General features: G+C 38.6%; 5 protein-coding genes across 5 annotated transcripts; 3 read left to right on the top strand and 2 right to left on the bottom strand.

The window, feature by feature from the left end:
• Positions 1 to 1670: 1670 nt before the first annotated feature.
• LOC101536862 (olfactory receptor 1J4-like) lies at positions 1671 to 2606 on the top strand. Its single transcript, XM_012933789.2, has one exon. It carries the CDS (start codon positions 1671 to 1673, stop codon positions 2604 to 2606), a length of 936 nt encoding a protein of 311 aa, XP_012789243.2.
• A 10161-nt stretch (positions 2607 to 12767) lies between these two features.
• Positions 12768 to 28201, top strand: LOC129400868 (olfactory receptor 1J4-like). Its single transcript, XM_055124080.1, has 3 exons — positions 12768 to 13677; positions 20593 to 20723; positions 28145 to 28201. Exons 1-3 carry the CDS (start codon positions 12768 to 12770, stop codon positions 28199 to 28201), a joined length of 1098 nt encoding a protein of 365 aa, XP_054980055.1.
• A 162-nt stretch (positions 28202 to 28363) lies between these two features.
• LOC101558170 (olfactory receptor 1J4-like) lies at positions 28364 to 57055 on the top strand. The gene is made up of 2 exons (XM_004613515.2): positions 28364 to 28851; positions 56110 to 57055. Exons 1-2 carry the CDS (start codon positions 28364 to 28366, stop codon positions 57053 to 57055), a joined length of 1434 nt encoding a protein of 477 aa, XP_004613572.2.
• Positions 37528 to 38469, bottom strand: LOC101558438 (olfactory receptor 1J1-like). The gene has a single exon (XM_004613516.2). The coding sequence runs from the start codon at positions 38467 to 38469 to the stop codon at positions 37528 to 37530; it is 942 nt and encodes a 313-aa protein (XP_004613573.2).
• A 9524-nt stretch (positions 57056 to 66579) lies between the features above and the next one.
• LOC101557893 (olfactory receptor 1N2-like) lies at positions 66580 to 67530 on the bottom strand. Its single transcript, XM_004613514.2, has one exon. It carries the CDS (start codon positions 67528 to 67530, stop codon positions 66580 to 66582), a length of 951 nt encoding a protein of 316 aa, XP_004613571.2.
• Between the last annotated feature and the right edge of the window lie 615 nt (positions 67531 to 68145).

The following is a 68145-nucleotide window of genomic DNA, read 5'->3' as shown; positions in this document are numbered from 1 at the left end:
TCAGCACACCACACAAAGTGTTAAATTCAAGGTACACACAAAGATCAACAACAACCTCAGGGCCTGAGTAGCACTGCAGTCCTGAGCCCTGGCTTGGAACTGTCAACTCTGTCCAACCAGACTCCTGAGCATCACTAAGGACGACACATTTGTTTTGTTTTGTTTTTTTAATTATAATTTTTTCACTCATACAAATAGTTATTTTTCCTGTCTAATACAAAGACTCTGCATGTTATCATCTCATATTCATGTTTTCATCTCATCACTATTAAAAATAAACTAATTTTAGTCCTTTTCTCCCCAGGGTCTCAGGAATGAATCTCAAACAATCCCACAGTGTTTCACAATGCGTATCCATGGACAGTAAAAGAGGCACGTTCTCTCTTTTTAAACAATTAATCAACTAATTAATTAACTTTTATTTATTTATTTATTTATTGACTCACCATGAGATAGTTATGAAGCTTTCATGTTTGCGTTTCAATTGTACAATGATGGAACACCCGTCCCTCCACCCTTGCACATTTTTCATCACCAATGTCCCTAGTATCTGCCCCCGTTCCAACCCTCCCCTTACCTCTGTGGCAGCCAATTTCCCCCATACTCTCTCTCTCCTTTCGGGCATTATGGTTTGCAATAAAGATACTGAGAGGCCATCACATTTGGTTCTTTATCTACTGTCAGCACACATGTACCATCCCGAACAATCCCTCCAACCATGATTAACTTAGCGATCCCTTCACTATTCCAGCTGCCTTCTCCCCCAGCTCACGTGGAGCAATATTCCTGGCCCTTGTATCTACTGTCCTTGGGTGTCAGTCTCATATTATATTATTTTATATGAAGAGGCACATTCTCAATCAAGATGCCCTCATTTTTTCAGTAGAGTAGAAAAAGTGCTTGTTTAGACCATCATTGCCATATCTGGGGAAGAGTTCTGTGAATTTCCCCTGATGATTAAAAAATGAATAATGTTAAATTGGAAGATTTCAGCTCAAAGCCTAAAATAGTGGGTTACAAAGGATTATGGGGCAGGAGCTGAAAATATAATATTCATTGAATTGCTTCCCCGATACCCTAGTATACATCAGAAATGCTTTTGAAAGCACCAAGCTCACAGCAATATGAACTTTATATCACCTTTCTCCAAAGATGAATTCTCTGTGGCTTCCACAACAACCAGTTCTCCAAGGGAACCAGAGGGAACCAAATGATTATTCCCTCAGCCTGTGTCTAATTTGGAGTCAAAATGGGGATTTATCCCCCAGGTTGTCTCCATGGCTCTAAAGTTGGAGGCAACACTGATTGTTCAGAAGTTGTAAGCAAGTGTACCTAAATAAATGTATCTTAATTGGTTTTGAGCTGACACTGCTCCATAATGAAAAGCATCTCTAAGACTCTTAGATGCTCCATCCACTTCACTGGACTCTGGAAAGATATGGGAGGATTTTCTGAGCCTAAGAACTGAAGGTACAATATACTCATGAGTTATTGCCTTTAACTGGAGGGAAAATGTTTTTTATGTTAACTTGGTATACAGAATTTCAACATAATAGCTTTTAGGTTAAAATTCTGTATAGACTTGTCTAAAACTATGTTCTGTTATATAATATTGCTCATTCTTTCAAATTATAATCTATTTTTTCTCCAAGAAATGAGAAGACCATGAGATGGAAAATCATAGTTGTGCATCCGAGTTCCTGCTCTTGGGTCTCCCCAGCTGGACAGAGAAACAGGACCTATATTACGCCCTTTTCCTGTCCATGTATCTGACCACCGTGCTGGGGAACCTGCTCATCATCCTGCTCATCAGGCTGGACTCCCACCTCCACACCCCCATGTACTTCTTCCTCAGCCACCTGGCTCTCACTGACGTCTCTTTCTCTTCAGTGATAGCCCCAAAGATGCTCTTTAATATGCAGACACAGAGCCAATCCATCTCTTATGCTGGGTGTGTTTCCCAGATGTATTTCTTTGTATTTTATGCTGATATCGACAGCCTCCTTCTCACGTCCATGGCCTATGACAGGTACGTGGCCATCTGTCACCCCCTCCACTACACCACCATCATGAGTCAGAACCTGTGTATCCTGCTGGTCACTGTGTCCTGGGTTCTATCCTGTGCTAATGCCCTTCTCCATACCCTGCTTCTGATCCGGCTCTCTTTCTGTGGAGACAACGTTGTCCCCCACTACTTCTGTGACCTCTCTGCCTTACTTAAGCTGTCCACCTCAGACACCACAGTCAATGAACTGGCTATCTTCACTGTGGGCACAGTCGTGATCACTGTACCGTTCATATGCATCCTGGTCTCTTACGGTCGCATTGGGGCCACCATCCTGAAGACCCCCTCTGCAAAGGGAAGATTCAAAGCCTTTTCCACATGTGGGTCACACCTCACTGTAGTTTCTCTCTACTATGGATCGATTATTGGACTCTACTTTATTCCCTCATCCAATCACTCTAATAACAAGGATGTCATAGTTGCTATATTGTACACCTTTGTTACTCCCATGTTAAACCCTTTTATCTACAGCCTGAGGAATCGAGATATGAAAGGAGCACTAAGAAACATTTTCAGTAGAGCAATATTTCCACAACAGTGAGAATTTTATGTACTGTAACTTTATATAAGGTCTACACCTTCCTGCACAAACAACAGAAAGGTTATTTCTTTCCTGAATTATTGTTCCTTAGTAAAACCTAGTATGGCAATCTATCATCCACTATGCTTCAGTTTTCTTATGGTCTTTATTTAGTATTCTTATTTTTGTGTGATAAAAAATGCTTCTTAAATGTATACATTTCAGGGAACTGTAGAGTTAGTATAGTGGATAGGGAATTTGCCTTGCACAGGGCATGAGGCTGCCTTGATCTCCAGCATCCCATATGGTCCTCCCAGCACTGCCAAGTGCCAGGAGTAACCCCTGAGCACTGTGTATGAATATATATATATATACTTATATATATATGTGTGTGTGTGTGTGTGTCAAATGAATCATCCTAAGATTTTTCCTTTCACATGCTTCCCTTGACCTACAATATTTTTAATTTTGTAGATATATTTTTCAATTACATTTATATGGATATTTATTTTGTTGGGAAGTTTATTATCTAATTATTTATTTTAGTTAACCCATATTTATCTTGCGAAGATTTTCTTTTGCAAAACATCAACAACCCTTTCCTATAGTTTAGGGTGGGGTCATTTAAAGGTGTATGTTGCCCAGGTATATTCATAGTGATGGTGATAGGTTACATTAATTTTTCTTAGCTTGAGTGGGCTTGGCCAAGCATTGAATTGATATAGTTTGTGGAAAAACATCTCAGGATTCACCTAGGCAACTACCTGACACATCGTGAATAATTTCAGATTAAAAATCATTTCACTCTGAATTTTTAAGCTTTATTTCATTGTCATTGAATCTATGATGCGGCAGTCGCCTGGTTTGTAATTTTGCAGGGGTGAGGGAAGGCAGAATTGGGCCACATCTAGCAGTTCTCAGAGCTTACCCCTGGCTCTGTGCTCAGTAATCACTCTCCTGTAAGGCTCAGTGGGTCATATGAATGGTGGGGATCAAACCTAGGTTGACAGCATGCAAGGTAAGTGACTTATTCACTGTAAAATTGCTCTCGCACTGTGTATGTAATCGAGAGAAATGTCTCTTCCTCTCGGGAAACTTTTGGAATCTTCTCAATAATCCTAATATACTAAATTTCCTTTAGGAAGTGCTATGGTATGTGTGTGGGGTGATTTATCATGTTGACTTTCTGTATGAATTTTTAACTTCATACATTTTTTTAATTTGTGGACTTGAAAAAAAAAGTCCCAGGATAATGAAATTGTAGGACTGGTGCAGGCAACTGGTGGCAAAACTCTTTGTGTCTGAGGAAGGCTAAATGGTTCAGGTACTAGAGTGAGAGATGGGATTTTAAAGTCACTTTCCAATTGTGATGCAATTGATGGTGATCATTCCATGCCTAAACGGGGGGTCAGCCTTTCAAGATATGAAGTTATATTCATAGGAATAGGTAGCATGGTAGCACTGTCGTCCCTTTGCTCATCAATTTGCTCAAGCAGGCACCAGTAATGTCTCCATTGAGAGATTCGTTGTTAATATTTTTGGCATATCTAATACACCACGGGTAACTTGTCAGGCTCTGCCATGAGTGGCGGGATATTCTCCGAAGCTTGCCAGGCTCTCCTAGAGGGACAGAGGGATCGAACCTGGGTCAGCCACGTGCAAAGCGAACGTTCCACTGTTCTATCTCATAGGAATATAGGAAGGAATAATATCAAGAAGATCAGGTAGGAATTCAGGATAGCTTAGATTGTATTAAAATATATATACATATATATATATGCTTCTGCCCATGCTATGTGAATATAGAATATTATGTCTCTCTTCAGCTCTTGGGAACTTATCTCTGCTCAAGGAAAACACGAGAAAATGGCATTATCATATGGCAATCATGTGACAAATACATCCCTCTTATTATTATTTTTAACCTGATTAATTGGTAAAGAGAAGGAAGATCATTTTCAGAGAGGCAATTTAAATTTGCCTATATCCTAAACTAGCAATATATGGTGAATATGGGACTCAAATTACATATATATGTGAGATACCTGCAGAGTGGGGAGTGGTCAGGACCTGAAGGTGCGGCGGCCGAAAGGTGCCAAGCGTGGGTGGGGACGTCAGGGCGAGCCCCAAACCTCGGGCAGGGGGCAGGGAGAGAGTTTGTATAATTTTCTCTGTTACTTTTCTTCTCTTTTTTGTGCTATGTGAAAGGTTTATTGAAAATATGTCTTCCATATTGATTTATCTAAAATTGCCTTCCAAATGATTCTTCTAAAATGTTTTGTCCTTTGCTTGTTGTGTTCACTGTCCCACAAACTTTTTCATTTTCTCTGTGGTTGCAACCTTCCACAAAATTTATTTATTTATTCATTCACTCAGTTGGGTAGTTTTAATTTATTAGTTATTTTAGTCAATCACAACCTTGATGTCCAGTTTTTTATTCCTTAAATAACAAAAAAATATTTTCTGTAACTGAAAAATTGTATCTTTGTGCCTAATTTTGAAGTACATTTGATGTATTTTGTGAATGACATTAATTTCAAACAGGTTTTCTAAATTGTTTTATTTTTAAAACAATCCTTATAGTTTATTTGTCAAGTTATAGTCATAGTGATGGTGATAGGATATATTACTGTGCTGTTTCCTTATTTTGAGTGGGCTTGGCCACGCTGAACCTATATGGTTTTCCTAAGGTCCAAGAAAATGGATGTGGTGGACCTGGGACTGGAGTCTGGTGCCGAATTCAAACTTGATTTAATCTCCTGTGTGAGAATGGCTAACTGGTCAAAGAGTATGGTCACAGTAAAAAAAAATTATAGTAGAAATTTTTTTTATTGAGTCATTGTGAGATATGATACAATCCTTCATATTTGAATTACAATCATAGGATGATCAAACACCCATCCGTCCACCACTACACATTATCCACCACCAATGTCCCCAGTATGCCCCTCCATCCCACACTCCCCCTGCCTCCATGGCAGACAATTTCCCCCATACTCTCTCTCTCTCTCTCTCTCTACTTTTGGGCATTATGGTTTGCAATACAGATTACAGTAGAAATTTTAAAGTGACTTTCCTAGTGATAAGATAATTTTGGGAGATACTTCTATTTCCAATATGAGGTTCAGCCTTTCAGTGTTTGTTAAGAATGCCTATGAAGAATACTAAGAAACCCAGGAAGACTTACATGTGGTAGTTTACTCTAAGTATGTCTGAATGAAAACCAAAAACTTCTGCCCCTAATACAAGCATATTGTATCCTCTGTTTTCCGTTAAAAGGGTTACGTGATACATGATCTGTAAAATTCAGAACTGAAGTGACTAAGGGGGTGTGAAGGATACAGGAGCAGGGAACAAAGGTACGGTGATCTTAAAACACGGGTGGAAAGATTGCTATAGTACAAATGTAATATTAAATCAATTATTTTAAAGTTATAGTAAACTATGACACATCAATAAAAATAAATTTAATTCCTTCACTGTAGCACTATAGCACTGTCATTCTGTTGTTCATTGATTTGCTGGAGCAGGCACCAGTAACGTCTCCATTGTGAGACTTGTTACCTAGCTGAGTTTATCAATGATCAAGTTTTATCTTCCACTCTGGGGAAATTGCTTCTGTTCAAGGAAAATAATGACTTCAATGTTATATGCCAATGATGTGGCAAATATCTCCCTATTATTATTTGACATACCACGGTAGCACTGTCGTCCTGTTGTCCATCTATTTGCTCAAGCGGGCACCAATAATGTCTCCATTGTGAGATTTGTTGTTACTGTTTTTGGCATATCAAATGCCCGCAGGGCAGAGCCTGGCAAGCTCCCCGTGGCATATTCAATATGCCAAAAACAGTCGCAACAATTCTAACTTGGAGACCTTACTTGTGCCCGCTCGAGCAAATCGATGAGCAATGGGATGACAGTGACAGTGATACAGTGACAGTTTGGGGCATATCGAATACACCATGGGTAGCTTGCCAGGTTCTGCTGATCATTCTAAGTACGCTGATTAAATAGATAAACAGAGAAAGTTCAATTTACTAGAGAGAATTTAACTTGGTCAATTCAATAAACTAGAATAATTAAGTGCATTTCATTCTCACACACTTTTTTTGTAAAATCCTACGTTCTTTAATAATATTTTAACAAATTTAGTAAAATTTTATTCAAATTTTATAAGTATTCTAAAGCGTACAGTGTATAACATGTGGTAAGTATAGATTAAATTAACATGTTTGAATAGGGGCTGAAGCAATAGTTCAGTGGGCAGGGCATTTGCCTTGCACACGGCCGACCTGGTTTCAATCCCCGGGATCCCATATGGTCCCCCAGCACCTCCAGGAGTAATTCCTGAGTGCAGAGCCAGGAGTAAACCCAGAGCATCAACAGGTGTGAACCAAGAAAAGCAAATTTAAAATGTGTGTGAATATATTTAGATAATACATTATATATATGTGTATATATAATAAACAAGATAGTCACACTTCAAAGAAGAGTAAAAATTCACAATCTCTAGACTAGAACAAAACTAAAAGCATTTTTAAGCCCATTTTTTCCCTCTTCTTAAATGGTACCATCCTTTCCTTTCTTTTGGGAAATACATGGTATCTTTTAAATAATGTACTATTCCATTACTTTTTCACAGGTCTTCAGATTTTTTTTAATGTTAGAGTATATTGATCCTTCCATATTTTTTGTTCTACACATACATACAAATGAAATGATGCTTCACATTTTTTGTGTGTTTCACTTTTTTACCTAGGATTTTTCTTATTCACATAATATAATATTCCACTGTTAGATAAAAATACACTTTATGTTTTTATAATTTCTTTTTGCTTTAGTGTTTTGCTTTTATGAGTATACTCCTTTATACATAGTGACATATTGCACGCATGAAAAGTATGTATAAATTATATTCACAGAAGACTGTTAGTAGGCATGTATATATTTAACATAACTATTACAGCTAAACTCTTTACAGAGTTTTCTTGAGAATACAATCTAAAAAGACCCCATACTGTAAATTATAACTATATGGCTTCTGGAAAATGCAACCATAGAAAGAGTCGAAAGATCAGTGGTTGCCTCAGATACAGATAGAGAAAGTTGAATACATAAAGAGAATATTTAGATCAGTGACACTATTTTGTATGATCCTATGACTATAGGTACATATCAATATACATTTTTCAAAACCTGAATTCCATAAAAGACAAAGTGTGAACTCTAATGTAAACTATAAACTGTTATTAATAATACATCAGTATCTGTGTCATTAGAACATGTACAATTTGGACTAATATGTTAATAATGGGAGAACAGGTGAGGTGGGTAAAAGATATGAAAATTTTGAACTCAACTTTTGAAAGAAAGATTAAAAATGTAATCATATTAATTACTGTAGTAAAAGCTTTGGACAAGATCCAAAACTAATTAATGCTAAAAGCCCTCAAAAAAAATAGGTGTGGGAAATGCCCTCCTCAAGATAGTACTGGCCATCTTTAACAAATTGATAGCCAGTATGATTTTTAATATGAAAAGCTGAAATAAAAGCATTTCCTCTGAGATCAAGTACAAGCAAAGAAGTTTCTTAATTTTCATCCAATTAGCATTAGGAGTGCTAGCAAACGCACAAAGGTTAAAAAAAGAAATCTAAGGAAAAATTGGAAAAGAAGTCAAATTACCACTATTTGCAGATGTCATGATTATATATACATATGAATCATAAAGAGTCCAATAAAGAACTCTCAGAAACAATTTAATACAGAAATGTAGTCAGCTAAAAATTCAACACACAAAAATATGTTTTATGCCTATGTGCAAATAATGAAGATGAAGCTATCAAAGAGTCTAATACATTCAAAATGTGTCCAAAAATATCCAGTGCCTAGGAGTCAAATTCATAAAAGAAGTGAGAGACCTATATCATGAAAACTCAAAGTCACTTTTGGAAGAGACCTTAGAAAATGAAAAATTATTCCTTGTTCATATATTGGAGGAATTACTATTGTCAAAATGATCATCCTAACTCAACTATTATGTAGATTCGATGCAATTCCTGTCCAAATTCCAGTGATATTCTTCAAGGACTTAAAATACGAAACAATGAAGGTAATGAAGGTTGTATGGAATGACGAAACAACAGAATAGGGACTGGAGAGATAGTACAGTGGGTAGAGTGCTGTTGCCTTGCATGTGGCCAATCTGGGTTCACCCTGGAACCACATATCCCAACCTTATCCGGACCCAACCTGATTCCATGAGTGTTCCTTACGTGCAGAGCCAAGAGTGAGCCATGAGCACCACTGGGTGTGCCACCCCCACAAAAAAGACCACTCTAGTAGCCAAAGCCATACTGAGATATAAGAAGCTGGGTGATATCTCTATATAACTGAAACTATATTATAAACCTATGATAATCAAAATAGCACTGGTTCTGTTATAAGGACAGATTCTAACCCTACCAATGGGTTAGAATTGAGTACCCAAAGAAAAAAACCCAAATCTGTGGTCATATAATTTTCAACAAAGGAGCTGTATATATTAAGTGGAATAAAGATATCCTGTTTAGCAAGTGGTATTGGGAAAAGTGAAAACCACATGTTAAAAAATGAAGTTGAATCCGTATCTCACAATTTATACAAGTGGATCACAGACCTTGAGATCAGACCAAAATTTATCAAATATACTGTGGAAAAATACGGCCAGAATACTCCAAGAGTTATATCACAAGGTCTTTTCAATGACATGATTTTACTCGTAAAGGCAACAATAGCAAAAATAAATAAATGGAACTACATCAAATTAAAGAGCTTCTTCATGGGGAAAAAAAACCAAAGGCTAACGCTATATGACAGTCAGCTGAATGGGAGAGAATATTTGCACTCAGCACACCACACAAAGTGTTAAATTCAGGATATCTACAGCACTCACAAAGATCAACAACAACAACAATAAAATCCAAAAACCTTATCAAATATGGAGAGAGAAGACAGACACTTCTATAAATGAGACCTATAGATGACTAGTAGATGTAGATAAAAGTGCATCTAATGTTATCTGTGAAATCTAAAACATGATTATGTGACAGTGAGCCATCATCTCACAGCAGTGAGAAGGAAATGCATTTTTTAAAAGTGAAAAACAATCTGTATTGTCAGGGAACTTGGTGGAAAAGAAAAACTCATTTATCACTGGTGAAACTGTTGTCTGGTTGGGCCCTTGTGGAAACAGTATGGAGATTTATTAGAACTGAACTGAACTTCCATATGACCCAGAAATTCCACTAGCTTCCATCTAGAGTGATGAAGATAGGAAGCAAGGGAGAAGGATGGTAAAGCGATGCAGTGTACTCAAATCTTGCATCTAGCAAATTCATTCACAACTAACTCAAATAAAAATCGTCCTGAAACTTCCTTTGTTTTCATATTAAAGCTAATTATTCAGGGGTGGTATCACTGTATCACACTGTATCACTGTCATGCCATTGCTCATCGATTTGCTCAAGCGGGCACCAGTAACATCTCCATTCATCCCTGTCCCATTCAGGGGAATCAGGCCCATTATTGTTACTGTTTTTGGCATATCAAGTTCGCCACAAGTAGTTTGCGAGGCGCTGCACTGTGAGATTTTGCATCGCTCTCTTCCAGGAGCTTTGTTTTACAGTCTCAAGATCTTGGCTGTTGATGAGATTACATGGCACTGGGGGCAGTTTGTGGGTGTGACTGCCAATCTACTGACAAACTGGGGATCTGGGGGGAGGAGGCGCAGTCCTAATCTGAGCAGGCTTAGAGATCTCAGCCACGGGTCCCGCATGCCTGGGTTCCTCTGTCGGTTCCTTCATGCATGAGGCACATCCAAGCATGTGAAGAGTGGTCTTGAACATGGTTGGGTTTGGGAGGTTGTCGGTTGCTGGGGCTCTGCTTGGGGCGAGGAAGGAAACTGAACCCAACCCCTCTGAAGGGGTCCTAGTGAAGACAGCCTGGTACGGGGGCAGGGGGTTCTGGAGTGGTATCAACGGAAATGGTAACATAATATACTTACCCTGAAAAGAATACATTCTTCAAATTAAAATCTCTCGAAAGAGTTAAATTGGTCATTTTCTGACTTTTCTAAAACTTTGGGATCAAAGAAGTGAAAAACAAGAACATTTGCAAGTCATATACTAAATAAAAATAAAAATAGAGTGACTTGGGGCTGGAGGAATAACAGAGGGGGTAAGGCGCTTGCCTTGCACCCAGCCAACCCAGGTTCGATTCCCAGCATCCCATATGGTCCCCTGTGCACCGCTGGTAGTGATTCCTAAGTGCAGAGCCAGGAGTAACCCCTGTGCATCGCCTGGTGTGACCCAAAAAAGCAATATATATATATATATATATATATATATATATATATATATATATATATATTGACTTGAAGAGAGTTACAGGGGTTAGGGTGTACATCTAGCCCATGCCTGACCCAAACTCAATCCCCTCTGGGATTCTAGAGTCTCTGGACATGACCCCAGAGACCCTGAGCACTGCAGTCGGGGCCCTGGTAGTCTCCGGCACCGCAGGGCCTGAGTAGCACTACAGTCCTGAGCCCTGGCTTGGAACTGTCAACTCTGTCCAACCAGACTCCTGAGCATCACTAAGGACGACACATTTGTTTTGTTTTGTTTTTTTAATTATAATTTTTTTCACTCATACGAATAGTTATTTTTCCAGTCTAATATAATGACTCTGCATGTTATCATCTCATATTCATGTTTTCATCTCATCACTATTAAAAATAAACTAATTTTAGTGCATTTCTCCCCAGGGCCTCAGGAATGAATCTCCAACAATCCCACAGTGTTTCACAATGCGTATCCATGGACAGTAAAAGAGGCACGTTCTCTCTTTTTAAACAATTAATCAACTAAATAATTAACTAACTTTATTTATTTATTTATTTGTATCTCACCATGAGATACAGTTATGAAGCTTTCATGTTTGAGTTGCAATTGTAAAATGATGGAACACCCATCCATCCAGCCTTGCACATTTTTCATCACCAATATCCCTAGTATCTGCCCCCTTTCCAGCCCTCCCCTTACCTCTGTGGCAGACAATTTCCCCCATACTCTCTCTCTCCTTTCGGGCATTATGGTTCACAATACAGATACTGAGAGGCCATCACATTTGGTTCTTTATCTACTGTCAGCACACATGTGCCATCCCGAACAATCCCTCCAACCATGATTAACTTAGCGATCCCTTCCCTATTCCAGCTGCCTTCTCCCCCAGCTCATGTGGAGCAATATTCCTGGCCCTTGTATCTACTGTACTTGGGTGTCAGTCTCATATTATAATATTTTATATGAAGAGGCACATTCTCAATCAAGATGCCCTCATTTTTTCAGTAGAGTAGAAAAAGCTTGTTTAGACCATCATTGCCATATCTGGGGAAAAGAGTTCTGTGAATTTCCCCTGATGATTAAAAAATGAATAATGTTAAATTGGTAGATTTCAGCTCAAAGCCTAAAATAGTAGGTTACAAAGAATTATGGGGCTCGAGCTGAAAATATAATATTCAATGAATTGCTTCCCCAATACCCTAGTATACATCAGAAATGCTTTTGAAAGCACCAAGCTCACAGCAATATGAACTTTATATCACCTTTCTCCAAAGATGAATTCTCTGTGGCTTCCACAACAACCAGTTCTCCAAGGGAACCAGAGGGAACCAAATGATTATTCCCTCAGCCTGTGTCTAATTTGGAGTCAAAATGGGGATTTATCCCCCAGGTTGTTTCCATGGCTCTAAAGTTAGAGACGACACTGATTGTTCAGAAGTTGTAAGCAAGTGTACCTAAATAAATGTATCTTAATTGGTTTTGAGCTGATGCTGCTCTCTAAGCTCTCTAAGCTGACAAAGCATCTCTAAGACTCTTAGATGCTCCATCAACTTCACTGGACTCTGGAGAGATATGGGAGGATTTTCTGAGCCTAAGAACTGAAGGTACAATATACTCATGAGTTATTGCCTTTAACTAGAGGGAAAATGTTTTTTTATGTTAACTTGTTATACAGAATTTCAAAATAATAGCTTTTAGGTTAAAATTCACAGACTTGTCTAAAACTATGTTCTGTTATATATTTCTCATCTTTCAGATTATAATCTATTTTTTTCTCCAAGAAATGAGAAGACCATGAGATGGACAATCAGAGCTGTGCATCCGAGTTCCTCCTCTTGGGGCTCCCCAGCTGGACAGAGAAACAGGACCTATATTATGCCCTTTTCCTATCCATGTACCTGACCACAGTGCTGGGGAACCTGCTCATCATCCTGCTCATCAGGCTGGACTCCCGCCTCCACACCCCCATGTACTTCTTCCTCAGCCACCTGGCTCTCACTGACGTCTCTTTCTCTTCAGTGATAGCCCCAAAGATGCTCTTCAATATGCAGACACAGAGCCAATCCATCTCTTATGCTGGTTGTGTTTCCCAGATGTATTTCTTTGTATTTTTTGGAGATATTGACAGCCTCCTTCTCACCTCTATGGCCTATGACAGGTACGTGGCCATCTGTCACCCCCTCCACTACACCACCATCATGAGTCAGAACCTGTGTATCCTGCTGGTCACTGTGTCCTGGGTTCTATCCTGTGCTAGTGCCCTTTCCCATACCCTGCTTCTGATCCGGCTCTCTTTCTGTGGAGACTATGTTGTCCCCCACTTCTTCTGTGACCTCTCTGCCTTACTTAAGCTGTCCACCTCAGACACCACAGTCAATGACCTGGCTATCTTCACTGTGGGCACAGTCGTGATCACTGTACCGTTCATATGCATCCTGGTCTCTTACGGTCGCATTGGGGCCACCATCCTGAAGACCCCCTCTGCAAAGGGAATATTCAAAGCCTTTTCCACATGTGGGTCACACCTCACTGTAGTTTCTCTCTACTATGGGTCAATTATTGGACTCTACTTTTTTCCCTCATCCAATCACTCTAATAACAAGGATGTCATAGTTGCTATATTGTACACCTTTGTTACTCCCATGTTGAACCCTTTTATCTACAGCCTGAGGAATCGAGATATGAAAGGAGCACTAAGAAACATTTTCAGTAGAGCAATATTTCCACCACAGTGAGAATTTTATGTACTGTAACTTTATATAAGGTCTACACCTTCCTGCACAAGCAACAGGAAGGTTATTTCTTTCCTGAATTATTGTTCCTTAGTAATAAACCTAGTATGGCAATCTTTCATCCATTATGCTTTAGTTTTCATATGGTCTTTATTTAGTATTCTTATTTTTGCGTGATAAAAAATGCTTCTTAAATACATACATTTCAGGGAACTGTAGAGTTAGTATAATGGGTAGGGCATTTGCCTTGCATGGGGCATGAGGCTGCCTTGATCTCCAGCATCCCATATGGTCCTCCCAGCACTGCCAACTGCCAGGAGTAACCCCTGAGCACTGTGTATGAATTTATATATATATATGTGTGTGTGTGTGTGTGTGTGTGTGTGTGTGTGTGTGTGTGTATGTGTGTGTATGTGTATCTGTGTCAAATAAATCGTCCTAAGATTTTTCCTTTCACATTGCTTCCCTTGACCTACAATCTTTTTAATTTTGTAGATAGATTTTTCAATTACATTTATATGGATATTTATTTTGTTGGGAAGTTTATTATCTAATTATTTATTTTAGTTAACCCGTATTTATCTTGCCAAGATTTTCTTTTGCAAAACATCAACAACGCTTTCCTATAGTTTAGTGTGGGGGCATTTACAGGGGTTGTTGCCCAGATATATTCGTAGTGATGGTGATAGGATACATTATCTTTTCTTAATTTGAGTGGGCTTTGCCAAGCATTGAATTGATATAGTTTGTGGAAAAACATCTCAGGATTCACCTAGGCAACTACCTGACACATCATGAATAATTTCAGATTAAAAATCATTTCACTCCGAATTTTTAAGCTTTATTTCATTGTCATTGAATCTATGATGCGGCAATTGCCTGGTTTGTAATTTTGCAGGGGTGAGGAAAGGCAAAATTGGGCCACACCTGGCAGTGCTCAGAGCTTACCCTTGGCTCTGTGCTCAGGGATCACTCCTGTAAGGCTCAGTTGGTCATATGAATAGTGGGGATCAAACCTAGGTCGACAGCATGCAAGGCAAGTGACCTATTCACTGTACAATTGCTCTCACACTGTGTATGTAATCAAGAGAAATGTCTCTTCCCTCTCGGGAAGCTACTGGAAACTTCTCAATGATCCTAATATACTAAAATTCCTTTAGAAAGTGCTATGGTATGTGTGTGGAATAATTTATCATGTTGACTTTCTGTATGAATTTTTAACTTCATACATTTTTTTAATTTGTGGACTTGAAAAATAAGTCCCAGGATAATGAAATTGTAGGATTGCTGCAGACAACTGGTGGTGAACTCAAACTCTTTTGGGTCCCTTTGTGTCTGAGGAAGGCTAAATGGTTCAGGTACTAGAGTGAGAGATGGGATTTTAAAGTCACTTTCCAATTGTGATGCGATTGATGGTGATCATTCCATGCCTAAACGGGGGGGTCAGCCTTTCAAGATATGAGGTTATATTCATAGGAATAGGTAGCATGGTAGCACTGTCGTCCGTTTGCTCATTAATTTGCTCAAGCAGGCACCAGTAATTTCTCCATTGTGGGACTTGTTGTTAATGTTTTTGGCGTATCGATATGCCACAGATAACTTGCAAGGCTCTTTCATGGGGCCGGGATATTCTCCGGAGCTTGCCAGGCTCTCCTAGAGGGACAGAGGGATCGAACCTGGGTCAGCCACATGCAAAGAAAAAGTTCCACTGTGCTATCGCATAGGAATATAGGAAGAAATAATATCAAGAAGTTCAGGTAGGAATTCAGGATAGTTTAGATTGTATTAAAATATCGGGCCGGAGCGATAGCACAGCGGGTAGGGCGTTTGCCTTGCACTCGGCCGACCCGGGTTCGATCCCCGGCATCCCATATGGTCCCCCAAGCACCGCCAGGAGTAACTCCTGAGTGCAAAGCCAGGAGTAACCTCTGAGCATCGCTGGGTGTGACCCAAAAAGCAAAAAAAAAAAAAATATACATACATACATATACACTTCTGCCCATGCTACATGAATATAGAATATTATGTCTCTCTTCAGCTCTTGGGAACTTATTTCTGCTCAAAGAAAACACAAAAAAATGGCATTATCATATGGCAATAATGTGACAAATACATTCCTCTTATTATTATTTTTAACCTGATTAATTGGTAAAGAGAAGGAAGATCATTTTCAGAGAGGCAATTTAAATTTGCCTATCCCCTAAACTAGCAATATAGGGTGTGAATATGGGACTCAAAGTACATATGTGAGATAAAATCCTAAATTTGTTAAGTAACAAATATTTTACAAACTCGAGAAATAATTTCACATTTAGTGAAGTTTATTCAAATGTTTGTAAATATTGAAAAACTTCTAAACAATATAGCTAACATTAAGAATATAGTGTAATTAAAAATTTGTGAATATATTTAGATAAATAATATGCTAATGTATAATATATAATAAATTTGACATAGTCACACTTCAAAGAATAGAACCAAAAATTTTTCATTCACAGTGATTCTCTCACTTAGGGTTAATTAGTATAAAACAAATACTATTTCTATGTCCCCTTTTCCCCTCCTCATCAGTATCTTTGTCTTTGTCTCTTCTTGGAAGTATGCAGTACTTTTGTTATATTTAATATTTTTAGCATTCTTATACTTTTCTTAAAAAGTTTTAAAAAGAAAAATATTGGTGTATATTGATATTTCCATTTTTTTCCATCTGCTTGTAGTCTAGCATTTTCTTTGTGAAATTTATCCATGTTATACAAAACAAGTTATCTTTACTCTTTTCCATGGTTGACTTTTGTTTTTCAGTCATTTACATTTATAAGCAATGTTTCTTATACTAATTCTTAGTCATCATCAGATCTATTGAAATCTGAAAAATATGTTGAATTTTATACACAGAAGAATAATTACTGGGTTGTATGTATGTATATATTGAACTTAAATTTTATTGCTAAGCTCTTCTCTAATACTCTTATGAAGGCAGTTTGAAAAGCCTGAAAATACCAAGTAGATGATATTCTGGAACTGCAGAGACAGCAGAGAAAACATTGGTTTCCAGGGTTCAGAGATAAAGGTTGAGAGAGATGAATAAACAGAGCAAAGGAAAATTTGGGGCCAATAAAACTATTTTGTATGATCTTATGACTAGAAAAACATACATTTAGCAAAACCTGAGCTCAGTAAAATATTAAAAGTAAACTCTAAAGGAAACTATAAACTTTTTTTGATAAAATATCAAAATAGCTAAATTGCAATAAATATGCAATATTAATGGAATATATTAATCAGGGGAAAACAGGTGAGGGTGGGTAAAGCATATAAAGAAATGCATTTTTTATAAACATAAAACTTATTTAAAAAAGGATGTCTATTTTTTTTTATTTAAAAAATATTCGCAATTGTTTGGGTAATAAGGTTACAATAGTGCTCATTTCTTACACTGATGTGCAAAGTTGCTTCCTATCACACCGCAGAAGTGTCCATGACTCTCTCCACATCCCTTTGTTCCTCTGGTCCTGCCTATCTTCTCTTTCTTCTTCCCCCATTATTTGTTAAGTCACAGTTTGGGTTTCAGTGCGTGCTATAACCTTCCTTAGCACCATCCTTGTGCTCGAGATCCACCACTTAAGTTCCGGTCTTATTTCCTGGCAACCTATTCCTTCATCTCACCCCTTCCCACCAAACCTGGCACTCTCGGGTCTGTACAGTAGTATTTAAGGTTCATTCTAGATTGATATTGTCCCTAGCCTTGATTTCCTCCTCTACATACCAAAGATAAATGAAACCATCCTGCATTTGTCCTTATGCCTTTGGTTTATCACACTCAGCATGATACTTTCCATGAATGAATTTTTTCTTTTCCTAGTGGCTATGTAGTATTTTGGGCTGGAGCGATAGTACAGCGGGTAGGGCATTTGCCTTACACGTGGCCGACTCGGGTTCGATTCCTCCATCCCACTCGGAGAGCCAGCAAACTACCAAGAGTATCCCACCCACATGGCAGAGCCTGGCAACCTACATGTGGCATATTCAATATGCCAAAAACAGTAACAACAAGTCTCACAATGGAGATGTTACCGGTGCCTGCTGGAGCAAATCAATGAACAATTGGATGACAGTGCTACAGTGCTACATAGTATTTCACTGTATGTACATAACCACAACTTATTTTATCCATCTTCTTTTCTTTTTTCTTTTTCGTGAAGTAAGATGGTTTTTATTGAAACAAACTTAGAAAGGGGAGAGAGAGAGAAGGTAATATACAATTTCTCCAACTTGTCTTGGCCTGGAGTCCCTGCATACACAAAAGTTAATCAGGGTGCTGCCTCAGGGAAGGCCTTGTACTTATTAAACCCTTCATCTTCTTCTGGAAAGCTTTAGAGTCCCCTGTAGCGTCTCCTTTTCTGAGGAGTTCACCCTTCTCAGGTTGGGACCTTGGTTTCTGCCTCTAGGTAAAGGCTCAACCTCTCCAAAGAGAACTGGATTTGCATCTCAAAAAGGATATGTTCTTTATCCCTCTGGGCAGGGAAAACTCTCAGGCCTGCAGTTTACTAATCTAAATATTTCAGCTGAACAGTTTGTGGCCCTGATGCCTCCTAACAGTGACAGCAACTGCTCTAAAGTCAGAGGAGATCACAAAACTCACTCTAGGACAAACTGTTAGAAGTACAGACTTTTTTTTCTTTCTTTTTTTTTCAATTTCGGAACCCTGTGCCGAGTTTTTTTTTTCTTTTTTCAAAAAATTTTTTGATTGAATCAACATGAGAACAGTTACAAAGCTTTCAGGTTTAAGTCTCAGTCATACAATGACTCAGTCATACAAAGTCTCAGTCATACAAAATCTCAGTCATACTAAGTCATACAAAGTCTCAGTCATACAAAGTCATACAAAGTCTCAGTCATACAAAGTCATACAAAGTCTCAGTCATACAAAGTCTCAGTCAAACAAACACCCATCCCTTCAGCAGTGCACATGTTCCACCACTAAGAACTCCAGTATACCCCATTCCCATCCCCCACTCTGCCTGTGTGGCAGATGATTTTCACTTTACTCTTTGATTACTGAAAATCCACTATTATTATTTGAAATTTTCCCCCAACAATCAGACCTGCCAAAAAGGCATCATTTAATAATTTGCTTTCTATTGCTGGTAATGAAGAATATATGAGCTTGGACTTCTGGTATTTTAGTAATTAAGTCCAGAGAGAATTCTGCCAGGCCGCTGGGTTCTGAATTTGTTTGTGTGCCTCTGGGATCATGGCCATTCAGGAGCGGAGGAGCCGTTTGTGGGCGGCCGCTTGGGGTCTCATCTGGGTGGGGGGCAGTGTCAGTACCGCCCCCCCCCCCATGCACGCCCTGTCGCTGCAAACTCATACCTCCTTCCAATGGGCTCTGAATGATGGCAGTCACCATGCCACTGCCACCGAAAGGAAAGCTGAGGGACAAAAACCTTTTCCCTGCTGGGTCGGCACAGGGCCGTGGCTCAGTACACAGTCTAGAGGGATTTCTGCAAGAAGCCGCTGTTTTCTGAACTTGGTTTGTGTGCCTCTGGGGCTCTCTCTATAGATTTGGGCATTATATTTTGCTTGGATATTCAACACCACCATTCAAGCCTGCCTTCTAGGAGCAGATACTAGATCATCTATTTTCCATTGCTCACTTTGTATATTTTACACTGCCAAGTAGTTCGGGGAAACAGTCCTGGTCCCCACATACCAAAGCCATAAGTTTTTAGAAGTTCAGTGTGACCGGGATTCCATCTGGAGAAGAAGAGTATTTTTTTCTTAATGAATCACAGTGAGACAAAGTTACAGACTACAAACTTATATGGTTATATTTCAGTCATACAATGATCGAGTACCCATCCCTCCACCAGTGCCCATTCTCCACCAACAATGTCCCCAGTATCCCTCCTACCACTCCCACCCCTTCCCACCCCCTGCCTCTGTGGCAGGCACATTCCCTTTTACTCTCTCTCTCCTTTTGGGTGTTATGGTTTGCAATACAGGTACTAAGCAACCATCATATTTGGTCCACAGTCTACTTTCAGCACGCATCTCCCATCCCAAGCGAGCCCTCTAAGCGTCATTCACTTAGTGGTCCCTTCTCTATCCCCGTTTCCTTTTCCCCCCAGCAGTGAGGCGGGCATCCAAGCCATGGAGCTCTTAATCAAGTTCAGGGTGTGTAGAAAATAAAAGGACTTCAGAAAAAGGATGATACCAATTATTTCTAATATGAAAATGACCTTGAAATGACCTTGATTTTTTCCCCCCTTGACACCATTTTTTCCAAATTTGACACAAAATATATAGTTTTGTGGTTTTCTTCATTTGTTCCCACATGTTTCTCTTAACATTATTCTTGGGTGTGTGTACTTCTTAGTGTATACTTGCCTACTGTAAATAAATCTAAGTCACACTTTCTATGTAGACATTAGTGCTTGCATACAATGAATTGCATTTTAGCTTTAAAATAAATAAATAAAATTCTGATAGCTGGGAGATAAAGTACCAAAAGTACAGTAGACTCTGCAGGAGTAAAATTTAGGATTTGTCAAACCCTTAATCCAGCAACCATCATTTCCCTCCCTGAGGAAACCTGCGAAAAGTAAAGATCACGTGTGCACAAGGGTAAGATAAGTCCATGCAAGGGGTCTAGTTTAAAAGATACCCTCTTGGATAATCCAGAGGACACTTGGTTTTCCATGTTCATGCTGCATTATCAAAGGAAAAGGGATGTATAACGGCTGAAAATAGTCCTCGAAGGCTGGAGAAGAAATTTCTGAGCTGTTGAAAGCAATGCAGGCCCCCAGAGAAATTGCAGCTATGCACTGCAGGGGCCTTCAAAAAGGAGATACCGAAGCAATTAAAGGACGTAGCCAAGCAGATGCTATAGCTAAGAAGATCTCACTTAATTCCTGTTTAACTATGGGACTGAAATTTTACCAGAGCAGACTTTTATTGAACCAGAATACTCTGAGAACAGGAACGGGCATTGCAAAAATTTTTTCAAACGGCCCGACTTGGGTAATATCAGTTCTGTTTTCAGAGTTCAGGGGTCTGTATTCATTAGACATTATCTATTCCCCCACTTTGCTGCTTAATATACTACCTATAAATTATATCATTGGCCATATGTCATTATCCCTCTGATATAAGCACTGTAGCACTGTAACACTGTCATCCCATTGTTCATCGATTTGCTCCAGTGGGCACAAGTTACATCTCCATTGTGAGACTTGTTAGAGTTTTTGGCATATCTAATATTCCACTGGTAGCTTGCCAGACTCTGCCATGTGGGCGGGATACTCTAGGTACCTTGCCGGGCTCTCTGGGAGGAACAGGTGAATCGAACCCATGTTGGCCACGTACAAGGTAATCTCCCTACCCGCTGTGCTATTGCTCCAGTACCAGTACAGTACGCTGAAATAGGGTATTTCCCAAAATTTGCACCTGAGGATAACTTTATACGTCTTTCCCACATCTTATTCAAGTCTTATTCGTGATGATCAGCACCTGCCTTTTTAAAAACTATGCTTAATTTGTATATATGTAACTAAGAAAAGTGATCTTCCTTTCAAAATAACTTAAGGTTTAAATATATCATAACACTATTGGTGAACTTCTCTGGGTATTTTAAACAGAGGTTGTTAACCTCAAGGACTTTTGAAAGGTGAGAACATTTATGAATCATCCAGTGATTGGAGTTGCTACAAGTACTTAGTGGACAGAGACTTTGAATTAGTCCAGATGAATACCTAATACAATATATCCATATTCAAAGCCTCAAGAATACTCCCACTAAAAAAGTACACCCCTACCTGCCATTGATTTGCTCAAGCAGGCACCAGTAACATCTCCATTGTGAGAGTTGTTACTGTTTTTGGCATATTGAATACACCACGACTAACTTGCCAGGCTCTGCCATGCAGGCAGGATACTATCAGTAGCTTGCCAGGCTCTCTGAGAGAAATGGAGGAATTGAACCCGAGTTGGCCGTGTGCAAGGCAAATGCCCTACATGCTGTGCTATCTCTTCATTCTCACACACACATATATATTTATATTATACACACACACACACACACACGTATATATGTTTTATCTGGTGAATTCTTGTCTCTCTCACAAAAAGATTTTTAAAAGAAAAGGTAGGAGAGAAGAAGCTGCCACCTGGGAAGAGGAGGCAACGGAAGCAGAGAGGGTGGATGGTTATGTGACATTTTTCCCAAATTACACCTTACAAATTCATTCTTGATCCAACTCAAATTATAAATTCTCCTGAAACTTCTTCTATTTTGGACTTAAAGCTAGCTACTACACTTACATGTTATCAGGAGTAACAGTAAGGATCCTAATATATACCTACCCTAACAAAGAATTATGAAAAATAAAATGTCTGAAAACTCTGTGAAACTTTCATATCCTGATTCTTCTAAAAACTTGGCAACAATGAGTGGTGAAATTCAGGAACACTTGGAGATAAAATACAGGATCACAGAACTTCAAAGGCAGGGAGATAAACAGGAGTTATCTGGTTACAACCCACTGTACAACATGACCTGCAAAACATCTCTGGGTATAAAACCCCGAAGACCCAAAAAAATGTCAGGTAGTCTAGTTTGTGCCTAATGGCTCAGTGACTAACACCAAATTATTGACCCTACAGTACATCCCTAACAGTAGCCCTCAGTGCCCACTTGGGACTGCTTGGGAGGAAATTTTTTTAAATAATTTAATTATCGAATTTCAAATTCTTATAAATTGTTACTTCTCCCATTTAACTGAATGATTACTACTACATGTATTATATTACACATAACTACTTGCATGTAATATATTACTATTACTGTAAAAAACTAAAGCACGACAACGGGCATGTGCACTTGCGGGCTCTCCGGGCAGCTCTGTCTCACCGCCCGCGTTCGGTGCTCTGGAACCGCTGTGTATGGGCTGGATCGGGACGGCCGGTGGTCAAGGACAGGCGAAGGAAGAACGAGGACCAAGCTGGATGCTGATTAGTTACTGTTTATTCAATCTTCCATCTTTCTCATCTCCCGCACTCCCACCTCCATCCTCTCTCTGGATCAACTGCAGTCTCTCTGGATGCCCTGTCTCTCTGTCTCTCTCCCTATTTGTCTCTCCCACCTTGCCCTCTAGGCTACACCCAGCCAGGTAGCAAAATCAACATAAGAAAGCCCTTCCTGAGGGCAGCCAGGTTCAAAGGAAACACTACCTAAGGGCATTACAAAGCCCTTCCTGACTCTTAAGGTGTTTTTCTCCTTTCCTTTGTCCAAACACTTAGTAACATCTTAATACTAGTTATTTTTATATGGACATAGCAAGAGATGCATTGAGGCTTGCAAGGCAGGTCCCTGGCAACATCTTGCCACAGACTCAGACTACAGCACTCAGGCCAGATTAATCATTCCTAACCCTAGCAGGGTCCAAATCTAGTTATCACTGTTTGGATCATGACAACATTTGTCCATGACCAAGAGTTTAAGATTAGGCACTTTGGCCAGGCCCATCTCGTTGCCAGGGTAGCACACAACTCACTGCTTGCCCTGGGTTCGTCTCGTCCCTCGGCGGGACCCTACTTTTGGGGGTGCTAGGAAGTAAGGGCAGTTGAGGTTTAGGTCAAGAGAACAGATGCTCAGGAGGAAAATATCATGTAGAGTCAAATGACTCCCAGATTACAAAACATAGCATTTGCTAAGTCTTCCTGTGTCCATACAGAAAGGACATGGCTCTGAATAAACTATGCAAAGGACTCAAGGAGAAGAGAAAAATATTTACAAGTCAACAGGACACTAAGAAAGAAGTTACAAATAAAAAAGAGGAATGGGAGCATGGTAATGGGAGTAACCCTATAAACCTAAACTACCTGAGGCTAGTTTTCCTACATATTACTATTACCTGTGCAGGTATTTTGCCCTTCACTGGAAATCACTTGTATCACTTGTCATCCCATTGATCTCCAATTTGCTCGAGCTGGCGCCAGTAACGTCTCCATCCATCCCTGTAGTATGTCCCAAAGAGGAATCAAAAGAGCTATTCTAAGAGTGTCAGGTTTCACTCAAGTGAGAGAAGGAATCCGGAGTTCCCACCTCCATTGATGGTCAAGAATCAGGGACTCTGACTCGTTTGCCAAGGCATTAAAAATCAGATGGTCTGGACATGTAATGTGATTCAGAGACCACCGCTGGACTAGAGCTGTTACCGACTGAATTCCACGGGATGTCAAAAGACAGCTATACGCCCACCAATGAGATGGTCAGACTTCTTCATCAAAACCCTGAACGAAGGGTTTGAGGCTCTTCCTGTTCCTGGAGCGAACAGATATCATTGGGCTACACTAGCTCACTGGAAAATACTAAGTCTTTTTCTTTTTTCTCTTTTTTTTTTCTTGTTGGGGGCGGGGGGGTCACACATAGGAGTGCAAGACAAGCACACTACCTGCTGTACTATGACTCCAGCCCCTCAAGTCTTTTTAGAGCTTATCTCTGCAAAGGCCTCAAAAACAATTCTCAATAATTTCCATAGTGTTGACATGCATGGTATGCACCCCAAAAAAGAGGCACATTCTTTTATAATGTTCTTGGTTTGTGTAGACAACAGAAGTGCTTGCTTAGACAACTGAATCAATATCAGAGAACAGAGATTCACCCCGGAAGATTAACCAAAAATAAAGCTAAAATGAAACATTTCAACCTAATGCCAAAAATACATGGTTTGAAAAAGTTAGTGAGTAGGAATGACAAGCTCAGGAATCCTTAAAAACCTCCATTGTAGGAGGTTTTTAAGGATTTACTCCACAGCAGTAATATTTAGTGAAACACAAACTTCCTAGAAGCTTTGGGTTGAATCATCTTTGCTCCAAGGAGGAATTCTCTATTGCCTGCTATCAACAAACGGTTCTTCTCCAAGGGAACTAAAGGGAATGAAGTAACAATTTCCCAACTCTGTGACTAATTTGGAATCCGAGTGGGGAGTTGTTCCCCAGGGTCCTCTCCATGCTTGTGCAGTCAGTGCCCACACTGATCATCCAAGAGTTGTAAGCCAGTGTACACCGTTATATTTATCTTAAGTTTGAACTGAAAATTCTTCTTCCTAGTGCAATGCATCTTTGAAACTCTTAGGGGCTTAATCTGCTGCATTGTATTCTGTGTCTTCTAGAGAAAAATGGAAGGAACTGGCATGCACATTAGCTGAAGGTATTATGTGTTCATCACTTGAGAGGCAGTGAAAGAAAAGAAATCCCTTCAGCAGTGAGATTTCACGGGTGAATGTGTCTGATGAGCATGTGTGTGTATGTGTGTCCTGTGTGTGCTATTGTGTTCTAGCAGAGTTATATGTCGGTACAAAGAATAATATGTTATCATGTGAAATGATGTATTTTGGTTAAGCCTCTAATTTTTGGAAAAAATAGGAGATATTCTTTTGTCTTTCAGTCTCCAATGTTTTGGTTGGTTTATTTCCCTCTGTATTTTCTCCCGAAGTTGTAATTATATTCATCTCTACATCTATAGCTCACATTAAATTTTATACCTAAATTGCCACAATAGCCACTTAGCATGATTCTTGCTAACATCCCTGCTTTGTTATAGTGTTTCATACAACGTAACCAACACAAAATTTAAAATTTGTTTTTCACAACTTGACTTAAACCTTTCTGTGGGTGTTTTAGCACTCAGAATAAGGTTAAAACTTTTTATTTTAAAGCATGAAATTTGCTTATACCTGAATCCATCCGTGTATCTCCATGATACAAGGGAGAGTACCCTCTGAGTGAAATCAGTCAGAGGAGAGGGACAGACATAGAACGCTGGCATTTGTGGCTTCTTCACCAACTTAGCTTGTTTAATAATATAAAATTCAATACTTTGTATTTTAAAAAGGTATTAATTCACTAATTCAAAATAATTCAAAGTTTTGAATGTATATCATCCAATGTTATTTGAAAGAATTTATCCTAATAAGATATGTGTAATAGTAATAATGTCATATAAATAATATTATTAATAAAGTTTTTCTGGAAAGGGCAAAATAATAAAAACCTAAATATCTGTCAGTCACTTAGCTGGAAGGATCTGATTCATGGCAATGACTAGTAACACTGAACATGATTTTTCACTTAGTGAACTAAATAATTTAGAAACTGATATTTAATTCAAATCAAAAGAATTATTGTTAAGCTCCCAAATTGATGATTATTCCTATAGGGATGATATTTCATTTCCTTTCCTAAATATTTTGTTTATGTTCCAATGGTGAAATGTAAATGTAACCTATTTTGAGAGAAAGAGATGATACCAAAGGCAAGTATGACCAAAACATTAAAAAAAATTAGGAATCATTTGTATAAAAAATAGTGTTGGCCCTATGAAAAAAAATGAGGCTCTATTCCGTAAATTATATGGGAAAGATAGATGCAAAGAACTTAGTCTGGACATTTACAGGATCTGAGTAAAATAAAATTCAGAAATATTCTGGCAAAAAGTAATAAAAGAAAAACATTTTTAACCACATTTCAAAAAAATAAATTCTTTAGGAAGAATAATGGTCAAAAGGAATACTATACAGCTGTAAGAAAGGATTTAATCTTGAAGCTTGTTGCGACTTCGATCCAACTGTAATATATCATATTAAAGTTGCTCATAGGAAAAATGACAGTCATTGAATTATATAGCTCATATGTGGTATATCACTGTATCACTTTATTACTGTCATCCCATTGCTCATCGATTTGCTCGAGCGGGCACCAGTAAGATCTCCATTGTGAGACTTGTTGTTACTGTGTTTGGTATATCGAATACAACACGGGTAGCTTGCCAGGCTCTGCCTTGAGGACAGGATACTCTTGGTAGCTTGCAGGGCTTTCCGAGAAGGGCAGAGGGTTCAAACCTGGGTCAGCCTTGTGCAAGTCAAACGTCCTACTCATTGTGCTATTGTTCTAGCCCCTGTGGTATATAGAAAAACAAAATAAGAAAATATTATCGAACAGACACTGGGTCTTGGATTAGAAAATGAAGATTTCTAAATAGGAGAATTGAGGTGGGAAGGAATGATGAAGCAAACTAGAAAGAACAATTTTGGTGTCTGTATTTTGTTTATGGTATGATGCATATATTTTACATAAGAACCATAAATTCTAATACTATTGCAAACATGTTATGAAAGTTACTATAATAAAAATAATTAAATTTAGAACAAAAATAATTTTTTTTAATTTATTTATTTTTAATTAGAGAATCACCGTGAGGGTACAGTTACAGATTTATACACTTTTGTGCTTATACTTCCCTCATACAAAGTTCGGGAACCCATCCCTTCACCAGTGCCCATTCTCCACCACCCGTAAACCCAGTGTCCCTCCCACCCTCCCCAATCCCATCTCCCCCCCCACCCCACCCTGCCACTGTGGCAAGGCATTCCCTTCTGTTCTCTCTCTCTAATTAGCTGTTGTGGTTTGCAATAAAGGTGTTGAGTGGCCTCTGTGCTCAGTCTCTAGCCCTCATTCAGCCCGCAACTCCCTTCCCCCACATGGCCTTCGACTACAATGTAGTTGGTGATCGCTTCTCTGACTTGACCTTTCCCCGGAACGTGAGGCCAGCCTCGAAGCCATGGAGTCAACCTCCTGGTACCTATTTCTACAGTTCTTGGGTGTTAGTCTCCCACTCTGTTATTCTATATACCATAGATGAGTGCAATCTTTCTATGTCTGTCTCTCTCTTTCTGACTCATTTCACTCAGCATGAAACTTTTCATGCCCATCCACTTAACTACAAAATTCTTGACCTCCTTTTTTCTAACAGCTGCATAGTATTCCATTGTATAGATGTACCAAAGTTTCCTCAACCAGTCATCCTAGAACAAAAATAATTTTTAAAATGGTAAATAAAAAAGAAAGAACACTGGTGGTCTAAAAATGTTTAGGAGAGAGAAAGAAATCACTTAAAGGAAAGACTATAGAAATGCATTATACGTTCAACACCATTATGTTATTAACTTAAATTTTGGTTTCTACTATTTTTTTCTAAATCAGTTATATAGAATGCTCCACTAAGGCTCCAAGTACTGATTTTTGGGTGATCCTTTGCGTTGTCTTATGTCAGTCAACGCCCTGGAAGAAAATCATTATCAAAAACATTTATAAAATGTCTGTAATATAGTACCCAAGTTTTATTATTGACAAAACCCTCAATTTGTTTTGTGGATAGGTGAGATTATTCTGTATTTGTCCTTCTGCCTCTGATTCATTTTGCTCCACATACTACCCTCCAATTCCATCCATGTTTTTATGAAGTATGTAACTTTAAAATGGAACAATTATTTAATAGGTAGTTGACATATCTTGGCCATTTCATTTCCTAATTTCAGATTTTGGTGAAAACTCTGAGATTTCTTATGTTTGGACCTGATATGATGTGATATCTATCCTGATAGTTCATGGTTTCTGCTTATGAGATTGTGTTCATTCTGAATGGTCACATAATATCTTGATGACAGATGATAAGTTACCCATTTCGAGCCCCCAAACGGAAGCTATTATGATTGGAACTGAAGGACAGAACTTTCTAAAAGCATGAGCTGTTATTTGACTAATCACTTATTCTTTCATATAGGCACCTCTGTTTTTCTTTCAGGAAATGAGAAGACCATGAGATGGACAATCAGAGCTGTGGGTCTGAGTTCCTCCTCTTGGGGCTCCACAGCTGGACAGAGAAACAGGACCTATATTATGCCCTTTTCCTGACCATGTACCTGACCACCGTGCTGGGGAACCTGCTCATCATCCTGCTCATCAGGCTGGACTCCCGCCTTCACACCCCCATGTACTTCTTCCTCAGCCACCTGGCTCTCACTGACGTCTCTTTCTCATCAGTGACAGCCCCAAAGATGCTCTTCAATATGCAGACACAGAATCAATCCATCTCCTACGCTGGGTGCGTATCTCAGGTGTATTTCTTCATATATTTCGGGTGTTTGGACAGCCTCCTTCTCACCTCTATGGCCTATGACAGGTACGTGGCCATCTGTCACCCTCTCCACTACACCACCATCATGAGTCAGAGTCTGTGTTTCCTGCTGGTCACTGTGTCCTGGGTTCTATCCTGTGCTGGTGCCCTTTCCCATACCCTGCTTCTGATCCAGCTCTCTTTCTGTGGAGACAACGTTGTCCCCCACTTCTTCTGTGACCTCTTTGCCTTACTTAAACTGTCCACCTCAGACACCACAGTCAATGAACTGGCTATCTTCACTGTGGGCACAGCTGTGGTCACTGTACCATTCATAAGCATCTTGGTCTCTTATGGCTGCATTGGGGCCACCATCCTGAAGGTCCCCTCCACCAAAGGGATCTTCAAAGCCTTTTCCACATGTGGGTCACACCTCACTGTAGTTTCTCTCTACTATGGGTCAGTTAGTGTACTGTACTTTTTCCCCTCAGCCAATAACTCCAATGACAAGGATGTCATTGTTACCATAATGTACACTCTGGTGACCCCCATGCTAAACCCCTTTATCTACAGTCTGAGGAATCGGGATATGAAAGGAGCTCTGGGAAATCTACTTCATAGAACAATATTTTCACCATATTGAGCATTATATTCATATAAGGTTTATATATAACCTTAACTTCATATAAAGTTTGCTCAATTATGTACGTGATGCCTGAACATTATTTCTTCACTAAATTGTTGCTTCTTAGTGAACATTTTTACTAGTATAATTTGTATTACATTCATGTTTATTTCATAGTATTAACATACACAATTACTGCATGTCACCACTGCCACTGAAGTGCCCATGATCCTCCAACCCTGACTCTGCTTCCCATGGTTCAAATCTTTCTTTCCCCCCATCTCTCCTCTTCGATTGATAGTTATGGTTTTGGTGCATACTCACCTTCCTTATCCGCAGCCCATGTGCTTGAGACCTTACACCTTTGCTCCTGCATTACATCTGTGTTACTTCTAGTCAATATTATTGTTGCCCTTACCCTACCCAGAGCCTGGCAAGTTCCTCATGACATACGCGATATGCCAAAAACATGTAACAAGTCTCACAATGGAGATGTTTTTGGTGCCCACTAGAGGAAATCGATGAACAATGGGACGACAGTGCTACAGTACTACCCTACCCCAGTGAAACTCTCGGGTCTGTAATATAGTACCCAAGTTTTTTTTTTCTTTTTTGGGTCACACCCGGCGATGCACAGGGGTTACTCCTGGCTCTGCACTCAGGAATCACCCCTGGCGGTGCTCGGGGGACCACATGGGATGCTGGGAATCAAACCCGGGTTGGCCGCGCGCAAGGCAAACACCCTACCTGCTGTGCTATCGCTCCAGCCCCATTAGTACCCAAGTTTTATTATTGATAAAACCCTTAATTCGTTTTATGGATAGGTGAGATTATTCTGTACTTGTCCTTCTGCCTCTGATTCATTTTGTTCCACATACTACCCTCCAATTCCATCCATATTGTAACAAAGTATGTAACTTTATTTTTTTTGGTGTGGTTTTATAGTGTTCTACTATATAGCACACTTTTTTATCCATTTATCTGCTGTTCTATATTTGGGTTGCTTCCATATTCCGGCTGTTGTAGTAGGATCTACAGTGGACTTAGGTGTGCATATATCTTTTCAGATTAATATGATTGTTAGGGCATAGATACTGAGAAGTGGGATATCTGACTCAAATGAGTCAAATCATCAGAAGAGTCAAATATTTCCTTTCTTGCTTTTTTGAGAAATCTTCATAGTGTTTTCTATAGAAGCTGGGCCACATGACTTTCTCACTAACACTGAATGAAGTATCTTTGTTTACCTTACTCCCATCAACATTTATTTCCATTTTTTTCACACACACACAGACACACACACACATATATATAAGCCATTCCCACAGTTGTGACACTTTCTTCAGTCTGTGCTTTACTTACTATATAGTTTTCTCTCCGTTTAGGTTTCCTCTTTATTTTTGTTTCATGAGTAAGGTTTATTAAAAATTTAGCTAAAAAGAAAAATATATATCCCTTTTCATGTTTTATCTCTTGTGCTACACGCATTTTAATTTTGTATGCAGTCACAACTTTCCATTAAAATTTATTATTTATTCACTTATTTAATTGCAATGTTTGTTGACTTATTTTATGCAGTCATAACCTTTATATAGCTTAATTTTATTCTATTATTGTGCCTGATTTTGTAATACAATTGAAATATTTTTATGAATGATATCAATTTAATGTAGTTTTATAACTGAGTACTGAAAGTAGGTAAAAGGATTTATGTGATAACCTCTCAATACCTGTATTGCAAACCATAATGTGAGAGAAGCAGAGAGACAGAGAGAAGTGTCTGTCATCGGAGCAGTGGAGCAGGTAGTTTGAGACGAAGCAAAAATATTGGTGGTTGGAAATGTACACTAGTGGAGGGATGGGTGTTGTAACATTGAATGACTTGAAACTCAATCACAAACAACTTTGAAAAGATGACTGGTTGAAGAAACTTGGTACATCTACAAAATGGAATACTATGCAGCTATTAGAAAAGATGAAATCATTAAATTTGCATATAAGTGGATCAACATGGAAAGTATCATGCTAAGTGAAATGAGTCAGAGAGAGAGGGTCATACATAGAATGACTGCACTTATTTTTGGAATATAAAGTAACATAATGGGAGACTAACACACAAGGATAAGTAGAGATTAGGGCCAGGAGGATCGCTCCATGGCTTGGAAGCCAGCCTCACATGCTGGGGGAAAGGGCAGCTGGGATAGAGAAGGGACCACTAAGTAAATATTTCTTGGAGGGCTCGCTTGGGATGGGAGATGTGTGCTGAAAGTGGACTATGGACCAAACATGATGACTACCTAGTACCTGTATTGCAAACTATAACACCCAAAAGGAGAGAGAAAGTAAAATGGAATGTGCCTGCCACAGAGGCGGGGGTAGGGGGGGTGGGGGTGGACTTGGGACTTGGGGGGTGGCGGGAGGGATACTGGGAACATTGGTGGGTACTTGTTCATAGTATGACTGAAATGTAATCACGAAAGTTTGTAAGTGTGTAACTGTGTCTTGTGGTGATTTGTTTAAAAATAAAGAAGAAAAAAATTTACAATGAGATATTTTAGTGTCTATTTTTTCTTTCATTATTTCTGCTCTAATGCTATACTTTTTTTTCCCTGAGCAATGCTCAGAGAGATCACATGTGGTGCCAGGATCAAGGTAAGTGTGCAAGGCAAGTGTCCTGCCCACTGTACTTGCTCTTCTATCCTAATGCTATACTATTTTTTTCTATCTCTTCTTTCGTTGTGGGCTGGAACGCAGCAGGTAGGGCATTTGCCTTGCATGAGGCTGACTGGGGTTTGATTCCTCCGCCCCTCTCGGAGAGCCCAGCAAGCTACCGAGAGTATCTCGAGCGCACCGCAGAGCCTGGCAAGCTACCCATGGCATATTCAATATGCCAAAATCAGTAACAAGATGTCTCACGATGGAGACGTTACTGGTGCCCGCTCAAGCAAATCGATGAGCAACAGGATGACAGTGACAGTGATAGTGACTTCTTTTGTTTGTAGCATTTTACTTGTGATATATATCCACATTATATTGTATTCCATTGGAGATTATAAGGCACTTAAATTTTTCATTTTAATGGTCAAATGCTTATTTCAGTATTTTACTATTATTAGCTGTTCTTATTCTTCACTGATTTTTGCATATCTCCAAAGATTATGCAAATTATATTCCCACATAATTTTGAAGAAAATAATCACAGAGTGAAGATATGGAGATTTTAGTCATAAAAATATATTCGGAACATTCTTAAATCTAAATGTTCCATGTTAAAAGGGGTGGGGGAATTACTAGATAAGTTCAATGGGGGATTAGAGATACCTGATAGAAAAATCTGTAAAATTTAAAAAGCAAAAAGTTATCTGAAGCACAGAGACTAAAACAGTAAAGAAACAAAGCAGCTACTAGGTGCATTTGCGTATAATAGCAAATTATCTAAAATTAACAACTTGAGTCTCAAAAAGATACTAGCAAAAGAGAATGAATCAGACAAATTATATGAAGGAATAAAAAGCCCACTGTTTCTCAAATTTGATTAAAATCATCAGCTTAGAGATCCAAGAAGGTAAATAAGATGAAATACAAATTCTAAAAAAACGTAACTATGTCTAAATACATCATTAATACAGACAATGAGAAAATCAAACAAGAAACTAAAACATCCAGTGGAAGACTGATAGTCTTTAAATTATGATACTTTATTCATGTGTATTTTATATTATCTAATATTGAAAAATATTGCATTATGACATTTTGAATTCTGTGCCTCTAAAAATTTGTTTAAAATTTAATTTTACTACTATTGAGGTAAAAAAGTTTACAAAAGTGATTATTCAGTAATATTTAATATTTTTTAGGCACTGTGATTGACAAAGCTCTTGACAATAGGGTTTCATGTTCCAACTTGATCCCACCACCATTGTCCACATTCTTCCACTGATGACCTCAGTTTCCCTCCCACCCGCAACACGTCACTTTGACAATCCCATTTTTACGTGTAATTGTTGTGATTTGGGTCCCATCCTTACAAAAGTGACTCTAGTAGTTTGGACATATAGATACTCCTCCCTCTCTCACACCACACATGAGCCCTCCGCCTCTGACCCTGGCCCTTATGTTGCCTCCAAATTGCCTCCTCTTGCTTTTCCCTCCATCTCTCTTCCTTTACGGCATTCTTATTCCTATAATCTAGGGTCAAGTGTTTGCCCACTTTTAATACTGTCCATTCCCTTATCATGTTATTCTTTATAACATGCATTAGTTAAAACATCAGTGTTTTTCTTTGCCTTTCTGACTTACATCACTTAACACAAGATCCTCCAGTTCCATCCACCTTACAGCAAATTTCAGGACTTCATCCTTACTTGTGACTGTATGGTATTCCATTGTGTGTATATTGTGTATTTAAATTTAATTTTATTCTATTGAAGAAAAAAGGCTTATAACTGATTTTATAGTATTTGTTTTTATTTAGGCACTGTGATTTACAAAGTTGTTGACAATGCTATTATGTATATATCTTTATCCACTCATCTGCCATTGGACATCTGGGTTGTTCCCATGTTCTGACTATTATAAACTGCAATGACCAGAAGTGTGCATATATATATATATATATATGTGTATATATACATATATATATACATTTCCACCAGCAATGACTAGAGTTCCTTTTTCACCACATCCTCATCAACATAACTTGATTATCTTTTTGATACACGCCATTCTCATTTGTGTGAGATGAAATCTCATTGTCTTAATTAGAATTTCCCCAAAAATAAGTGAAGACTTTTTCATATGTCTAATGACCATCTGTCCCTCTTCACAGTTTTTTCCTTATTTACTCATTTTTATGGGGTTATTGGATTTACTGTTGTAGAACTTTGTGAGTTCTGCAACTATATATTTAAACGGAAATTTTAAAGACTTTTACTGCCTTTTAAAATTTTACTACAGAGCAGTGTTCTTTGGTTAAACAAATAAAGACTGTTAATGCTATGCTCCCAATATTTGGCAATTGATCGACTCTGAAGTGTATCTACTACTGGGCATTGGTCATAATTACTTGACTCAGGCTTCAGTTGCTGTAGTTCCTGACATCCCAAAGGGATGTCCTGGCTTGGGACTGTGCTGGACCCGGGGTGAGGGGTGAAGCTACTTTGGCCTCAAAATGGGACAGTCTAGAAAGCATGAATGCATGGTCTTGATGCAAGCTGTTTTCACTTAAGAGGCAGGATCTCCACGGGGAAGGACAAGCTGAACTGACCTGAGGAGCTTTAGTCTGGGATTTACGGTAAAGGCCTTGGTTGCTCTCAGAGCCCAGAGAAGTGAGTTTTAGAATCTTCGTCTGTGAGTGTGTTTATCCAAACAACTACAAGTATTTGTAAGAAGTAAACTTAATTGTTTAACATATACAACTTGAAAAAAAGACAAAAACAATACAGATGTCCCTGGGAGACAGAGTGTCTTCTTGAGTTAATGTCCGTAAGAGAATTGCCTCTGCCAAATCTTTTGCGTTAGTCTCAAGAGAATTGCCTCTGCCAAATGTTTTATCTCTAAATCATCCATCACACCTAGGTCCTATACCTCAATCCCCCTCAGATGTTCTATAGGTAGCAGCTTTGCATTAAATGGACCATTTTCACCAACAGGCTGTGGTTCCCTTTCTCTCTGTCTGTCTCTGTGCTGGGGAGGCCTGGGGAGGAGGGAGGTGGCTCTCAGCCACTGAACACAAGTGTCACACAACACTCACATATTTTGTGACCTCAGAAAAGCTGAATGATAATCTGACTGGATAGAGTATCTTGGTGAGGTGTTCATTTCATTGAATTTTTTAACTAGATCACTCCAATTTTTTTGGCTCCTAGAATTGTGTTTGATACATCTGCTAAGGCTATTATGGGCTTTCCTTTGTATGGAAGGTCCTTTTTGATCTTGCTGTTTTAAGTATTCTGTCTATCTTTGGATTGTGTCATTTTGAGTACAAAGCACCGTGGGTTTTCCGAATTGGGTCTGTTTTCACTGGGACTCATTGAGCATCTTGAATCTCATGGCTTGTATTCCTCAACTCTGGTAAATTATTATAGATGATTTAACTATTGTTTCTTTTTTAAAATTTTATTTTTATAAAGTTGACCACAATATTAAAACACCACCATTACACCTTCCCACCACCATATTTCAAATGTTTCCATCTTGAGCACCAAACCAAGCCCCCCAAGCAGAACCAAAGTAATTTACTTTGCATTTCTAGTTATGAATAATCTGCTAAAAATAATTCAAAAAGCTTTCTTAAAGGAAAGTGTGTGAAGATTGTTGTATTTCACCAAAGAGCCATTAAGCTCTTCTATAAGAGATTAGTTTCCCACCCTGTGCCTGGCTGTCTTCACTGGGGCCTCTTGGAGGGGGGAGTGGATTGAGTCCCCCCCCCCGCCCAGCAGCCGAAGACCTCCGGAACCCAGCCACAGCCATGCTTAAGGCCACTCTCTGCACGCTCGGGCAAGCCTCATGCATGAAGGAACCAGTAGAGGAATCCAAGTGTGCCGGACCTGAGGCCAAGATCTCCAAGCCTGCTCGGATCGGGACTGGGCCTCCTCTACCCAGATCCCCCATTTTCCAGTAGCTAGGCAGTCACACAAACTGCCCTCCGGTGCCATATAATCCCATCAATGGCCAAGATCCAGATACTATAAAACAAAGCTCCTAGAAGTGTGCAGCTGCATTTGAGGCCTTGCAACCTCTTACTGTCTAATTCTTCCACGTGGAGAACCTGGCAAGCTACTGAGAGTATCCTGCCCACACGACAGAGCCTGGCAAGCTCCCCGTGGCATATTTGATATGCCAAAAACAGTAACAATGATGGTCTCGTTCCCCTGACCCTGAAAGAACCTCCAATGCAGCACCATTGGGAAGGATGAGTAAATAGAGGTTGATAAAATCTCAGGGCTAGAACAAATGGAGACATTACTGGGCCTGCTCGAGCAAATCAATGAATAATGGGATGACAGTGATACAGTGATACAACTATATATAAATATCCTATATACAGATATATAGGATATTTATATATCTTGGATATTAGCCCTTCACCTAATGTGTCGTGTGCAAATATGTTCTCCATTCGGTAGAGTTATTTTTAGCATGCATTTCTTTTGTCTTCCAGAAACTTTTCAATTTGATGGATCTCATTTATTTTTTCTGTTTATTCTTTCCAATATAATCTTATCATTGAGAACACCTTTCCTTTACTATTATCTTAATATATTTTCATCTCTTTCAGGCTCTTGGAAGAATTGTCTAATTAGGATTATAGACGAGTAAGGAGAGGCTACTAAAAATCTCGGGGCTGGGACGAATGGAGACGTTATTGATGCCCTCTCGAGCAAATCGATGAACAACGGGATGACAGTAACAGTGACAGTGACAGTGACAGACTAAATAATACTAAGTTAATCCATAATAAGCTTATGTATAGACTTGTAGTTATAGACTTAGTACATTGTACAATATACTAAGGGACATTGACTTTATTACTTCATGCTCTATGTGTGCTGGAAGAAAGAAAATCAGGTCTGTCTTCCTGAAGAACAAGAAAATAATGTGTGCATTGTTATGAAAAATTAATGTTTAATTAATAATAAATGTTTAAAAAAATAATGTTTTCCCTGAATATTTTAGGAAGGTTCAGGTCCCTTGTTGTTATGTGCCTTGATGACCTATGTAATCATCAAAATGGAAATTTATTCTAAATATAAGTGTAAGAGATCAAGCACATTGGTCGTGGGGGTGGTATTTGGGGCCACTACCTACCCTGAGCTGTGCTCAGGGCTTACTCCTGGTTCTTTGCTTAGGTATCACTCTTGGCGGTGCTTGAGGGACATATGCAGTGCTAGAAGTTGAACCAGAGTCAATTAGAACACTCAACCCCTGTACTCTTTCTCTAGTTCTCAAACCCCATTTTTTAATGTTAAAATTTGAGAAAGAGTCACCCATGATAGCTTTATATCAACAAAACTGATAAGTATCTCCAAAGTATCTTCCAATTCCATTCTCCAACAATAGGGAAAATTATTAGTAAAGAGTAAGGAAAAGATAGTATATACTGTTTAATCATAGCCATATTAAATAAAAAATGTTAGCAAAGTATTTTTGAGAGATTGTGGAAGAAAGACAACTGAACTATATTATTTGTATTTACATAGTATTAACAAATAGAATCACATGATGTTTAAAGAGAAAAATCAGTATCAGTTGGAAGAACATAATTTTTTACTCAAAAGTTTTCTCAAGGCCCCTTTCATATCTTTATTTCTCAGACTATAAATAAAGGGGTTCAACATAGGAGTGACCACTGTGTACATTAATGCAGATACTATGTTCTTCTCATTGGTGTTGTTGGATGAAGGAAGAAAATATAAGCCAATAATTGCTCCATAGTATAAAGCCACTACTGACAGATGTGATCCACACGTGGACAAAGCTTTGCAGATACCCTTAGTAGAGGGGACTCGGAGGATGGTGGCCCCTATGCGCCCATAGGAAACCAAGATGCACAGGAATGGAACCATAATCGCTGCTAACCCTGCAGTGAAAATCGCCAGTTGGTTGATGGATGTGTCTGAACAGGACAATTTGAGCAGAGCAGCAAGATCACAGAAGAAATGGGGGATAATGTTATCAGCACAGAAGGACAGTCGAGCTAGGAGGAGGGTATGCAAGAGAGAACAGGCAGAAGCTATAACCCAGGACCCGGCTACCAGCAGGATACAAATGGTCTGACTCATGATGGTTGTATAGTGGAGAGGGTGACAGATGGCAACATACCGGTCATAGGCCATTGACGTGATCAGAAAACTGTCCAAATCAGCAAATAATATGAAAAAATATGTCTGGGAAACGCACCCTTCATAGGAAATAGATTTGCATTTAGTCAGCATGGTCATCAACAGTTTGGGGACGCTGACAGATGAGAAAGCGATATCAGTGAGAGCCAGGTGGCTGAGGAAGAAGTACATGGGGGTGTGGAGGCGGGAGTCCAGCCTGATGAGCAGGATGATGAGCAGGTTCCCCAGCACGGTGGTCAGGTACATGCCCAGGAACAAGGCGAAGAAGATACTCTGTTGCTCTGGTTGTATTGGGATCCCCAGGAGGAGAAACTCAGACACGCTGCTCTGGTTCTCAGGCCTCATGATGGAGGATGAGTTGGCAGGAACTGGTGGGAAAGTTGAAATACAGACATGGAGTGTCTTGAGATATGAAAGATGGTCAATATCATGTAGCATAATGCAGATGTTCTTTGATTTAAGGAATGTCTTCATTTCATGTACATAATGCTGCCTAAAAGTAGAAAAGGTAGGACCCACTAGATACATGTGTAACTTCCTCAATCTTATTACAGTCTCTGTAAGGGATAATATTCATAGTTAATGTTTGTCGGACGTGGTCCCTATGCACTATTCTAATAGCGTATGTGTAGCAACTGATTCAAAAAATTTTTTGGAATTAATTTAGGAAGATGTGAGGAAAGACAGGAACAAGTATATGTTCAAGAGACAACACAGGCTTCTTTAGAGTGGAAATAGGAAAGCAAAGAAACATTGAAAGAAGCAAGAGAAACGTCTTCAACACAGGTTTTAAGAGAAAGACCGATACAACATTCTTAGGTATGTAAGCAAGATGGGTTACTTTTATTCTTCAGAAGTAATCAAAGGTAGAAATTAGCCAGAGAGGTAAAGAAAAGGAAAAACTAGTACTTAGAATCAAGCATTTGGACTCCAAAGTTTATCCCTAAGAGGATAACAAGCTATTTGACATCAGAAATCTCATTGTCCTCCATATTTTTATGTATAATGATCCCTGAGCACACAGCCAGGAGCAAGTACTGAGCCTTATCAGGTGAGGTGAGGCCCAAATACCCACCCTCCACACTAAATAAATTTCCACTATCACTTATCCAAAACCCAGGTTTAACCTAAGAATCGTGGGGGCTTATGTAAATTACATGACATATGCTATAACATTCAAAGAAGTACTGTAAAAGTCAAGATAATTTTATAGTAAAGCTAATCTTCTCATTGTCCTTAGAATAGTATATAGTACATCTCTTTTTAAAACTCAATTCAATATTTTTTAAGATATCTATTTTTAAAATAAAATATACCATAACGTATAAGAGCTTTTTTATGGGTAAATTTATTACTATAACTAATGTATTTTTAAAAGACTAGTCCAATGGAACAGAGGAAAATAGAGAGCTTAGAAGCAAACATTTATATTAGTGACTTGACAACTAAAAGAAATGACATTATAAATTCACTAAGAAAAATGATGAATTCTAGTCAGTAATATTGATGCAGTAAGCTATTCTTAAAGAATAATAATATATTCATACTTTACATTACAATTAAAATGTAAATTCTAATTCTGAGAAAAAAAAACATTTCAAACCATTAGAATAAAACTTTATAGCTTGTGTGTACGATTCTAGGATAATAGTTAATTTTTTAAAGCTCCCCTAACATAAATTATAAAAATTCTGAGAAAATGGCATGTTAACATTTAATTTCTTTATTAAAATTAGCACCTCAATATTAAAATATCAAAAGTTAAGCAAAGGTGGATAACAGAAACTTCCCCAACCAGGAAAAGATTAGTATTCAGAATACACACTAAATTCCTGTGAGTCAATAAGCAAAAAATTTTAATCAACAGGAACTCAGAAGTTCGCATGACCAATAAATATTAAAATTGTCCTCTTTTCAATTGAGAAGTACAAATTAAACCAATAAGATACCACCTGATCAATTAAACACACACAAATTACATATTTATATGTAGTGATATTTATAGACATGAAGAGAAAAACTCAGACATAGTATATGTTATATATTTAAGTTTCTTTGTATACCTTGAATATATATTATAAGTTTTAAAATTCATATTCTCTTTGATGCAGTCATTTTGTCTGTATATGCTGTATAAGTGTTCGCATTTCTTCCTGATGTAAAAAACCAAATTATTTGCAACTTTGCTAATAGTGGACAATAATTTCCAATAGCTAAAAAGTAGACAAACTGAAGATACTTTCATGAAATTCAATCCAGTAGCATGAACCCTATATTATACGAACCTTCATGAAGATCTACAAGAACTAATTTATATTTTCAGTATCATCTCATAACAATGAAAACATCAACAGTATATGCTATTTATGGATACACAGACATAATAAAAGCATAACACCATGTTTAGAAGCTATTTTTAAAAACCTTAATGATATCAATGAACCCCAAAAGAGTGGGCTTTTTACCCAAAAAGAGTGGAAAGGAGGGGGGATGACAGGAAAGAGCTTTGCTACTGACTAAGGAGTATTGGGGTCTCAGGATGAAGAGGGGGGGTATGTTCAATAGAAAATAGGACATCATACAGAAAAATCTGTCCAGGTAAATCTGATACCTAATCAAATGTTATCAAGGTAACTTTACATCTGGGGAATGTTTACATCTTTAAAGATTACATGCTGTTTAATCTATGTTAATGATCTAGTGTGCACCCCTTCTATTTTTCCCTGTCAATTTCCATGATTCCTTTCATCTATACTCTCCCAGAAGCATTTAAGATGATTTTTACTAAGCGTATTCGACATGCCAAAAACAGTAACAAGTCTCACAATGGAGACGTTACTGGTGCCCCCTCGAGCAAATCAGTGAACAACAGGATGACAGTGATACAGTGCTACTTTGAATCATAATATATCAAATGGGGGAAATATTAATCCTAAAGACCCACTGCAAAGGGCAAACCTACCTTAGGCCTGCTGATAAAATCTAAGGAGAGTGTTGGTATATAGATGTTACAATGAAGTACAGAATTTACTCACTAGAAATTCTCTCCTATTTAAGGAAGGTAAAGATATTGCTGGTTTTGTTCCCACCTGATCTTATACTATATAACAAGTGGGAAAGACACAGAAGCTTGAAAACAGTGCTCATAAGTTTCATGACTTTTGCTTTGTCAAATGGATTAGGAAGATATCCCACCAGCCACCAATCTTGGTTTCCTGACAGCCAAGTGAGTGAAAGAAAAGAGAATAATTACAAGTGTAATTAATAAAATTGGTGAAAATTCATGTTAAAGGATAACCTTCAATAACTACATAAAAGCAGCGTAACTGACTCCCTACGCTATCAGAAACAATATATCAAATCAGATATGTGGAATGTTTTGCCCGAAAGTCTCCCAGAAATAGGTAAAAGCAGGCAGGCTTGTTACTTAGTTTTAGAAGAGGAAAGATTTTGCACAAAATCCAGAACTTGAACCAGCCCAGACCCCATAACCTTCATAGATTATGGAAAATGAGCAATGAAACTCTACCTTAGATGGTTTTCATATATTCACATTACCAGTCTCAGTTTATCAGGCGACACGCAGACTATGCTTATCTAGCACGAGACCCGGAGCAATTCTGAGTCTGCTCCATCTCTAACCCATGCTCCTCTCTCTAATAGGTTGCTGGTACCGGAAACCCTTCCAGCAAGAAAAACTGGACTGTAAGATCTCAACTCTAAATTATACTTAAAGGTAAATACTTGTGAAAGGGGGTCTGATGTTCTGGCTGGCCAAACTCACACTGAGATGGAATGATCAGGAGCCATTCATAGTGGAGGGTCAAGTTTGAAAGGCAGAATAAGGGAACTGATACCCCTAAGAGGAGTAGGGATTGTAGACAGAAGGAAATAGAGAATAGAGACTACATGCTTTTTTTTTTTTTTTTTGGTTTTTGGGTCACACCCGGCGGTGCACAGGGGTTACTCCTGGCTCTTCACTCAGGAATTACCCCTGGCGGTGCTCAGGGGACCATATGGGATGTTGGGATTAGAACCCGGGTCGGCCGCGTGCAAGGCAAACGCCCTACCCACTGTGCTATCGCTCCAGCCCCAAGAGACTACATGCTTTGAGAACAAATGTACCACCTTCCTCCTTTCTGTGAAGTGATTGTTAGAGTGCTGAAACAGTCAATTGTAAATAAAAGCTGACTTAGCACCTAATTCACACCCAGTGCTTTTCAAACACTGTTCACTTTATCCAACAGCCTTTCAGAAGGCATTTGAGTTCCCCTTTGATAAGAGAGCACACTGGAACTCAGTGATGTAATTTTCTCACTATCAGAGCTACAGTAGACGAAAAATCAAGATTTAATTCTGTCTGGTTCAAAGACTACATATTCTTCCCACTGTGACACATGTCTTAATAAAATACATTCTCGAGTAAGAAAATACTTGCTGCCTGGCAGCAACTGTACTTAAGGATTATAGGAAGTAAATCAGGAAGCTTCTGGAGGAGTGGGGAAAACAAAATCTATGGTTTCAAAATATGTGCCTAGATGGAAATATTAATAAGAGTAAAAACAATAAATTGGGGTTAGAGAAATATTATCACAGGTAGGGCACCTGCATTGTATGTGGCCAATCTGGATTCAATCCCAAATACCACATATGTCCCTGGAAATTATTTGAAAAAATCTGAGTGTGATAGTCCTTGGAGAATGCCCAAGAAAAACTGAATGTGACCCCAAAAATAAAAACAATGAACTATAATAAAGTCATTCATTAATCTCATACTTATATATTAATTGAGTTCAGCTACTGGACACATACTTTATTTCATATGAATCAGTCTAATTCAGTACAAAACAGCATTATTCTTATTTAACCAGTTGGAAACTAGGTTTTGGTGTGTGAAAGTAATTTACTTAAAATCCTGAAGAAGAACATACTTTTCAGCTTCAGATTTATCTCACTTAAAACACATATTCCTGACCACTTTTGGTGTTACTCTAGAAGAACATGCTGTGATAGAAAATTTACCTACATATGCTATAACTAGTTATCTAGTTATATAATTATCTAGACATAATACCAGATATCATTTATTAAAGAGAAAAAAAGACCTAAAATTTTCCAAAGCCTTTCAATGTACTGCCTCAGCTCCTAGTCAAATGAGTGGGAGCAAGTTGAGAGACCAGGATACCAGACACTTAATTTACAAAACTAGTTCCTTATTAAATGGATTTTTCAGAGTCTAAAGCCATTTTGATTCTAGGTAGTGTTTTTGACAGACTGTCCGATTTCTCTCAATAAAGGGGGAAAAATTAAGGCAATAGTGGTTTATCTCCATTAGAAGCAATACCATATAACCAATAAAGTGAGTTCATGGAAAGCTCTTGGTATAATATTTTAAATAATAATAAACTACATATAGGTATGTTACTGGAGCAATAGTACAGCGGGTAGGGCGTTTGCATTGCACGCGGCTGACCTGGGTTTGATTCCTCCGTCCCTCTCAGAGAGATGAGCAAGCTACCAAGAGTATCCCGCCCACATGGCAGAGACTGGCAAGCTCCCAGTGGTGTATTCAATATGCCAAAAACAGTAACAACAAATCTCACAATGGAGATGTTACTGGTGCCTGCTCGAGCAAATCAATGAGCAATGGGATGACAGTGCTACAGTGCTACAAGTATGTTTACAGCTATTTACAAAAACAGAATTTAATATTATTTTATTAAAATCTGAATGTAGGCTAGGTAAGCAATGAAACTGAATTCAGTGAAAAGAGAATATTTTCCTAGTGAGGAATTTCCTAAGGAATTACCATTTTTAGTTCACCTAAGGTATAAGTAACATAATATCTTACAAAGGACATAAAGTATGCAAGATATTATAACAGACTATTCCCTCTCTCTCTGTCTCTCTCTCTCTTTCACACACACACACACATACACACACAAACACACACAGACACACATATTTATAATGGGAGAAATCTATAAAACACTCAAGACATTGCCCTTACCAAGCTCAGGAATAATAAATTAACTGTCAACTCCAGGAAATGAGTTAATTTTTCATTTTCTCTCCCAAACACTTAGAGCTGGTATGGGGAGAAATCATGAAAATCTGAAGTAGGAAGGTAGTACATGCTGTCTCTCTATCTCTCATTCTCTCTTTTTCCTTTTGACAAGATCCAAATCAACAACAAATGTATTTACCAGCCACTTTAGGAACCCTTGGGACCAAGGCCACAAGTTTCTGGTAAAGGACAATTTGGGAATAATTACTGAGTTTTCTTAACTATTCCCTGTAGAAATTTGACTTTGCTGACTATTAAATATTGTCAAGTCCTGTAGGAATATAGGTGAAGATTCATGCTATTTGCAGATTTATTTATATGGAGTCTTCATATCCGTGACCTAGTTTAAATTTTCCAACAAATTTTGAGTAGACAACATTTTCTTCACTGTAGTGAGTTTGAGACTGGTTTCAAAGAGAATGACCAAAAATATATTCAAACACATAAACCTCAAATTTAAATCGTAGGTCCATTGCACCAAAATGGCTCCTTTGCAGTAGACTCTGTGAGAGCATCGTCCTTCCCACGTTCAGTCTAAAGCTAGGAAGAGAGTTGCTTCTAGGCCCCGGTAAACACAACCTATTATCAAAGAATAATTGGGGTTCTGCTTCTCAAAAATAGAGAAGTTTTATTCCTATAGAAATATTCAAATACAGGCATGATTGTCAGTTACAACATGCAATAATAATGGGCACATAAAGCACTCTGTAGTTTCTGAGCATTCTGTAGTTTCTCAATCCTTTTGAGACATCCCTGAAGCTCAACATATAGTAACTTATTTATGACTTTTCATAAATAAACTTTATTTATTCACTTATAAGGATGTTATATAGTCACTGTGACAAGAGTTTTGTGAAGGCTATCAATAATTTGATATGCCAAAAACAGTAACAAGTCTCACAATGGAGATGTTACTGGTGCCCGATCAAGCAAATCGATAAGCAACGGGATGACAGTGACAGTGATCAATAATTATTTTAAAACATTTTTTCTCCCAATCTAGTAAACAGGATAGACAAAACTGTGTCAAATGTTGTATATCACATGTTATCTATTAAATTAAGGCATACTTAGTGCTATGAAAGCACACAGGTGATGATCAAATCAATTTTAAGATGTCAAACTAGCTGACTTGTAAGAAATTACAAGGAAGCAAAGACTCAAGAGAAGCCAAACAAGTGAAAAGTAGCATAAACAATAAAAAGACATAGCATTTGGAAGGGAGAAAAACATATCAGGAAAAGACCTAAGAATTTGGGATGTGAAAATCAGAAAAATTAGAATGGCTAAAACATACATTTCATGGGGAGAAGAGGAAGAGATTCAGGATGGTGTTGGAGAAATTAACAAGAGGGAATAATGCCAACATTTAAAGTCATCTTACACAATTTACGCTTTATTCAATAGGAAATGACTGGCAGCATCGTGTTATAGGTGAACAATGACTGATGAACATATATCTTCAGTGGGGGTGGAGGAAATGCTGGCAGGGCAAGGGTAGAGTATTGAACTGCAAGACCAGAGCAAGGTGGCTATTAGGAAATGTTCACAATTGGTTAGGTAAGGAATTATCTTTAATTCTTGCCAATGTAATTATAATGTATCTTGGTGCAAATATCTTTGGGTTCATTCTAACTGGATCTTTTTGAGCTTCATCGATCCAGGTGTCTGTTTCCTTCCACATATTAGGGAAGTTACTGGCATTATTTCTTAAAATAGTTTCTTCCCTTTTATTTTTCTCTTCTCATTCTTGTACCTTTACAATGAAAGTGTTTCTCTCCAAACACTTATATATTGTTCCTTTTCTGACAATTACTACTGAATTTTTATTTTATCATCATAAACAACTCTATAATCAAGATATATTTGGTAGGGGGTAAGGTAATATGAAACTGTAGGGAGAGTGCAAGAATTAGAGGAAGGGTGTTCTACTGAGTGACAGAAGAATGGTTTGATGGTTTAAAGAGGAGTAAGACGAAGACACTTGGAAATGATCACTCTCGACAAGAACTGAGTGCTGAAAATAAAGGGAGAAAACATGCAAACCATAATACCCAAAAGAAGAGGAGGAGGAGGAGGAGGAGGAGGAGGAGGAAGAAGAAGAAGAAGAAGAGAAGAAGAAGAAGAAGAAGAAGAAGAAGAAGAAGAAGAAGAAGAAGAAGAAGAAGAAGAACGAAGAAGAAGAAGAAGAAGAAGAAGAAGAAGAAGAAGAAAAAGAAGGGAGGAGGAGGAGAAGGAGAAGGAGGAGAAGGAGGAGGAGGAGGAGGAGAAGGAGAAGAGAAGAAGAAGAAGAAGAAGAAGAAGAAGAAAGAAGAAGAAGAAGAAGAAGAAGAAGAAGAAGAAGAAGGGAGGAGGAGGAGGAGGAGGAGGAGGAGGAGGAGGAGGAGGAGGAGAAGAAGAAGAAGAAGAAGAAGAAGAAGAAGAAGAAGAAGAAGAAGGAGGAGAGAGGGAGGAGGAGGAGGAGGAGGAGGAGGAGGAGGAGAGAGAAGAAGAAGAAAGAAGAAGAAGAAGAGAAAGAAGAAGAAGAGAAGAAGAAGAAGAAGAAGAAGAAGAAGAAGAAGAAGAGAGAAGAAGAAGAAGAAGGAAGGAGAAGGAGGAGAAGAAGAAGAAGAAGAAGAAGAAGAAGAAGAGAAGAAGAAGAAGAAGAAGAAGAAGAAGGAGAGGAGGAGGAGGAGGAGGAGGAGGAGGAGGGAGGAGGAGAAGGAGAAGAAGGAGAAGGAGAGGAGGAGGAGGAGGAGAGAAGAGAGAAGAAGAAGGAAGAAGAAGAAGAAGAAGAAGAAGAAGAAGAAGAAGAAGAAGAAGAAGAAGAAGAAGAAGAAGAAGAAGAAGAAGAAGAAAGAGAAGAATGAAGAAGAAGAAGAAGAGAAGAAGAAGAAGAAGAAGAGAGAAGAAGAAGGATGAAGAGAAGAGGAGAAGAGAAGGAGAAGAAGGAGGAGGGGCAAGAGGGACACTGGGGACATTAGTGGTGGTAAATGTACACTGGCAAAGGGATAGGTATTGGAACTATGTATGACTGAAAACCTAATCATGAACACCTTTGTAACTGTATCTCATGGGTAATTCAATTGAAAATTAAAATAAAACATAAATAAATGAAAGTCATTAAATTTGTCTACTATGGGAAATCCATATCACTGTATCACTGTCATCCCATTGTTCATCAGTTTGCTCGAGCGGGCACCAGTAATGTCTCCATTCATCCCTGTCATGTGCTAGTGTAGCCCCTAATGGCATCTGCTTGCTCCAGAAACACGAAGAGCCTGAGATTTTAGCAGTCTATCCTTACTCATCCTTCCCAATGCTGCCATACTGGGACATCTTTCAGGTCAGGGATTAAGGCCTGTTATTGTTACTGTTTTTGGCATATCAAATACGCCATGGGTAGCTTGCCAGGCTTTGCAGTATGAGCAGGATGTAGCTTGCCAGGCTTTCGAGGAAATGAAGAGTTGCTCTCTTCTAAGAGCTTTGTTTTATAGTCTCTGGATCTTGGCCATTGATGAGATTACATGACGCCAGGGGCAGTTTGTGGGTGTGACTGCCAAACTACTGAAAAAATGGGGATCTGGGTGGAGGAGGCCCAGTCCCGATTGGTTTTCTTTCCATGTCTTAACCAAAGCTCTCCATGGCTCCCAATATTTAAAGACCACCTCTTTTAATTTCCAAAAAATATATGCTTGTCATCAACTCACTTGCCTTGGCAGTGCAAATGAAAAACTGGGCTCTGTTTATGTTGTGTCCAGTATTGGCTATGGACAAGATGTCGGATCTATGTGCTTAATAATGAAATTGTCATCAATCAGTGTTATTGAGGTGAGTGATGTCCTCACCCTGGCACATAAACCCAGGAATAATTCTGTGGAAGCAGGAACTTATAAACTAAACCCTTTTTCGTCAGTGATCAGAGCATGAAAATTTTCAGATGTTTTTGGAACTTTGTCTGCAAACAGTCAAAGGAAACACAGCTCAAAGATCAGCCAGTAAGGGGCTGGAGCCATAGTGCAGTGGATAGGGCTTTTGCCTTGTATGTGGCCAACCTAGGTTTAATCCTCAGCATCCCATAGGGTCCCCTGAATACCACCAAGAGTGATTCTGAGTGCAGAGTCAGGAGTAACCCCCAAGCATCGCCAGGAGTGGACTTCCAGAAAAGCCTAGCCATCAACACTGATGCCAAAGAACATGGTGGGGCTAATCACTGTAGCTGCCTGACATGGGAACTTAGGTGGTGGTGGCATCTTCAAGTCACAATAATGCTATTCTCACCTATGGATAGTAGAGATAAGGGCCAGGAGGATCGATCCACAGCTTGGAAGCTGATCTCAAGTGCTGGGGGAAAAGGCAGCAGGGATAGAGAAGGGTGCACTAAGTAAATGATGCTTGGAGGGCTTGCTCAGGATAGTACATGTGTGCTGAAAGTAGACTATCGACAAAACATGATGGCCACTTAGTACCTGTATTGCAAACCATAACATCCAGAAGGACAGAGAGAGTAAGAGGGTATGTGCCTGCCATAGAGGCAGGGGTGTTGGGGTGGGAATGGGGTGGGGTGGAGGGAGGGATACTGGAAACATTGGTGATGGAGAATGGGTATTGGTGGAGGGATCATTGTATGGCCGAAATGTAATCATGCAAGTTTGTAACTCTGTGATTTTATCTCATGGTGATTCATTAAAATTTAAAAAATAAATGTTGTTTTTTAATGTTATTTAATGTCTCTTAAATTATCTTCAGTTTTGACCCTACCTCACCCTGAAATCCCCGCACAGCCACATGCTGGGAGACTTGGGGATGCATCCTTGTGCCCAGTGCCAGCAGAGCCCACCTCTAGGCCAATTATTGGTCCAGCTCATGTCAATCTAATCCCTAGAAGTCAAGGTGTGCATTCTGTAGGCCGGACCTGCCCCTTCCCATGCTGAAACCACAGTGTGAAGACATTACTACATATGCTTCTTATATTGGGGGCAGAGAGAATGTGGCATTCCTATTTACCAGGCAGTATACAGCCTTAAATCTGTTAACTCATCTCAGGAACTAACTGACAATTTTCGGAGCATACTCGAACAACATTGCAGGATAAATCATTTGAACAGCAGATGTCATATTAGTAGCTGTCTGGTATAAACAATTCAACAGATCAGCGCTCAAGTAACTGGAAATCCAAACTTCCACCATTAACACCCATAAAGTGTGAAGAACAATGGGGAAACTAAGGCACTCAGCTGCACTCACAGATAGGGACAGAAATCCAGGCAAGTCCCAATGCCCATCAAAACATTTAGCTTAATCAATGAAGGACCTAACTTAACACTCACTGCATTGGCAAAAGAAATTAAGCAAGCACTTGACAATGAATTGAAGTGATTTCTAGATGAGAAATTCAATCAACTCAAAAACCATTTTTTCAGAGGATGAAATATTCCATACAAATGGAATTTAAGGAAGTAAAGAACACACTAGCAAGTAGTAGTAGCAGGATCTCACAGAGTGGGGAGAAAACTGTGGAAATTAACTTGAAGACAAAATACAGGCCTAGAATTCCCAGAACCCACGTCATCTTCCTATCACCAGATGGTAATGATAATGGTCTCCTAACCATTACCAAAAACAGCCTTAGAGGCTCCTGAGCACTGACTATAGGGTAGCCTGAGCAATTATGGCACTGCCAAGTCGGTTGACTGAGAATCACATATGGTGCTCCCAAGCTTCCCGAGTACCCCTTAGGAGACTTTCCAAAATAAATAAATAAATAAATAAATAATAGGAGTGTAAAGACTCTGCTTTCTCTTTTGCCTTCCTTTATATTTTTCAGATTTCCATTATAAAGTAGAAAATGACTTTAGAAGTAGAAAATCCAAAAGAAATTTACACCTGGAAGACAAATCCTACTTCACAAGCCAATCTCTGACTTAAGAGGACACATGAGGCTTCTGGGGAAAGGCAGGTGAGGAAGTCTCCCATCTCTGTATTCAAAGGGCATCTGTATTCTTCCTAATGAGTGTTTCCTCAAAATCTATCTATAGAATCTTTCCTTTCTTTTTAAATTTTTTATTAATGCACCATGAGATAGTTACAAAGTTGTTTTTGACAATAGTATTTGGAGATTTCAACACTTCCTTGTCACCTCTCTATAGATCAACCAGACTAAAACTGAACAAGGAAATAAGGAAATACTTTATTTGAGGGAAGAAATGGAAGAGAAGGTTAGTATATATATATATATATATATATATATATATATATAGTGTATATATATATACACACACATATATGTGTGTATATATGTATATATACACACATATATACATATATATAACTTTTCATCTGTCTATAGTTTATATATCTATAAATAATCTGTGAATATATATATCTATATATTTATCTATAGGACTGAAGCAATAGCACAGCAGGTAGGGCATTTGCCTTGCACACAGCTGACCCAGTTTGATTCCCTCTCAGAGAGCCCAGCAAGCTACTGAGAGTATCCTGCCCACAGGGCAGAGCCTGACAAGCTCCCCATGGCATATTAAATATGCCAAAAACAGTAACAAGTCTCACAATGGAGACATTACTGGTGCCCACTCAAGCAAATCGATGAACAACAGGATGACAGTGATACAATGATATTCATCTATATATCAACTATATATATGAAAAGTTATATATAAATATTATATATACATACATACATTATGTATATATGTGTGTATATATATGTATATATATATGAATACACATTCTTCACCAGTGCATATAGGATATTCTCCAAGATAGACTACATGCTGGACCACAAAACATACCTCCATAGAATTTTTTTTTTTGCCAAAGAATTACTTGGCCCCACTATGAATGAACATCTGTGGAGGTTGAGTTGGTGTTTGTGATTCTAACAAGCTCCCCAGGCATTTGTACTGAATATCAAAGTTTAGGGACAACTGCCCTAGGGCATCTCTCCTAAAGGGAGCAAGAAAAAAATCTGAGCAATTAACACATGTTGGATGTGTGTCTTTTACCTGAGCTTGGTGCCTTGTACCCTTGGGTCTGCTCCCTGGTGGATAGAGTCTTCACCTTTTCATTTCTGATGCTAGTGAATTGAGAAGAGTGTGCTCCAGACTCAGGATATCTCTCTCTGATGTCGGGAGAAGTCTAGGAGAGAAGCAGAGAAACCAGCTCAGAGGGGAAGTGGGTATCCTTCACTTGGAGCAGGTGTGTGTGGGGCCGGGGGTGGGACACCTCATTTCTCAGTAACTATGCAGGAGTTACTTCTTACTAGTTACTCAAAACAAGTGTATTTCAATCACTATTAGCTATGACTCACACTTTAATACTGCATCTTGAGACATAGAGTCAGTCAATTGTGTCAATTAATGTGTATGCCCCCAAATTCATGTTGGGGCCCCTATCTCCTCATTCAAGTTCTAGAAACTAGAATATGTGCTTGTTTAGTGCATCAAAGTTTAACTAGATTAACTATTCCTTTCTAACACTTCTTCCCAATTTGCCTAATTTCTTCCCTTCACATAGCACAGTTGCTGATATTTTGGGATATGTTTGAAGAATAACTTTTGCCCAGAAACTTTCGATTTCCTTTTTCCATAACGTAGCACCTCAATTATAAATTATTGGAAGTACCAAATCCTGAATGAATATGCTAGTTTTTATGTTTATTTGGATTTCACTGGAGACAAAATTCTGAGCTTCCTCACTGAAGATCTTTGCATTTAATATTCAGTGGAAGAAATGCCATTAAATCTCTCCCCGGAGAGGGCTGCTCTACGTACATTGCCTTATTTAATTTTATTGCTGTAATTTGGGAACTAATATTCTATTTTTCAAGAGGAAAAACTGAGGCTCCAGGATCTGTAATAACTTGCCCAAAGACATGGGTTTAAAAAATGATAGTGATAGAATTTTCATGTATTCTGTCTGACTCTAACACTCACGGCTTCCCTTCCACATCAGACAGCCTCATCACCAAGAAAATGTATGTTATTAGGAAACAAAGGATGGATGTGAGGAATTGGGAGTTCATGTATGTTCTCTTTTTTCTATATAGATCAGGAAAGAGAGAGAGGGAGAGAGAGATAAGGAGAAGAGAAAGAGAGAGTGACTTTTAAATTCTAAATTTCACAGGTCAGAGAAATTCACAAAGTTTGGAAAAAGATATACAATTTTAAAAGCTTATAGGAAACCAAAGAGGATGGAAAGGGTTGGTGTGTGGGTGGATGGGGAGGAGAGAAGAAGTTCAGCGTAGTGGAATGTAGGAATGATGTTCTCCTGTGCAGGCAAGTTACGCTGACTTTCAGGTCATCATTGCTGTCTATGGCCTATGCCTGTATCAAGTCACGATCCCACTCTAAAGTGACTTTGTGGCAACTGATCTCTCTTTAGTACCTGCCTATGGAGAGGAGTGGACATGTCGAGGAGGGAAATGTGGTGGTGTGTGTGTGTGGGGGGGAGTGCCTCATAAAATAAAAAATGGAAATCTCATTGATATCTGCCAACTGCAACTGCACTTCATAAATTTATGTGAATATTTTACTACTGTTCACAGTATTATTGTGACTGACATTCACAGATTTATCTTTAGTTTGAGATGTAAAAATTGAGGCTCAAACTTGTCACAAACCCAAGTGGGATGGTATGAAATGATGTGAGCAGAACTTGATTCTAATTGCAGTGCTTTTTCATGCACTCCACATTCAGGCACTGAGCACCATCCTTCAGTCATAGTGAGGAGGGACAAAATGTTGTGTTGAGCAACAGACTGGGAACCTTGTGTCACTTCTTTGTGTCTTTGAACACTCTGTTGGATGCTCTTAGGTAAGTTTAAAAAGAATGATTACTATACCCATATATTATAGGAATACACTCAACACACAAGCTTAAAGAAATAGAATTTTAAGTACAAAAAAGTTGTATAACGTTCTTCTGGTTTATTTCCCAGTAAAGAGCCACTATATTGAAATTTGAACATCCTACAAAGACCTACTACATGTCTTAGGCATTCCTTGATAATGACTTTTTACTTTTTATTTTAATATTTTGTCGATGTTCTGTAATTTATAATACTGTTATCATGGTTTCTCACAAACATTAATTATTCCAACACCACACTCATCACCAGTGATCCCCAACTCCCCTACTTAACAATGATATTTTAATTAAAGTGAAGGGTTTTTTTGTTGTGTTGTGTTTAAGGGGCACACACAGCAGTGCTTAAGGCTTATTCCTGGCTCTGGGCTCAGGAACCATATAGATTGAACCAAGATTTGACTGCAGGCAAGTTAAACACCTTAACTCCTATGCTATCTCTTGGGCCCTAAAGTGAAATTTTCATAAAGGCAATGTGATACCATAAATTCCTTTTCCTACTTGCCTTGTAGGATTTGGTAATTTTGGTTTTAGAATATTTTAATGTATAGGCAGTAATAGTTGGGGGGAATACAAGCAGATTTTCTAAGATACAAAATATTAACAAGAGAGACCTGACTAGACCTAGAAGTTTACCTAGTTGGTTCATAATTAGATGCCAGGACCTGAACGGGTAAACCAAAAGAGGGTGAGAGAATATCAATCACCACTCTCTTTGACCTCTTTTTATAATGACAATTTATATTTTGTATAATGATAATAGGTTTTGTAAGGCCATAAAAACTAATTGCATCAGGAAGAGATTGGAGAATAATCTAGAGATCTGATAAAAAATTATTATTATTAACAAATATGAAAACATCAGCATTATTTCTTTTAATTTTTAAAAATTGAATCACAGTGAGATACACGGGCTGGAGGGATAGCCCAAAGGGTAGGGCATTTGCCTTGCATGCGGCCGACCTGGGTTTGATTCTTCTGCCCCTCTCAGAGAGCCCAGTAAGCTACCGAGAGTATCTCACCCACATGGCAGAGCCTGGCAAGCTACCCATGGCGCATTTGATATGCCAAAAACAGTAACAAGTCTCACAATGGAGTCGCTACTGGTTCCCACTCCAGCAAATCAATGAGCAACAGGATGACAGTGATACAGTGACAGTAAAATACACAGTTACATAGTTGTTCGTGATTGGGTTTCAGTCATTTAATGTTTCAACAACCCTGTCTTCACCAGGGTACATTTACCACCACCATCAGCATCAATTTTATACTTTATAGCAGTCATATTGCAAGGTTGAATTCTGAGATACCTTGAGTTCAATCTATAGATATGATTCTTTTCTCTGTGACTTTTATTTAGAATGAAAACAATAGGTACTTATTTCCAATCCATTTTCCTTTTGGGTGTATGCTGCTGCATATTCATTTCTATACTTTTTAATGAAATTCAAAGGTTTGACAACTTGTAGGTCAAGATATTCAGATCATTATCTTAGAAAGTATAAAGCTGAATTGAAATTTGGATCATTTTAGCTTAATAAGTTAAATAAATATTATCTCTGTTAAGACAGAGAGTGGCTTTTTCATTACTGACTAAACATAGCTATGGATTATAACTTCGTATGGAATACCTCTCCTCTAGAGGGTGAAAAAATGTCAGATAAGCCAGTTTCTCTAATCAAACTTGAAAATTCTTTCGTATCACATGGTAATACCACCACTGTAAGGGTCATATGGCAATGCAGACAGACAATAGCACATACATCAGTATAAAGGAAATCACTGTGTGGCAGTCACACCCACGAACTGCCTCTGGCACCTTATAAACTCACTAACAGCCATAATCCAGAGACTCACAAATAAAACTCAGAAGAGAAAGAGAGCAACACGTTGCAGAGATGCCTCTGCACCCCAAAGTCACCATCCAGTTAAAAATTTAACTCTAGCTATACAACCCTATTTGAAATTTTAGAACTCCTGAAAAGCGTGTGCACGCATTTGTGGCTTCGTGACATCTCATACTCTGCCTCACTAATGTACCAAGAGTAGAACACCACATTTGATGGGGTGTGATGTAGAACTCGGGACTCTGCACCAGGCTGTTTTCACTCCGGGTGCCCCAGAGGGGGGCGGGTGAGAACCCTCCCCCCCCACAAGGGACCCAGCCCCAGCAGCCGACCTCCACTACCCAACCGTCGCCATGCTCCAGGCCGCTTTCTGTACACATTATAAGACACTTCCTACCCATTTTCCATAATTACCACACCATATTTGATGGGGTTCAGACAGTAGGCAACAAATTTTATATATATATATACATACATACACACACACATATATACATACATACCTCTCGGAGAGCCCGGCAAGCTACCGAGAGTATCCCGCCTGCTCGGGAAGAGCCTGGCAAGCTACCTGTGGCGTATTTGATATGCCAAAAAGAGTAACGATAGGTCTCATACCCCTGACTCTGAAAGAGCTTCCAATAGTTGGGGAAAATGAGTAACGAAAGGCTGCTAAAATCTCAGGGCTGGGAGGAATGGAGATGTTACTGGTGCCCCTCAAGTAAATTGATGAGCAATGGAATGACAGTGATACAGTGACACAGTGAATGTAGAGCGCAATAGTTGGATCTATCTATCTCTAAATACATAGATAACAACATGTTAGTAATCTCTTAAACAAGGGTTTAATGGCTCCAGGGTAACAAACACTCTTCACACACACACACACTTCCTTCTAAAGAAATTATTTTGGATCATTTTAGTGGTTTATTCATAACAAGCAATACAAAATAACTTACTTAGTACGTACTTTGGGGGAAGCTTTGGGTGGTGTTGGATAAATTCAAAATAATGGTGGTGGGATGGTGTAACCATGTTGGGATTGGAATATTGAATGTAATAAATTATTGTGAACATTTTTTAAATATAAAATTAAATTTAAAAAATAATTTTAAAAATGAATAAAGGAAATCATTTCCCTCTGCCGTAGACTAATATTTGTTAGCTTCTGTTTTATAACTATTCTTTCATCAGTGAAGAGAAGAGTAGCATGAAGGGGGAGAACCACAGCAGGGTGTCCGAGTTCCTCCTCCTGGGGCTCCCCATCCCGCCAGAGCAGAAAGACTTATTCTTCGCCCTGTTCCTGGCCATGTACCTGACCACGGTGCTGGGGAACCTGCTCATCATCCTGCTCATCAGGCTGGACTCCCGCCTCCACACCCCCATGTACTTCTTCCTCAGCCACCTGGCCTTCACGGATATCTCATTTTCATCCGTCACTGTCCCAAGGATGTTGATGAGCATGCAAACACTGGACCAGTCCATTCCCTACGCAGAATGCATTTCCCAGATGTACTTTTTTATATTTTTCACGGATCTGGACAGCTTCCTTCTCACCTCCATGGCATATGATCGTTATGTGGCCATCTGCCACCCGCTCCACTACACCACCATCATGAGAGAAGGACTGTGCTGTTTACTAGTAGTGGTCTCATGGGTGCTCTCCTGTGCCAGTGCCCTTTCCCACACCCTCCTCCTGGCCCAGCTGTCCTTTTGTGCTGACAACACCGTCCCTCATTTCTTCTGTGACCTTGGTGCTTTGCTCAAGCTCTCCTGCTCAGACACATCCATCAATGAGCTAGTCATTTTCACAGTAGGTGTGGCAGTCATTACTGTCCCACTAATGTGCATCTTGATTTCCTACGGCCGTATTGGGGCCACCATCCTGAAGGTGCCTTCTACCAAGGGGATCTGCAAAGCCTTGTCCACATGTGGCTCCCACCTCTCTGTTGTTTCTCTCTATTATGGAGCCATTATTGGGTTGTATTTTGTCCCTTCGTCCAGCACCTCCAATGACAAGGATGCAATTGCCTCTGTGCTGTACACAGTGGTTACTCCATTAATGAACCCTTTCATCTATAGTCTCAGGAACAGAGATATGAAGGGAGCCCTGGAGAAACTCTTCTACAGGGCAACAGGTTCATCTCAGTGATATTTATTCATCTTTACAGCATACATTCATTTTCACCTATCTTTAGCGATGACATCATTGAACTTGAACTCAGTATGCAATAAAAGTCTCATAAATCCTTAGCAACGTGAATTGTGTCTTGATTCAGCTACTCTTTCTTTCCCCAGAAATAATTTTAAATTTCTTATTCTGATTGCATTGGTTTCTCAAGTTGATCAATTTGAGAAATTAAATAGCTAGTGAAACTAATGTCTTTTATTTTCCTTGATATTTATTTTTTAAATAATCCTTTGATTAATCTCCATATTAGTGCTGTATATACTTAAAATTTACATCTTCATACTTTGATAGAAATGCATATAAGATAATAAAGTTAGTGATATACATTTTTATTTATGTGATGATAATACACTTTTATATTAAAATTTTTTATAAATATAAAATATTTTATATTAAAATATTTTTGTTTTATTGGGCCATGCTAATAACCTTTCTCATGACCGTCCTTAGTGAGACATCTCAGTGGGTTTATAAAACATATTTTCTATGTCTTTTTAAAACCATGAGTGACTCCTGAGTGCAGAACCAGGAGTCAGCCCTGAGCATCGCCAGGTGTGACCTAAAAAGCAAAAAAAAAAAAAAAAAAAAGAATTAGTTAGCTGCATGCCAAAAACTGAACTCAGATTCCTGTCTTATACCATCTATTAAAGTTAACTTACGAGGCCAGAGTGATAGTATGCAGGGAGGTACTATCACACAGCTGAACCCTGGCATCCCATATGGTTTCCTGAGCACTGACAGGAGTAATTCCTTAGTGCAAAGCTAGGAGTAACCTCTGAGCACCGCCAGCTGTGATCCAAAAAGCCAGGACAAGTAAATAAATATTATTAAGTTATGACGTTAACTTAATAATACTAAAGTTAACTTAAAATGGTTTAAAGACCTTGATATTAGAACTGAATATATAAATTTCATTAAAGAAAACATTGGAAAGGTTCATGATTTTGACTCTAGAGGCATCTTCAAGGACTCAATGCCATTGTCCACGCAAACAGAAGCAAAGATAAACAAATTTATAAGTTTCCATTCTGCAAACGAAGCAATGACTAAGATTAAATAGACAAGCAAACAAACAATGGACTGAGAGAATACTCCTTCATCTGACAAAAGACTAATAGTCAAAGATGTATAAGACAAAGGCAGGGGCTGGAGTGATAGCACAGTGGGAAGGGCGTTTGCCTTGCACGTGGCCGACCCTGGTTCGAATCCCAGCACCCCATATGGTCCCCTGAGCACCGCCAGGAGTAATTGCTGAGTGCATGAACCAGGAGTAACCCCTGTGCATTGCTGGGTATGACCCAAAAAGCAAAAAAAAAAAAAAAAAAGGCAAAACTTAACAACAGAAAGAAAGCATAAAATGGGAAGAGCCAAACAGATATTTCATCAAGGACATACAGATGTGTTGCTCTTCACTATGTTCAGAGAAATAAAAAATTAAAACTATAATGTATCATCCAACACCAGTAAGTCTGACACATACCAGAAAAAAGTACAAGCAGGGATGTGGGGGAGAGGGACTCTCACTTCACTGGGGTGAGAATACTATCTGGTTCAACCTCTGTGGAAAATATGTGGAGACTTCCCAAAGAATTAATCATTGAACTTCCAGAAATTGCACTGCTTAGCATATACCACGAGTACAAAAAAAGTACATTTTTTAAAATGCACAATGTTCATTGCAACACTGTTCATAAAAGTCAAGATCTGGAACTAGCCTAATTACCCCACAAGAAATGAGTAAAAAAACTGTGGAATTATATATACAGTGGAATATTCTCCACAATAAGAAAGATAATAGCTGCTATGCATCAAGCATTATGGCTGCTGTGGTTTGAATAGGATACCTCATTTAATTGCTAGTTTGGTCTTAAGATGATCACTTCATAATACAATTGTTTGGATAGGGAGATCCCCAGGAGAAATGGTATCACAATCTATTCTTGTGACATGTGCTATCATTCAGCTTTTCCTAGGCTCTGGGACAGGAACTGACTTTCCTATGAATAGCTATGCTGGCCAGGATGCAGTACACTGAATCTCAAATGAGGTTTTAGAGTCACACTACTGGAACTGACATCTGAGAACTTCCCCAGGGAAAAACAGAGAAATGGGGTGGGGGGTCACCCATTCCCAACTCTGCAAGATCCCAGACCATTTTTAATCAACTTATGACTCTAAAATTTTAATCACACTGTTTATTTTTTATTAAAAAATAACTTTTTTCAGAACACTGGAATTTTTTCAGAGTTTTACAACATGGGAATCACAATGGAAATGGGAGATAACCTTGTAGGCAAAGAAAGTCACCTGAATCAGTAACAGAGTCTGGAGCAGGGCGGTGGGTTAGCACCCAGCATTACGCCCAGCATTAGTGCTCAGAGTTGGGGACTCATAGCTGTGCTCTAATGGAGTCTCTCCTTTACTCCTTATCTTTCCCTCCCACTCCCTTCTTTGTGTCGGCATTCATTCTGGGAACTGAGAGTTGAGTCTCCCTGGTATCTTGTGTATCAACACTATAAGTACCCATTTGTGTTGAGTGCTAGGCATGTTGGTAGCTTTGTTTTATTATTCACACATATTATTATCCTCCATCATTTTAGAAAGGATAGCACTAAGTCTCAGATTGTTCATGTACTTCAGATACTACAGCTAGCAAATGACATTTGAATGCATGTGTCTGACTCCCAAGCCAGTGTCTTCACTCCTTCCTTCACTTACACTCTGTGTCTCTGATATTTAGTTTTCATCAGAGGGAGGAGAGAGGAAATGTATCACAATTTTGTTCTCAAAAATAGCCATTCTGTTCTTCCCTAGGATTTAGAAGTTTCTGTGAAGATTTGATTCTTCTGTTTGTTCTTCATTTCATAAAAAGACTCATCATTGTGTAGATGTACTAAACAGTCATCTGTTCTCAGGCACTTAGTACCAGTATTGCAAACCATAATGCCCAAAAGGAAGGAAGGGGAGAAAGGGGGATAGGGAGGAGAGGAAGAGGGGGGTCGAGACAATGTCTGTTCTCTACTCTTCCTAAATAGATCATTCATTGCCTGTCAGAGTATGGATGAGTTTCAGGTATCTTCAAATTTCCCAATTTTCTGAATGGAAAACAATATAAAGGATTTTGTGTTATAATTCTGATTCAGGAAAGTTGGGTTCTGTTGAGTCGAGGACTCAGTCAGAATGCCTGGAGTAAATGGTTCCCTTTCAGCTTCCTTAATTCTAAGACAAGAATCTTTTGGGGGGTTTTAAAGGATCTTAGAACACCGTGCCCAAAGTGTTTATTGGAGCCAATATCATTGAAGTCTATTCTCCTGCCGCGTCCTGGGAGAAATTGCTTTGGGGGCAGGTTTGGGTGATGGTGGTAAGGTATTATGGTGGTGGGATTGGTGTTGGAATATTAAATATAATAAATTATTGTGAGCGAGCAACTTTATACAAATAAAATAAAATTGGAGGGCGGAAAATGTGGCCTGATAAAAATGGTGTCTTAAGTGATAAATAAAAAAGGCTCCAATGATCAATAAGTCACAACATGGCAAAGTCAAAACCTCATATCTCTTCACAACAGGTGTGACTCTAGTGGGGAACTCCTAACAATAATAGTGAGGTTTTTGTTGAAATATTGAATGTAACCAAAGTAAAGAGAAAGTAAAGTGAAATTTGTCAGTTACGGGGGGGGGGGGCGGGGGGTGGAGGCACAGGATGGAAGGTATACTGGTTTTGGTTTTTTTTTGGTTTTTGGGTTTTGGGTTTTTTTTGGTGGTGGAATATGGGCACTGGTGAAGGGATGGTTGTTTCAGCATTGTATAACTGATACTTAAGCCTGAAAGCATTGTAATTTTCCACATGGTGATTCAATAAAATAAAATTTTTATTAAAAAAAGTTTTTTGTTAATTAGCTATGTCCCTCTTTTTTTTAATAAATTGGGTCTTCTCATATACAACCTATATCTTCTGGTCAACCAGATACACCAAAATGTTTACTGTCTATGCAATATGCTCTCTGCCCTATATCAATTAACTATCCTAGTTTCCCAATCAAAATTCCATGCCTGGGATACTCAGTGAAATATTAAATCCCTTATAAACATGCACTTAAGGTTGTTATAGGATTTGCTCTTCCTAAAGATCACTTATGCTTCCAAATGGTAAGAATCTCAAGATAAAATATACAACTGTAGTATATCTATATAAAAGATAAAATATACAACTGTAGTATATCTATATCTCATCCATATCTCATGTTCTCAAGTATATCTGTACCTTACAAGAATATGAAATTAAAGGAGATTCTATTTATGCAGAATGAATTTTAAAAGAATATCATTTATTTTAAATAGGACTTCATGGTTTAAAAATATTCATGGAATTTAACTTTTCTCCCAGAAGTAATATGTGCTTTGACATTTGTAATCTGTAATTAATTATTTTAATTATAAAAAGTTTTCTTAGAAGTGGGAGTATAAATTGCCATAATCCTCCAGGAAATAAGCTGATAATATTTACTTCAAGCACTAAAATATTTGTACCCTATGGATTACTCTTTAGTTTATAGGAATTTGATCAAAGAAATAGTAAATTGCTGCAAAGAATTTGTGTAAAATAATATTGTTCATAAAATAGAAAATACCCAAATTTTTTAAATTTTATTTTATTGAATCACCATGTGGAAAATTACAATGCTTTCAAGCTTAAGTCTCAGTTATACAATGCTGAAACAACCATCCCTTCACCAGTGCCCATATTCCACCACACACACACACAAAAAAAAATAAACAATATACCTCCCATCCCATCCCCCCAACCCCCCGTAACTGATAAATTTCACTTTACTTTCTCTTTACTTTGGTTACATTCAATATTTCAACAAAAACCTCACTATTATTGTTAGGAGTTCCCCACTAGAGTCATACCTGTTGTGAAAAGATATGAGATTTCTTTTGGACTTGGATTTCTGTATTTTAGCAACTAAGACCAGGGAAATTTCTTCCAGATATTGGATCATTGCAAGCTTGTAACTCTCATATGTGGTCCTCATAATATAGTGGTCACCACGCCCTTCTCCCCAAAAAACACCCAAATTTTGAGTCATTTTGTATCAATTAATTATGCTATGCTGATGTGATGAAATGATGTATGTGATCTCCAATTATCTGATAATTTATACTCAACACAGAAAATTTTAACAGAAATTTTTATTACTGAATTCATATTGAATTATCAATTCACTGCTTATCATTCAACAACACTAAATCTTATTTATTTACATCAAAATATTCTGAGCGACTAGCTATCCCAAGATGATAGAATTATGTATGATCCTTGTTTCTTCATTAACTTACATTTTCAACTTACATCTTCCACATCTTTGTATCAGCATGTTAATTTTTTAATTATAAATTTTAAAATATTTAAAATCTGGATATATTTTTTATCCAATGCTGACCCAGGTTAGATTCCTCCACCCCTCTCGGAGAACCCAGCAAGCTACCAAGAGTATCTCGCCCGCATGGCAGAGCTTGGCAAGCTACCTGTGGTATATTCTATATGCCAAAAACAGTAATAACAAGTCTCACAGTGGAGATGTTACTGCTGCCTGCTCGAGCAAATCGATGATCAGCGGAATGACAGTGAGACAGTGTTACAGTGATACCCATTTTTTGCTTATCTGGAGAGTGCCTATAGATAAAAATCAAACTTTCTCTTTAAGAGATAATTGGTAAAAATTCATATTGCCAAGCAGCATCAGATGCTAGTTGATGTTATACTATTCTACTACGAGGGATAGAGACACAAGTTTTCTTAGAGAAAATGCAACATTTTAGAAATAAAAATCCTTTTTCTTCATTACAAACCGTTGTGATCTTTTCCATTTAAAACTAAAGGAGTTTTTGTCTATCAGCATGAATATAAGGAAACAGATATATAAATATTTTAAGACTAAGCCTACATTTCATCATCTATTATAGTAATAACTGGTCTGGATAGGGCAACAAGAACCACCATTAGTATTTTAAAATAAAATAAAGTTAAGCTAAAATAAATTTAAGCTAGAATGATACTAATTTGTGAGGTGATTTACAAAGTTAATGGAAGTGTTACAGAATCTCAGAGTGTAGGATGGGCCTTTGGGAATAAAGTGAAGTATATTAATACTCTGGCCCATGTGAAATACTTTACTCCTATACCATCAGGAAGGAGAGGATTGTTGTCACTGGAAATATCAAATTCAAGAGCTTATCATTGTGTTGTTAACTCAAGTACCAGGAATAAATGTTAAATCTTTTTTGTTATTCACACTGGTTTGATCTCTAGGAAAATGAGCTCTAACTACTATTTCCATTTCCACTGCCTCTGGTGACTGCACACAGAAAAGTAAAAAAAAAAAATTTTAAATCCCTGAAATATATCCCGAGGATGTAAAAAAAGCACAGTAAAAATGACATCTGCACCTGTATATTCATTGTTCACAATAGCCAGAATCTGGAAACAACCCGAGTGCCTGAGAACAGACCACTGATAAAGAAATTTTGGTAAATCTACACAATGGAATACTATGCAGCTGTAAGGAAAGAAGAAGTTATGAAATTTGCTTATAAGAGGATGGTCATGCTAAGTGAAATGAGCCAAAAAAGAGAGGGACAGATATAGAATAGCTGCACTCATTTGTGAAGTATAAAATAACATAATATGAGACTTCTAAAAAGTCTTTTAAAAAAATCTCCCTGAATGTCTTACAGTAGAAAGGGAATGCAAAGAATATGAAGTTAAACGAAAAGGAGAAAAAAAGAAAGCACAGTACCTTCCACTTCATTTCAATGCTCCAAAGTTCACAGAAGAGCATCTAGTCAACATAACCTGCATTCCAAGAGAGCAGTAGAAAAATATTCCCTTCTTCTTAACAGTCTTTGAAGTATATAGTGAAGACATGTAAAACAAATTTGTAATGAAAGCAGAGTGCCAACTAACCACTGTTTAAACATTTATGAATAAACCATGGAATATTGGGAATAAGCCAAGCAATAAACCATGATTTAGAATAAACCATAGAATGAAATTCTCCTCTTTCTCTGAGCTATTTTGGTGATCTAAATAATTTAACATTTCATTAGGTCAAGGTAAAGGAAGACAGAGCAAAAATGTCTAATGAAGCCTGGATATTTCAGAGAATATGATTAATGCTTAAGGTCATAAACTATTTTTTAAAGTCTTAAGAAAAATGTTCAGGGAATCCCAGAAGAGGGTAAATGTCTCAAAGACCAAGTTAATTTACTGTAAGGTTGCTAAGAACATATTCCCTATGCCATTCTCCATTAATAGGAGGGCTAGAGTAGTTTTGTTTTGGAAGGAGGTGAAAAAGTGCAAGAAGACCATGCTTTGTTAGTACTTTGGTTTTGATTTAGGTTTCTTCGTTCTTAGCTTATTGAAAAAGATACACTTCTGTTGTCTGTTTGAGGTACTATACTTTTTAAGAAAGATAAGACTAATAATTTTTCCCAGATAAGTGCTATATTAATATTTTGCTTTCAAACTACTATTAATAGCTCCTAAATAAAAACTGAAGGAAAAAAGAATTAAAATGTTGCATATCACAAGTATTTATTACAATTAATAAAAGTATTACAAGTCCTGGAAGATAATTCAAAGTGCTGGTTGCATGCCTTATTTGTGGGAGGCCCAGAGTTTTTCTTGAGCACCACAGTGTCCCCCAAGCACCACCAAGAGTAACAATTAACACCTAGGTGGGTGCTGCCCTTCCAGTCCCTAACTGAACAAGATATAAAAGTTTTAAATGAACACTAAATGTACAAGAACTTCTAGGTGCTGTCAATAAGTACTTTTCACACACATGCAAAAATTGATTTTCAACCCTAATGGGGTAATGAAACAGAAAATGAATGCCCACTCAATTTTTATGGTTTTTAAATATATACTGGAACTATAGCATAGCAGGTAGGGCACTTGCCTTGCATGGAGCCGACCCGGGTTTGATTCCTCTCTCCCTCTCGAGAGCCCGGCAAGCTACCGAGAGTATCTTGCCCACACGGCAGAGCCTGGCAAGCTACCTGTGGCATATTCAATATGCCAAAAACAGTAACAACAATACTCACAATGGAGACGTTACTGGTGCCTGCTCGAGCAAATAGATGAACAACAGTGCTACAGAGCTACTTTTGTTGTAAGAAGGGAATTCTTACAACACAGCTCTAAAATCTGGTTACATTAGAACTACATATTTTGTTCTATTTAAATGAAATATACTTGTCTTCTGTGTAGAGAGATCTGGAGCTCTAGGAGCTACTAATAAACAGTCAAAATTTTTAAAAATTCATGACAAAAGAGAGGAAAATTTAGCCACAAAGAACAGAATTGAGCAAAAGGCTTCATAGAAACTGAAGTGAGAAAGAAAAAGGAAGATCCACATTCAGAGAGAGCCACTATAAACGTTTGCACAATTGAGCTACAATGACTCAAAGAACCTACACAAACTGTACTGTAAATATCCTGTGTCTTGTGAAATATTCACTCTTCTCTTTCTTCACAAGTTTAAATGAACTTACTCTTTAGTGCTCCATTAATTTCTGCCTCATGGATAAAACTGTATCTGATCGGATTTAGACAAAATCATTTTCTTCCTTTTGTGATCAAACACTTATGACAATGATCACCATTCTCATAGTTAATGTTAAATTGGGCATGTGGATGTCTGTTCCATGCACGAAAATAAATATCTTGCTCATCTTTTAGTTTATCAGCAGCATATAATACCCTGCCTGCCATATGAGCATCAGTGCACAGTAAGTTCCTTAATATGAATGTCTCTTGGAACAAATATTAGCACTGAAAGCATGATATTAAAGCATGCAAGAAGTTATACTCCAGTATCAGACAATAAAATATTTTGGTCTTCCCTTGCCTTGCACTCATTATAATTTCCTCATCAACAAAATGTGATGTTCATAGGATAGAACCCAAGATAGGTATATTTTAGGCTCAGTTTGGCATAATATACAATAAAAAGTCAGTAACATAGAATAAAATTATTATAGTTGAGCTTATATTATAGTTAGTTGTAAATATAGTTATTGCAACTACATTAGGCATGGAAAGGGAAGTTCCATAAGACATGGAATTAATATATCTTCGGTTTAACACAATGTCTGGAAAATGGGAGATTAATAAAATTCAGTTGAACTGCGTATTAAAGATGTTCACCTTTCATTAAAATTACACCAAGGAAATGTTATAATTGCCTTGTACCTGTATAGTTTAGATCCCCTGACACAACTCCAGGGAAATATTTAATGTTTTAATAAGACAGTTAATAAATCCTTTAAGAAATATACTGACCACATACACAGCAGAATTTGTTGATTTGAGAGAATTATTATAATCCATTATTCTCCAAAACCTAAGCAAAAGTGACATTTTTCTTCATGAGCACATGAATTCTTTATCGAGTAACCTAAAATATGGATAAAGAATTAGATTCTCTGAGAAGAAATTGCAGGAGCTCCAAAAAGCCTTCTCAGTGCAGACTTCATATCATTGTTCCTGAGGCTGTAAATGAAGGGGTTCAGCATAGGAGTCACCACTGTGTAAAATATTGCTGCCACCCTGTCCTTCCCCCCTGAGTGTGATGAAGGGGGGCATAGGTAGACACCGATTGCCGCCCCATAAAACAGGAAGACCACGGTGAGGTGGGAGCCACAGGTGGAGAAAGCCTTTTGCCTGCCAGAGGCAGATGGGACTCTGAGGATAGTGGAGATGATCCGCGCGTATGACAAAAGGATCAATGAGAGCGGGCCAGTGAGTATCATGGAGCCCACAATGAACAGGGCTACCTGGTTAGTACCTGTGTCCGAGCAGGAGAGCTGAAGCAGGGGGACGACATCACAGAAGAAGTGATGGATCGCGTTGCCTGCACAGAAGGAGAGTCTCGCCATCAGCAGGGTGTGTAAGAGGGCAGCGAGGGTCGTGAGCACCCAGCAGACTGCAAGGAGGACCAGACACATACCAGGACTCATGAGCGTGGAATAGTGAAGAGGCCGGCAGATGGCCACATAGCGGTCATAGGCCATCACTCCCAAGAGGAAGTCATCCAGTGCCCCAAATGTCATGAAAAAGTGCATCTGGGCCAAGCACCCTTGGTATGAGATGGTCTGACTCTGTGTCTGAATGTTCACCAGCATCTTGGGGATTGTAGTGGAAGAAAAGCAAGCATCCGCGAAAGAGAGATTGGCCAGGAAGAAGTACATGGGAGTGTGCAGGTGAGGGTCAGCGTCAATGGCCAGAATAATGAGCAGGTTCCCCGTGACAGTGACCAGGTACATGCCGAGGAAGACGCTGAACAGGAGAAGCTGCTGCTCGGCACTTTCGGAGAAACCCAACAGGAGGAATTCAGTGACACTTCGGTTTGCTTCAGTCCTTCCCATTGTGTTTTCTGAAAGAAGAAAGACGTGTGAAAAACTGCAGAAAAGGTGCCTTGACTGCTTCACTGTGAAATAGATCTCTCACCAAATTCATGTTTCCGTAACCCAAGTGTTAGGCCCTTCGCTCCAGGGACTGTACCTATCTTCTATTCAAGGGAAGGCAAACAGGTCAAAGAAATTAAAACACAGATACGAGGTGATTGGTTCTGGTTGGACAGCAGAGATGCAAATTATCTCTATCTGTGCAAGAGATTCCCCGCGATCCGTAGTTTCTGACTTCCTAGCCCTCAGTTTATCAAATGGACGGGCAGTGAACGGCTACCTCGAACCCTAAGCAATGCACAAGGTAGCATCTAAGTGAATCCTCATACAATTTACTAGAGACATTTTACAAATGAAGCCCCCAAATTCAGATTAATTTAGTCATTTGCACATCCGAAATGAGATGTTAAATACAGATTGAGACCCTAATTACCACGAATCACAGCCACTGCCGAGTCCATCTCTGCTCTGGTGCAGACAGAAACAGTTGACTCTGAATCGTCGCCGATACTTATCTGAAAAACATAAGGCAGGAGTACTGGCAGGGACTTTGTGGGTCTCAGAAGGAAAATAAAA

This window comes from Sorex araneus, chromosome 1 (assembly GCF_027595985.1).
Source record: "Sorex araneus isolate mSorAra2 chromosome 1, mSorAra2.pri, whole genome shotgun sequence".
NCBI lineage: Eukaryota > Metazoa > Chordata > Mammalia > Eulipotyphla > Soricidae > Sorex > Sorex araneus.
Note: the sequence above shows the minus strand (reverse complement) of the source record. Positions and strands in the feature narration are given on the sequence as shown.

Excerpts from the sequence above, each read along its gene's own strand:
- LOC101558170 (XM_004613515.2), top strand. The coding sequence starts at position 28,364 with ATGGACAATCAGAGCTGTGGGTCTGAGTTCCTCCTCTTGGGGCTCCAC. Across the intron at positions 28,852-56,109 it reads CATACCCTGCTTCTGATCCA|TAGCATGAAGGGGGAGAACC; the intron begins GCTCTCTTTCTG and ends TGAAGAGAAGAG.
- LOC129400868 (XM_055124080.1), top strand. The coding sequence starts at position 12,768 with ATGGACAATCAGAGCTGTGCATCCGAGTTCCTCCTCTTGGGGCTCCCC. Across the intron at positions 13,678-20,592 it reads AGCACTAAGAAACATTTTCA|CTAAGAAGATCTCACTTAAT; the intron begins GTAGAGCAATAT and ends CAGATGCTATAG. Across the intron at positions 20,724-28,144 it reads TTTCAAACGGCCCGACTTGG|TTCATGGTTTCTGCTTATGA; the intron begins GTAATATCAGTT and ends CTATCCTGATAG.
- LOC101536862 (XM_012933789.2), top strand. The coding sequence starts at position 1,671 with ATGGAAAATCATAGTTGTGCATCCGAGTTCCTGCTCTTGGGTCTCCCC.
- LOC101558438 (XM_004613516.2), bottom strand. The coding sequence starts at position 38,469 with ATGAGGCCTGAGAACCAGAGCAGCGTGTCTGAGTTTCTCCTCCTGGGG.
- LOC101557893 (XM_004613514.2), bottom strand. The coding sequence starts at position 67,530 with ATGGGAAGGACTGAAGCAAACCGAAGTGTCACTGAATTCCTCCTGTTG.